The sequence below is a fragment of the Phalacrocorax aristotelis genome, chromosome 2 (assembly GCF_949628215.1).
Source record: "Phalacrocorax aristotelis chromosome 2, bGulAri2.1, whole genome shotgun sequence".
Taxonomy (NCBI): Eukaryota; Metazoa; Chordata; class Aves; order Suliformes; family Phalacrocoracidae; genus Phalacrocorax; species Phalacrocorax aristotelis.
Genome location: NC_134277.1, coordinates 35,125,780 through 35,197,868, shown reverse-complemented (window position 1 = coordinate 35,197,868; position 72,089 = coordinate 35,125,780). Strand labels below are relative to the sequence as shown.

General features: G+C 41.4%; 1 protein-coding gene and 1 long non-coding RNA gene across 4 annotated transcripts; one reads left to right on the top strand and one right to left on the bottom strand.

Moving 5' to 3' along the window:
• Positions 1-20,519: 20,519 nt before the first annotated feature.
• Positions 20,520-47,953, bottom strand: SP4 (Sp4 transcription factor). 2 transcript variants are annotated; one of them, XM_075083009.1, is made up of 6 exons: positions 47,374-47,953; positions 46,600-46,700; positions 44,545-46,102; positions 25,605-25,833; positions 25,169-25,368; positions 20,520-24,095 (listed from the first exon to the last, which is right to left on the bottom strand). In XM_075083009.1, exons 1-6 carry the CDS (start codon positions 47,378-47,380, stop codon positions 23,848-23,850), a joined length of 2,343 nt encoding a protein of 780 aa, XP_074939110.1. In that variant the 5' UTR covers positions 47,381-47,953; the 3' UTR covers positions 20,520-23,847. The 2 variants fall into 2 exon arrangements, with proteins under 2 accessions (XP_074939110.1, XP_074939111.1); XM_075083010.1 differs by lacking the exons at positions 46,600-46,700; positions 47,374-47,953 and adding an exon at positions 46,738-46,951.
• On the top strand, positions 47,123-56,486 carry LOC142052634 (uncharacterized). 2 transcript variants are annotated; one of them, XR_012658920.1, is made up of 3 exons: positions 47,123-47,240; positions 52,434-52,562; positions 53,811-56,486. It is a non-coding gene; the product is annotated as an uncharacterized LOC142052634 (long non-coding RNA). The 2 variants fall into 2 exon arrangements; XR_012658919.1 differs by lacking the exon at positions 47,123-47,240 and adding an exon at positions 51,151-51,325.
• Positions 56,487-72,089: the final 15,603 nt, after the last annotated feature.

Here is a 72,089-nt window from a genome sequence, read left to right as displayed (position 1 = left end):
AACCGCTTCTTCACGTCTGACAAGAACAAGCTAACCCAAGCCACACTTCTCAAACTCATGACTATTTGAATCAAAATCAGCTTTATATTTCATTTTCTATCAACATAAATGTGTATTTTAATCTCAATCATATTGTACTCTAGATGGAAATTATGTTTTGGGACAGTATTACTTCTCAGTCAGCTGAAAAAGAATACTGAGCAGCTTCAGAAATGCAGAAGACGTTTCCACCACTTCTATTACCTCTCTCCTCCTTCCTTCCTTTCTTCAAAAAACATAAATAGATTGGGAGTAGGGTGAGAGGGGAGCAGGCATAGCTTCATATCACCTACACCCAGTATTTTCCTAACACGAGAAACAAATCCTATTAGTAGCAGAAACTCTCCTTTCCATGGTTTAATAGCCACTAATATGTACCATTTAGAGCCAATTTACTTGCAGGCTATAAACTTATTTTTTAAATTATTTCCTACAAAAAGGCATCTGTGATATCCTTTGGAAAGGTATTTTTTCTGTGATGCAAATGCATAACCCTGACTATGAATTTGTTCCAGTTCACACATTTATTTTAAATCATTCACCTACTTTCACTATATAAACATTTCCTAACTTCTCTCTGCATTTTTTCTTAAACCATGTCAGTACAGAGTTCTGCTCAGGACAGCATGTAGGAACTCAAAGTATTTGTCACAACACTCAATTTTAAGCACATGCTCAAATCAAAGTACTTTGCTGAATCAGGTCCAAGCCATAGACAGATGAACAAAAACTTCACACCAGCATCCCAAGTGAGCTTCTTGGAGGAACATCTTCATGTCTTCCTCAGTGTATGGACTTCAGTCACATCAGGCCCTCATAAGGCTCAAAGTATTTTATTGCCAAACATCAAAATCAATGAGTAACCTTTGACTTACAGAACTCAGGGAGATGGACCCTTGCTATGAACTCAGTTTTAGGCCCTAGCGCAGCTAAAGATGTGCTGTTACATCCATACCGTGCCCCATTTACTCCTCTCTGTGCCAGAGTGATGTACAAACGAGAAAGTGAAAAATAACAGAAAGAGAAGCAATAAGGAAAATAGTGATGCAAGTCTGCTCTTGCACAAGTAGTTACAAACTCAAGGTTCACTTTTATGGTTCAGTTTTGCTTGTGCTGACAGCGAAGACAGGAATAGCACAAGAGCAGCCTCCGCATACCTGTTGCTTTGCAATTATTACTCAACTGTGATGTGTAAGTAAGTGGGCGAGAACATGAGCTAGGGAAGCTAGGATGAGCAGCACAGTGCTTCTGTTTATCTGTTTTAACCATTGTCCCCCAGCCAAGACCTAATTTATTAGGCCCTGATAGAGTAACAAATGGTTTCTTCAGCACTTTGAAGCTCCCACTTCATCAAAGCCTGCACCTGAGCACCGCCAGCGGCTTCAGAGCAGCGGAGTCCCGCTCCCACAGCAGCCTTTCCTCCCCTCCTAAAAGCCTTCCTGAGATCTCTTCCTTGGGCCAGATCCCATCTCATCCATGACGAGGGCATGCCTTGCACTGCTTGTATGCTCCCTAGAGACACATAAGGCAGACATTAATTTAATGAGTTCACCTGTGGCTTTTATGAAAAAAAGTCATGCTCCCTTAACATAATAAAGCCCTTAAACTTCCCCAACTTCATAAATCTGATACAGTTTGGGTTTGCTCTAGTGTGGAAAAAAGGAGCAAAAGTGACATTTTGGGGGGTTATTTTTCTGTGATTGAACACTGAAGTCAGGTTATGAACTATCGTTGGAGTTTAGAGACTGGATTTAAATATCAAGGCTATAAATGAAACTACTTGTGTATATACTGATTAAGCACTAAATTAATGTCAAAATCTCTAAATTTCAATTTCTCATTTAGTCTCTCCTTTGCAAAAGGTTTTACAATATTTTAATTTAAAAATAAATTTTTAAGCACTTTTTAACAACTCAGATGAGCAACACACGGAGACTGGAAGTTATGAGATATTTAAGTTATAAACTTTAGCAGGTGCTACTGCTGGAAAATTTTGGCTTCTCCCTGCAGATTATGCTAGTTAAATAAACAGCCACAGTGGTGCTACAGATACCATTTGCGACAACCAAACCTTAGATATTTGTTTCCGTAACATCAAACTGAAGGAGAAGTAATCCCATTCTCATTTTAAGCAGAAATACCTAAGACAGCTGAATGCCTATATCAGGTTTCACAAAAATCGGCTTTCTTAATAAACACAGATTTAGCAACGAACTGTGAGCTTAGTCGTCAACTTCCTCTTCTCTTTTCTTTATGCTAGTCACAATTTGCTCTCAGTCTTTTTCACTTCCTTACTAATAATTGAAAAAGCTTGACCTTGCCAAACTTCCCAACAGTGGATTTCAGATGCATTCAGGTTGCTGCGCTCAAAATCCGTCTCCTTTGAAGTTGATGGGAGTTTTGTCATGGGCTTCAATCAGGAAGCGATTTCCGTCTAGGCAGGAGAGTTGCAGTTCTGTCCCTGCCCCTGTTCATAACCACTGTCTCTCAAGATCAAACCACTGAGAAAATGGCCAGCCTGAAATCTGAACGCTACTTACAAAGTACTAAAAGACGGGAAGATGAAAGCTATTCTTTTTGTCATTGCTATCAGTATTTATACACAGTACCTGTAATACTGTGGCATAAAGGACACACAATGGCACTTCCCCCCCCCCCCCCCAAAAAAAAATGCAGGAGTAACAACTAAAACTGTTCTGTGAAACCTGTTTGGATGTCCTAGTCTTAAATTTGGGTTTCCTGAATCCCAACTATGGACATGAAGTACTATATTGGTCTCTTCCTCAATGTAAAATTTGATCCTAGATCTGTAATTACAAAAATTTACTCAGAACTAGAGTACTTCCTTTTAAAAACATGCTATTTTGATGAGCCAATGCTGCTTAAAATTTTGGGTAAGAGTCACGGATCATCAGGGTCAGGATCACAGACATGACTCAGGATCAGAAAGAGCAGTACAACACTTTTACATTCATGACATTGCCTTTTTGTTCCAAGCATAGATCCACCACTGGTTTAAAACAGAGCTTCAAATGCAGTTTTAAGGGAATTTTTATTGCAAAGATAGGAGTCTGATCTGGATTACAGTCTCTCTGTACTTTTTCTTTGAAATATTCATGTAGACTCAGCTACACTTCAAAATGAAATATTTCATTTTATTTGCAGAACTTTTACAAGACAAAAAAACCTGCAGACATTTTGCATCCAGCCCTAATACTGAGTGTCTGCTACACAGTGTTGTTAATAAAGCAAGAGGTTTCTATGCAACTTTAAGACATGTACAGTAAAAGAAATTGCACATACATGAATTTACTTATGCCTTATTCTTTACTTGTTTTTATAGCTTAATCCTAACAACTTTTATAAGACAAGTTTTGAAATGCTGTATATGCATCTCCTGTGATTTACATTTCAGAAGCAGCACAATTTTGGGAAAACTTGTAGAAAAATAAATACTACTTCTGGTTCTTACTACCTTCTCATGAGCTTTCCTCCTTTATGAGCTGTAAAAGCCTTTAATCATGTGACAATCAACTGTTTTTACACCACATAGTCATCAGAGAGCCAATTTGAGGTGATGATTCCCCATGTGCCTAACTGCTGGTGTGGTAGCTTCACCATGCCATTGCTCCCGAAGGAGAGGCGGTTAGTCATCACTGCCCACAAGGGAAGTGACTCATCCCTCATCTTTCACAACGACATATACCGGACAAGAAGTACACCACCTATCACTGCATGGAGGATGGCTCTGGAGACCCAAGCGCAGGAAAGGATATATATTTCATGCTGTAAACAATTCAGATGACAGCAGTCACATCCATTATACAAAAAGCAACAAAAAGAAAGCAAGAGTGACATGCTACACAGAACTAAGCCTCCAGCAACAAGCCATCTCTGATGAGTCTACAGAGAACGGAGTAGCTACTTTGTTTAAAGAGTCACTTTTTTCCTTTCATAAGAGTTATTTTGCATCAGTCATCTCTGGTGCCAGTTAAAATCTCATCCTTGGTTTTGCTGCCTTATTACAAGTATTTGGCTATAAATACCTCTTCTATGAATGCTACCGTATTCTCAAGTGGCGTTTGAGACAGCTTTCCAAACTGTCTCCATTGTTCTCCATTCCAAGGCATTCTGTAGTCTTCCTCACTGCACTGACAGCTTTCTGCATCACCTCACGTGGCACCTGAAGCAAGTAAGATGCAGGTTATCGGTTTGACAATGTCGTTGTTGCACTACTTTTTAGACAGAGTAAAGATGAGGAAAGCCTCTGTTGCCCATCACAGTTCAACAACTGATGCATCACAGAAGTCAAATCTCTGCATGTTTTCTTGGGATTGTGGGGAGAAAGTAAGGTACATAAGCAAGCAAGTTGCAAATCCAGTGTTTTCCAGAACACCTATACTACCTTAACATACATATACACCTTGGTCTTCCTCCTAAACCTGCTTTTCCAGCTTCCTTATGGATGTGTGTTGACTATGCAAATCACCTTTTGAAAACTGTCCCTGGATACTCCACACCACTTTTCATCAGTACTGTATTTCAATATACATAATTGCATTTAGTCACCTATATTCTCTTTGCTCTGCCAAAGCCATATATTCTCATCTTCCAGAGAGCCTGCTTTGTAACTAACGTACAGACTTAGGGTCGCACTTCCAGACAGCGGTGAGGTTGCATTTTAGGACATAGAAGAGACTGCCACAGACCTAACTCTTCAACTCTGTACACACGACTCCTTCTTAAATTAGCGGGAATGAAAAGAATATTTCCAACAGCATAATCTCACCGTAAATCATGTGTTCATGTCCAAAAATAAACGAACTCTTCAAAACCTTGTTTGCCAGAGCTCTGTATTTCATGACTTGGCAGCTGTGCAAGTTACTGTGAATTTCACTGCTTGCTCAGAAATACAGAATCTGAATATTCATTGAAGGAAAATACTTTTAACCTACCTGAAAAAGTTAAAAGCCATAACTGAGTACAGCGTGGCCTGTAGTCAGCTGTAGCCTGGGACCATGCCAACAAGCGGTCAGTCCATTCTGCCGCACCAACAAGCACATATAGCATTAAGTGATCCTTACGGATAGGTTGTAGCCCACTGAGACTGAGGCAGCTCCTCAGCGGAGGAATAATCCCCTCTGAGAAGGTCAGCATGCTCCTGGCATAGATCAGCAACTAGAGGTGAGGAACAGCAAGAGTCCTGCCCATAGCGCATGCGTAACTTCATCGGTAGAAGGAGAGGGGGAAAAAAGGGGAGCTATGCTATGCACAACTAAAGTTTTAATAGGTTTTCCAGTCGGACGCTACATTCATGAAAACAACCCATTTGCCACAAAGCATTTTAATGGGGACCAAGATTTACACAGTTCTTATACTTCTAGTTCTCAACACAGATGCCACGGAGACAGTACAGCGAGGAGAAATCAACAACCTGTGCCAAAGTAAATGGCACAGAAGATCTTCAAAACCACATACATTCAAGGGAGAAGGCAGGAGGGGATGGGAGGAAGATTGCCGCTGTTAAGCATCAGCGTTTCCAGCCCTTGGTTCCTATCACAAAGTTAAACTATTCTTAAAATGTATTCAGTTTAGCTGAGAAGAGATACAAGCGCAGCCTCGGGTGACGCAAGGAAGAGTTACATGAACAGTTAATTTTTGAGCCTGCCGGTCAAAGCAAGATTTTGGAATCAGCTTGAGGTTTTGTTTATCCCCATCCCCCCCAATAAAAGAAGAAGGACTTTTTTGTTTCGGGCTGAAACGAAATTTCATTGAGAGAGGACATTCTCACCGCCTTTGCTGCTGCTCGCTGGGCTCCTCAGACCTTCACAGTATCACAACCCTTAGAATTAAAGGGAAAAAAAAAACCCAACCAAAAAACCAAAAGAAGCACGACCCCGCTGCTTTCTCCCGCTACTCACACTGGGCGGAGGGACAACAAAAACCTTTGAAATTCCCTGGAAAAAGCCCCGCGAGCCCGCCGCGCTCCCCCGCGGGCCGGCAGGAGGCACCCGCGGCGGCTGCCGGCGCTGATCCCGCGGGACGGCGGCGCCGGGGGGGCTCCGCCGCGGCCGTGGGGGACCCCGGGACAGCCCCGCGGCCATTTATCGTGTGTGTCCCCCCCGTTCACACCCCCCACCACCGCCCCGTACGTCCCGCTCACCGTGTCCCGTCTCCCTGGGGACGGCGGCCCCCGGAGCCCCGCTCGCTGCCGCCACCTGCGCCGCCGAGGGCGGGCGCGGAGCTCGGGGGGCCGCTCCCCGCCGCTCCCCTCCCCGGCCCGGCCACCGCCTGCGGCAGTCCCGGGGGCGGGCGGCGGGGCCCCCCGGCGGGAGGGGAGGGGGGAGGAGGGCACCGGCGGCGCGGCTGGATTTGAAGGAATTCGTGATCATTTACTGCATCGCATCCTTACGGAACGACACATACATCATCCGCCGCCTCCAGGAATGTGTTAAATACGGTTCCCTATCACAGCATATACAACCCGCCCCCCCCCCCCCCCCCGCAAATGTTTACAAAACTGCCATGAATTAACTGTTTGCTGTCAGCCCCTACTTGCTCCCCAGCATGCCCTGGGGATGCCAGGACACCCCGTCAGATGGAAGCTATTCGGAATAGACCACAAATGTCCGGTTCCCACTCGGGGCCCAGCGACTCCAGGTCCCCTGGGATGCGTCCTGCTGGGCCCCACTCTCGTACAGAGAGCATCGTAGTTATTGTGATTTTATTTGGTGGTGGAACGGGTCGCCCAGAGAGGTTGTGGAGGCCCCATCCCTGGAAACATTCAAGGTCAGGCAGGGCTCTGAGCAACCTGATCTAGTTGAAGATGTCCCTGCTCACCACAGGGGGGTTGGACTAGGTGACCTCTAAAGGTCCTTTCGAACCCAAAGCATTCTATGATGCTATGATTTGGGCAGGTCTTAGTTAAACTTGAGGTCACACAAAAAGCAAGTGCTTCTTATGCAGAGGTATGGGTCAGGATTGCTGTTTTCTGAAGTTGCACTTGCTGCTTAGTAAGTCTTTTCTATTGCAGTTTAAAACTGTTTCTTAGTTTGGTTTTTGCAGAAGGAAGAAACACGTTGCTAGCATTTGTCTTCCCAACTTCACAGCTGCTAGAGCTGGCTAAGCACAAACAAAATACAGATATTTGCAGAATATACGTTTTCGACCCAGTGAAAGCAAACAATCTGTAGATGTTTGAGATAAACATCCATTATGTCAGCTGCAAAGAAAGCCAGTTTTATTTGATGTGTGACAGTGATTTCTCTCTGAGGCTTCTTCGGTGTGCTGGTTTTGGCTGAGAAGGGGTTAATTCTCCTCACTGTGGGGGTCAGCTACCTTTCCAGCTTCCCGCGCTCTGCCGCGTGGCGTGGCAGGGGGGGCTGGGAGGGGCAGGGCCATGGTGGGGGCGGCTGACCCCGACTGGCCAATGGCAGGTTCATTCCATACCATGTGACACCATGACCAGTATATTGAGGGGGGGGCAGTGGCAGCGCGCAGGCGGCGCGGCGTCGGGTCGGCGGGCGGCTGCGGCGCGTGCGGTTTGTTCCGGCGGTTCGTTCCCCCTCTCCCCTCCCTTCCCCCCTCCCCCGGGGCTTTGCGCCTCTCGTTGTTCTCCTTTACATTGCATTTCTACTATTGTTTCTTTTAATTTTCATTATTAAACTGTTCTTATCCCAACCCACGAGCGTTACCCTTCTGATTCTCTCCCCCATCTACCGGTGGGGGAGTGAGCGAGCGGCTGTGTGGGGCTGAGCTGCCGCTAAACCACGACAGTCTTTTTGGCGCCCAACGTGGGGCTCAAGGGTTGGAGATAACAACAGCTGCTGGTCACAGCACCATGTTGTCCTTTTTGCAGTTGGTGTTAAAAATCGGTGTTGGTTGTTTGAGTCTGCTGTGTTCTGCTGTGATTAGTAATGTTTTGCCTACGAGATTTGTTATACAAACACTCGTTTTCAGCTTTATCTGGTATTTGGGGTTTTTGCTGAAACCGTTACTGTACTTCGGATACCACCTTGTTGAGGCAATTAGCAATTATACCTCCTCCTCTGAGAGATTTTATATGGAGGAAATACAGAATAATACCTTTGCAACTTTGTTCTATGATGTCTGTGCCTTTGTTACAACAACGTTTTTGTATCTTGAACATCCTTGGGTGGTTAAGGTGCAGTCATTGTTAGTTTTTGGGCATGTTGTTTTGGTTTTGACTAAGCAACTTAAGAATATCACCCAGAAATCTGCCCCGAGGCTTGATAGTTACGAGTGGCAGGGCATGTGGGATAGCATGGGCAAATACCTAGGGCAGTGGGCACCCCCAGTGTTTTGGAGTTTCACCCCCGAGCAAGTGCAGAATCCTAAAAAACTAGTAGAATATTTGGAGGAAGTATGTTGTTACGCTGGGAACTCCAGAGAGACACAGATAACTGCAACGTGCTGGGGTCTGGCCCATGCATACCGAGCCCTGCTCAACAGTATTCAGTGCCCCCAGGGGGAAGAGAATGTCTCTGGATTGAAATGCAAAGTGACTGGCACTGTAGACACTCCAGCCCTGACAACAGGCACTGCAGCCACTCAAACCCCCACAACAAGTACCGGAGCTAGCTCAGAAAATAAACCCGTACCAGTATCAGTTGCCCCCATACATAAGACGAAATATTGGAAGTGGACATCAACTCGTTTAGAACGGGATGATGAAGAACCAGGGCCATCGCGGGGAGAGGAGGGAGAAGTAATAAATGAAATAGAGACCACCCGATCCCTGTCCTTAAGCGAGTTGCGAGATATGCGAAAAGATTATAGCCGTCGTTCAGGTGAGCACATTGCCACCTGGCTGCTCCGATGCTGGGATAATGGGGCCAGTAGCCTGGAACTAGAGGGAAAAGAAGCCAAACAATTGGGATCCCTTTCTGGGGAAGGGGGCATTGACAAAGCAATTGGAAAAAAACCACAAGCCCTCAGCCTCTGGAGGCGACTCCTGTCTGGAGTGAAGGAAAGGTATCCCTTTAAAGAAGATGTTACATATCGCCCAGGAAAATGGACAACTATGGAGAAAGGCATCCAGTATCTCAGGGAATTAGCTGTGTTTGAGGTGATTTATGGTGACCTGGATGATCAACGGTCATCCAAAGATCCAGATGAAGCCGAGTGCACACGACCCATGTGGCGGAAGTTTGTACGGAGCGCACCATCTTCGCATGCAAACTCATTGGCAGTGATGTCCTGGAAAGATGACGAGACACCAACGGTGGCAGAGGTGATAGATAGACTCCGGGATTATGACACAAATATCTCTTCCTCGCTTGTCTCTGCTGTGGAGAAACTATCCCAAGAGGTCCAGCAACTCAAAGAAGATCTGTCCTACTCCCCACCTCGACAGAGCAGTGTCTCAGCTGTTAGGAATAAGCGTCCTTTGGCTCAAAGAAGGGGATACACACCACGGGCCACCCTATGGTTCTACCTGCGTGACCACGGAGAGGACATGATGAGGTGGGATGGCAAGCCTACTTCGACCCTACAGGCACGAGTACATGAACTGCAAGGAAGAACAGTCACTCAGGGAGGCTCTTCCAGGAAAGCTGCTGCTCCAGTTTCCAGCGAGCAAGTCCCCAGACAGAGGAGTAGAAGCGCAGATTTTATTTCTAAGTGTAATAGAGGGACTCCTGATTCACATTTACAGGAAGTGAGTTGTGACTGCCATGATCAGGACTAGAGGGGCCCTGCCTCCAGCCGGGTGGAGGAAAGGGATAACCGGGCTTACTGGACTGTGTGGATCCGATGGCCTGGCACGTCCGACCCACAGGAGTATAAAGCTTTAGTGGACACCGGCGCACAGTGCACCTTAATGCCATCAAACTATATAGGGGCAGAACCCATCAGCATTGCTGGAGTGACAGGGGGATCTCAAGAGCTAACTGTATTGGAGGCCGAAGTGAGCCTAACTGGCAATGAGTGGCAGAAGCACCCCATTGTGACTGGCCCAGAGGCTCCGTGCATCCTTGGTATAGACTACCTCAGGAGAGGGTATTTCAAGGACCCAAAAGGTTACAAGTGGGCTTTTGGTGTAGCTGCCTTGGAGACGGAGGAAACTGAACAGCTGTCTACCTTGCCCGGTCTCTCAAAGGACCCTTCTGTGGTGGGGTTGCTGAAGGTCAAAGAACAACAGGTGCCAATCGCCACCACAACAGTGCACCGGCGGCAATATCGCACCAACAGAGACTCTCTGATCCCCATCCATAAACTCATTCACCAACTGAGGAGCCAAGGAGTCATCAGTAAGACCCACTCACCCTTTAACAGTCCCATATGGCCAGTCCGGAAGTCTAATGGAGAGTGGAGACTAACAGTAGACTATCGTGGCCTGAATGAAGTCACTCCACCGTTGAGTGCTGCTGTGCCAGACATGCTAGAACTTCAATACGAACTGGAGTCAAAGGCGGCCAAGTGGTATGCCACAATTGATATTGCTAATGCATTCTTCTCAATCCCTCTGGCAGCAGAGTGCAGGCCACAGTTTGCTTTCACATGGAGGGGCGTCCAGTACACCTGGAATCGACTGCCCCAGGGGTGGAAACACAGTCCTACCATTTGCCATGGACTGATTCAGACTGTACTGGAACAGGGAGAAGCTCCAGAACACCTTCAATACATTGATGACATCATTGTGTGGGGCAGCACAGCAGAAGAAGTTTTTGAGAAAGGTGAGAAAATAGTCCAAATCCTTCTGAAAGCTGGTTTTGCCATAAAACAAAGTAAGGTGAAGGGACCTGCACGAGAAATCCAGTTCTTAGGAATTAAATGGCAAGACGGTCGTCGTCAGATTCCAATGGATGTGATCAACAAAATAGCAGCCATGTCTCCACCAACTAGCAAAAAGGAAACACAAGCTTTCTTGGGCGTTGTGGGTTTTTGGAGAATGCATATTCCAAATTACAGTCTGATCGTGAGCCCTCTCTATCAAGTGACCCGGAAAAAGAATGATTTCAAATGGGGCCCTGAGCAACGACAAGCCTTTGAACAGATTAAACGAGAAATAGTCCATGCAGTAGCTCTTGGGCCAGTCCGGGCAGGACAAGATGTAAAAAATGTGCTCTACACTGCAGCCGGGGAGAATGGCCCTACCTGGAGTCTCTGGCAGAAAGCACCTGGGGAGACCCGGGGTCGACCCCTAGGGTTTTGGAGTCGGGGATACAGAGGGTCTGAAGCCCGCTATACTCCAACTGAAAAAGAGATATTGGCAGCATATGAAGGGGTTCGAGCTGCTTCAGAAGTGGTTGGTACTGAAGCACAGTTGCTCCTGGCACCCCGACTGCCAGTGCTGGGCTGGATGTTCAAAGGAAACATCCCCTCTACACACCATGCAACTGATGCTACGTGGAGTAAATGGGTTGCACTGATCACCCAGCGGGCTCGAGTAGGAAACCCCAGTCGCCCAGGAATCTTGGAAGTGATTATGGACTGGCCAGAAGGCAAAGATTTTGGATTATCACCAGAGGAGGAGGTGACACGTGCTGAAGAAGCCCCACTGTATAACAAACTGCCAGAAGATGAGAAGCAATATGCCCTGTTCACTGATGGGTCCTGTTGCCTTGTGGGAAAGCACCGGAGATGGAAGGCTGCTGTATGGAGTCCTACACGACAAGTAGCAGAAACTGCTGAAGGAGAAGGTGAATCGAGCCAGTTTGCAGAGGTAAAGGCCATCCAGCTGGCCTTAGACATCGCTGAACGGGAAAAGTGGCCAGTGCTCTATCTCTATACTGACTCCTGGATGGTGGCAAATGCCTTGTGGGGCTGGCTGCAGCAATGGAAGCAAAGCAACTGGCAGCGCAGAGGCAAACCCATCTGGGCTGCCACATTGTGGCAAGATATTGCTGCCCGGGTAGAGAAACTGGTTGTAAAGGTACGGCATGTGGATGCTCACGTCCCCAAGAGTCGGGCCACTGAAGAACATCGAAACAACCAGCAGGTAGATCGGGCTGCCAAGATTGAAGTGGCTGAGGTGGATCTGGACTGGCAGCATAAGGGTGAACTATTTCTAGCTCGGTGGGCCCATGACACCTCAGGCCATCAAGGGAGAGATGCAACATACAGGTGGGCTCGTGATCGAGGGGTGGACTTGACCATGGATATTATTGCACAGGTTATCCACGAATGTGACACATGCGCTGCAATCAAGCAAGCGAAGCGGGTAAAGCCTCTGTGGTATGGGGGACGATGGCTGAAATATAAATATGGGGAGGCCTGGCAAATTGACTATATCACACTCCCACAGACCCGCCAAGGCAAGCGCCATGTGCTTACAATGGTAGAAACAACGACTGGCTGGCTGGAAACATATCCTGTCCCCCACGCCACTGCCCGGAACACTATCCTGGGTCTTGAGAAACAAGTCCTGTGGCGACATGGCACCCCAGAGAGGATTGAGTCAGACAATGGGACTCATTTCCGAAATAGCCTCATAGACACCTGGGCCAAAGAGCACGGCATTGAGTGGGTGTATCACATCCCCTATCACGCACCAGCCTCTGGGAAAATTGAAAGGTACAATGGACTGTTAAAAACCACACTGAGAGCAATGGGGGGTGGGACATTCAAGCACTGGGATACACATTTAGCAAAAGCCACGTGGTTAGTCAACACGAGGGGATCTGCCAACCGAGCTGGCCCTGCCCAGTCAGAAATCCTACATACTGTGGAAGGGGATAGAGTCCCTGTAGTGCACACAAAAAGTATGCTGGGCAAAACAGTCTGGGTTCTTCCTGCCTCTGGCAAAGGCAAACCCATTCGTGGGATTGTTTTTGCTCGAGGACCTGGGTGCACTTGGTGGGTGATGCGGGAGGATGGAGAAATCCGATGTGTGCCTCAAGGGGATTTGATTTTGGGTGAAAACAGTCAATGAACTGAATGGCACAATGTGAACTGCTATATAATATTGTGTGTCACCTCTGTGTTGTATCAATGATATCAGAGTACAAGCCTCCCAACCCATGGAAGATCAACTATGAAACAAGCCGTGCAGCAGTGATGGAACGATGACTGACTCGGTATGCAGCAACCCAACGCCACACACCATCTCTCCCACCCGGAAAGACTGATACAACAGATGGAGCCCAGAGTCATGGACTGCGTGAACTCAATGGACATTTTAATGGACATTTTACAGGGAAGATCCATGAACTAAGGGAATGATGTCTGTGTATTATGTTAAAGGATGGGAAGGGGAGGGGTGGTGGTTGGTACGGTTGTATTGCATCATATGGGACCTGGGCATGGTGTAAGTGGTATGGAATAAGGGGTGGAGAATGTGCTGGTTTTGGCTGAGAAGGGGTTAATTCTCCTCACTGTGGGGGTCGGCTACCTTTCCAGCTTCCCGCGCTCTGCCTCGTGGCGTGGCAGGGGGGGCTGGGAGGGGCAGGGCCATGGTGGGGACGGCTGACCCCGACTGGCCAATGGCAGGTTCATTCCATACCATGTGACACCATGACCAGTATATTGAGGGGGGGCAGTGGCAGCGCGCAGGCGGCGCGGCGTCGGGTCGGCGGGCGGCGAGCGGCTGCGGCGCGTGCGGTTTGTTCCGGCGGTTCGTTCCCCCTCTCCCCTCCCTTCCCCCCTCCCCCGGGGCTTTGCGCCTCTCGTTGTTCTCCTTTACATTGCATTTCTACTGTTGTTTCTTTTAATTTTCATTATTAAACTGTTCTTATCCCAACCCACGAGCGTTACCCTTCTGATTCTCTCCCCCATCTACCGGTGGGGGAGTGAGCGAGCGGCTGTGTGGGGCTGAGCTGCCGCTAAACCACGACATTCGGTTTGCACTTCAATTTGTCTGCTCATTCCTCTGTCTCTTAGCAGCGGTCAGGCAACCTGCTGGTCAGCCAAACTGTAGGGCACCACTGTAGATAGCTACTCATTTCAGAACAGGTTGTTTTCCCCGTGAGAGTAATGCAAGAACACCCTTATACAATATGCGTGTGCTTTTGGCATCAGCATCAAGAAGACCTCTGTGATCATGGAGGTCTTTGCAAAAAAAAAACCAACAAACCACCACCAGATTGCACCTAGGAAAAGCAAAATATTGACCATAAGTTGAGGTCTACTACCAACATACTCTAGAAACCAGTACCTGCAGGTGAGCAAAGCTATGACTGCGCAGAGCCCTGTTCTGCTGCTTGTAAAGCTCTCCCAAAAGTTAAGGACAAATAGCAAGATAATGCCTAGCGACAGCTATCCACCATGTGCCAGGCTGCTGCCTGATAGATCTGTGGAGCTGGTTTGCCTTTTCACTTTGTGCAAGAAACCATTGTGTTCCTTGATGAATTTTTCTTCCTTTCTTCTGCAGCAGCAGGGATGTTACACTTCTTCCCCTAGTTTCTTTTTCTGTGAGCAGCTTTGTCCTCATACTCTTAGGAAAGGGGATTATTTCCCCCTCTGCAGGGCCCAGCTGGAGTTCAGCACTGTTGCTAGGGCTTGGAGTTTGGCTCTCTCGCCAGCCCCATCCATTTGCTTTTCATGCTTCATTTGGTCGATATTTAGCATGTAACCAACTTTTAGAGCACTTTCCACCTCTCTCAAGGAAACAGCAAGAGAACTCTCTTCTTTCAACTTCTCTTGCTCTTTGGAGCCATCGATCTGTGTGCAGTATAGCACCTCACTGCCAGGTTTCTTCTCTTTTCTGGGATCACAGAGCAGCAGAGAAAATAGCTGTCCTGGTGTAAGTGCAGGGGTTTTTCAGGACTTCTTCACAGTCAAACAAATCTGCCTCTTGGGTCACATCTAGAGCAGTCTACGAACTTAAATGGGCACTGGTGAAAAATTTGTATCATCCATCCATCCATCCATCCATCCGTTGAAGGCAAGTAAATGCCCCAGGTCCTTGGGGAAAAAACAAGTGCAAGTTTCTTTAAAGAAATAAAATAATTCCAGCATTGAATGAGGGATAAAAATCCTGAAGATTGACCCTAAGTATCTTACCGATTTCTTGTGTAACCTCAGTGACTGACAGAAATTGTCCTCAAGTTTTATTTGCCTTATTCTTTGCTGATAATCCTTTTGTCTCTTTAAATCTTGTCTCAAGTAGTTCAGCAAAGCAGAAGGTGTTCTAGCAGTGCCATTTGGCAAGAGTTTGGTTGAAAGCTTCAACATAATTTTTTTAGTTAGCTGTTGCAGCTGTAGCACAATGAAGAGACACATTCAACAAGGTATGTAGAGGGGATATTTGAATCTCTTGGTCAGTCAGAATGACAATTAACAGATGATTAGCAGGCAAATTCAATAGCAATTTGAAATAATAATCTTAAATCTTTAGGGACATAAGGTGAGAGTTGACTAGATGTGTGTGAAATAGATATCGATCCCTAAGATCTCAATGAAGTAGTTGAATAGAAGCTTTTGTTCTCTGAAATGAAAAGGGTTAGCACCCTCAAAAAGTCATTTTCTGATCCTTATTATAAACTTCTGTTCATTGAACCTTTGTGGAGAACTTTGGCTAGCTAGTTCGGCAGAGAGATTACATGGGACATTCTGTGAAGTCATTTAAATGAAGGGATTCATACACATTATTGTAATACATGAATATTCATTTCTTCAATATGACAAAAAGGTAATCCCCCAAAATTCCTTCTCTGATCTTGTGACACATTTGAAATCTGTTATAAATTTCAGCTGGCAGGGCTTGGTTGCAATAAATGTCTCAGCTAACTTTTTGCACTGCTTGTGTTCCTGTGTGTTTGCTAGACACCTTCTCAAGACCACGGATAATGCTTTTTTTTTTTTTTTTTTCCCCTACAGGCCCCACGCAGAACTTGGAAGAATGGAAGAGATCAGATAGAGATACCATTAAATTTAGTATTTTTGCAGGTAATGCCTCTTTACATATTGGCTTGTTACGTACTCCATTGCTCTCTTCACAGGTGTGCTACTGGGTGATCAGTCGGCTACCGCCAATTAATTAGATAACAATCTAATATGGACTGGAGTTCTTAAAAGGCTAAGAAATTTTATTCTAACAGTGTGGTAACAGACTACTGTGCTAAAACAAACAGAAGATAGAGGCTATTGAATGGTCATAACTAAAGGAAGAGCAAAGGTGCAATCACTCATTATTACTGGCTAAATAGCAATAATAAATAGCAATCAGAGTGGTTTCTAGGTGATTCACAATGGCAAACTAGTGTTGAAAGCTTGAAGTGTAAAAAGAGGAGGCTACCCAAAGATTTCAATGTTAATTTCAGAAGAGGCTGCATGCATTTAGTTCAACAGAAGTGAAATCTATAAATGTTAATGTAGAAGTGCAGATTGTGTTTAATGCGAAAGCCATATTGACCATAATACATCTGAATTACATCATCTGAACTTTTTCAGTAAGTTGACGTTGGAAGATCATGAAATTAGTTCTGCTGATACTTAAGAGCAGGAGCTTAAATGTGTTACTATTTCATGTCTTAAGCTCTTACCATTTAAACTAGAGTATTTTTATTCCATCAAGGTTACTGGCTTGATTTCTGCATAGTTGCACACTGCTATAAAAAAGAAGCAGAAAAAAGCTGAGGGAAATTGAATTTTTTTCTATGTAAGTAGAAAAATCTTTCTGTTTTATGACAGCCTGTAAAAATTGATTGCCTGTCTTAATGTAAACAGATGGTAACAGATCCAGGATGACTGACATTTGCTGTGTTCATGCACAGCTCCCAGGGGACTCTACTTTTAACATAATCCACTGTGCCTGCAAATCCAGCAGTTTAGAAAAATAAACACTAACAAGGATTTCCAGTTTTAAAGAACTTTTAGTAGTGAGTCCGCCGAGTACTCAGTGACTTCTGCTGCTCATCAAGATAGAAGGAAGCTGCCTGCACCATCTGCATAGCCAGTGTTGTTTCAAAAGTCAAAAGTATTAAAAAATGCATATTTGCAAAGGGACAAACCTACCTATTCTCCATCCCCTTCTAGCTCAAAATGGGAACAACTTCTTTTCCTACTCCTCTGTTATCATGTTAGGTTCCATTCAGGTTTGTTCCTGTTCTTTAGTCTCCTGTTTTGTAATGTACTCTTTTATATCGCCCTTTCTTCTGTTAATTAGATATTTTATCATCCTTCTCATCCCATTCTCAAGTAATTCTTGCCTCCCTCAATAAATTTGACTACTTTTCCCCTTACCAGCAGCAGTAAGCTTTAATGACAGCTGTCAATGCAAAACTAAGACTTTAGGGGGGAAACGTACACCAACCAGAATCCTGTTTATGCTCCAGCTACCTTTTCTCCTTTAAGTAAATGTTTCTTTCACACCTACTTATGGAAGTTTCCTGTTAGAAATGGACAAAAGAAGGTGATGAAAATATGGCATGAAAGAAATCTGGCTAGAAAATGTTAATTCACTTGGTTTGGCTTTCACTTTCTTGGCTTTGTTCCACCTACCAGTGTAATTTTATGTATTAGTTCCTTAGATTTTTAAAACGGTAAGCAGAGGATGTGTATTTGTAAGACTGAAGTAAAACTGACTAAAAGGATTTAGGAGAAGGATAGTGGTTTATATACTTGTTGATGGACAAACTCAAAAATCTTTCAAGTAGCTCCCGAGAGATGCATATGCATCACTTAGCAGACACACACCTTACCTATCAGCAGTAGTTTGTCAACTGAGCTATGAAAGTAAATCAATACCTCATTAATTCAATTACATTTTAAAAAAAATCTGAATGTGTCTAGGTCTATGGAGAGCATGCTTCTCCTAATGCTTGGTTTTAGTTGTTTTAAAAATCTTCCAAAACTTTGACAAATGTGTCAACACCAAAAGGTCAGCCAGCTTTGAGATTGGGTTCTTCCTGGAATTAGTCCCAAGACTTCCCTTTAAAATATATACAAGTGACACAAAAATATGCATTGAACTTAAAAGAGCTTAAAAATTAACAGGATTTCAGACCAGCAGTATGAACACTTTTTGAGAAACACCCGTGCCCTGCAAATTTATACTCCATTTTAAACTCTACCCTGGACTGTGCTTCCATAATACATGGGGATGGAACAGAGATCTCATTCAACTCAAATACTTTCCAAAAGAGTTTTCCAATATAAATATTTGAGACAGAGTACTTCTTTTGTCCCGTCTGTGTGTTTCTGCAGTGCTTTTAACAAGAATCGGGAGGTGATTAAGATAAAAAGCTATAGCATTTGAGAATGCAGTAAGAGAGGTCTTAACAGCAACCTCGGCTAGGATACAACATAGGGGACAGATGCAGGAGAGAAGGTGAAAAATTCTAGAAATGCTGTAAAATGTATTGCTGGTAAAGAAACCTCTGAATATTTATGGTCTCCAATATGCTTAATTTTAGAACAGAAAGGGTTTCTTCCTAGGGGAAACTCTAAAGATGACATATTTTTTGTAGGTTGTTTTGAGTTTTTTTTCCCTAAATGAAAAATTGTACTGAAAACCAGTGTTACAAGAAATTACTAAATGGTTCAAGGCTAGGCATTTTCCATACATAAAAGTATAAATGATAGGCAAAGTTTGGAATCTACATATTATGAATCTTACATTGCACACTGCTGCTCATGTAGTCAAATAAATGCCTATGTAAGTTGATCCGGCAATTGAGAAATAGGTAATTTTTGATCCTTGCTAGAACACCCAACAAACTAAAATAAAACCAGACAGAAGAATACCTCAGCAATTTTAGTGGAATGATTTGAAGAAACATTTCACTTGAACAATTCCCAAATATCAGAGCCTGCTAAAAGTCCTTTGCAAGCTATAAATCTTCCATTCCAAATGCTTCTGGAGAAGAGACAGACAATCCCATGACAAAATAAGGGACCTTTCAACATTCCCATTAGCGGTAAATCACTTGCATTACGGAATGGACACCTTGAGCCAAATCCCCCAGTCATGGTGGTTTAACATCTGGTTTAGTTGAAGAAAGTGCCTTTAGCCGCATTCACATTTACCGGTCCCATCACCAACCACCCGCTGCCAATGACTTCTAGCAATTTTTAGAGTGAAGTAGTTCTGCTAGAAAAGGTATCTTGCTGTCCTCTCCCTACCAAAGTTATTTTTGCAAGGAAGGATAGCATATACTAACTGTGCATTGACAAGCGATCGGGAAATGATGCCAGAAGATTTGGGGAATGGAAAAGGAATGGGAAGCAGGGACATGGAAAGCACGAGGAAGTGAAGGTGACAGCAACAAGTTCGGTATGAATTAAACATTGACTTTACATATAGAAAGCACCCTAGTATTTGCTACGTAGTTGGACATAAAATTAAGCTAATGGAATAAATTTAAATGTAATAAATAGCAACGGTACTGAAGGTAAAGTGGTAGAAAAAATTACTCAATTTGGTATTATACCTTGTTTCAGAGAGTAGAATGATCACATCTGAAGAACTAAAAGGGTAAAATGGAATATGCATATTCGCCCTTAACATCCTTATGTTAAGCTTTGTTATCTTTTCTGGTATTGTACCACAATGGTGGCTGTGTAAGTGGAGGACTGCTTTCTTATCAATAATTCAGAAACTGCTTCCAAACACCACATATCTTGTAATTTGCAATAAAAATGCCAGCGCCACAACACTAAAGAATTGGGCAATAAAGACTTATTAGTTGGTAAGATGCAGTTACTTTGAATTATGGCATAGTTTGACTTCAGTTAATAAGTTTGTCTGACATTAGAATCATTACATTCAAATAGAGGTTAATGAGACTTAAAATTAAACAGGTATTTCATCAAACATAAAGATAACTGATTTTAGGTCTCAATTATCTCAATGATTCTGTCTTGCAGTACAAGGCTAGAAGCCGCAGATTTTAAGCTCCATCTTCTTTTGGAACAAACAAGTGGTCGTCTTGATATTTATTTCTTCCTTTGTGAAACACTACTACTTATTCACTGCGGAAGTACAGTAAGGCTTACCATCAAAATTCTTTTACTATTAAAAAAAATTTAGTGTACCACTATAATTAGCAATTTAGTACACCATCAGTGCAGGAACCCGTTTACATTTCACTAAGAAAAGCTCCATAGATTTCCTATGAGTTGAAGTTTCCATTTATTTGTTCTATTCATTCCCTGTCTACAAGACAATCATGCCACTTCTATTTCTCTCTCTCAAACTGAATTATCTTTTAAAAAAATATATAATAATTTATATGTGTGTGTGTGTATGTTCATGCTCCTTACCTTAGAGAAGTTTCTCCCTTGGTTATTCCTTTGGTGTGTTCAGGAATTATGGTAACTTCCATTCGCAAGAGCCGAAGAAACCCCACAGAATTCACGCTGAGCTAGAATCTGCTGGTTTCATTCCCTGCTGGGAGTCTGCCAGTTGGGAAAGGCTGACCAGCAAGCACCGGTCTTAATTACACAAATCCAGACGCTGCTGCCAACCTTTCCCCATTGAGAAGCATTTGCTTTCTAGTGTTCTTCTTGATGAACAGATTATCACTCAAACATAATTTACAGCTGCTTTATATTGTAAGTAATTAAATGAAGAAACCTTTTAAACTCAAGGGAATTTTAATAGGTTACTTGCAAAATGTTATTGCAGGCAACAACTTGTACATGATTTTAGTTCCAAACCCACCAAAAAAATTATACAAATCAGCATTGTAAAAGTGTCAAATTAATGCCTTACAGGCTTTGCTGGCAGAATTAATTTCTAAATTCTAGATGTGGGGAAGTGTTACTCTCATTTTTTTCCTTTTCCATTTTTTTTTAGAAAAATTTACAAGTGAAATATTACTACAAAACTTTTTTATAAGGAATTTTTGCAAAACATTTACATTTTTACCATCAACTATTTTTCTGTTTCAAAATCATTATGTAGATTTAATACCCTATGCTGCACATCAATTCTTGCGGGATGACAATTCAGTGACATGCATAAAAAAACACCACAAGGCATTAAAATGAAGACTTAAATACAAATATTGTTGCAATAAAACAGTTATAAAATTGAAAAATAGGACCTAAACATCATGCTTACCTAACTTTGACAAATTAACTTTTTCTCCTAGATTACACACTTTTATTACTGCTCTCGTGAAAGAATGTGATAAATAATGACTTAACACCAATTTCTAATGTAATCGGCAACACATACACAAACCTAACCAAAGAAAGTATATCGTAAGAAAGAAACTATTCTAACACTGGAGTTCTACCATGGTAAATACACTTTGCACTGATAAGTACAATAAAGCAAAATTTTTAACGGTGGCAAAGGGAATGAACAGTGAAATGCCATTAAACAAGATACTACTCCACATCTGTGCCTTATTACTTACAACAGCTATATCCCACTGAGTCAGATAAAGGACATTGAAATTTACGATCCTTTTAAGACAGAAAAGTGGATTCAGAATGGTATGCAGAACAGACTGTCAAAATGTTTCTAATTCCAGCGGTACAATATGCACCTGCTAACACAAGTTAATGTACTTGAGATGCCATGAAGCCAACCACATTTAGATTTTGATACATCTATAATAGGGATTCATTGCAGATTAAAAATTACTTCAGTTTCCTATCTGCATACGTAAGTATGCATGAAAAAATTATATATGAAATGGTTGTGCAGAATGCTCATAACTTCAGTTTACAAAAATTGTTAACTTCTAGGAAACATGGTATTAACATTAGGAAAGTTTTTTCTTTGCATAAAGAAATTTATAGCACTGATTGTGAAGCATAATGATAAAATATATATTTGACGTTTTATTTCCTATATAATAAAATTAACAGTTAATACTACCTAATGCTCATCTGTATTAAATGTAACATCTAATTGGTTCTGATGTTTTAAATCCAGATACATCAGTTGAGTACTTTAAATAAAATATACAAAATAATGTACAAAACCCAACTAAAATTTAAAGACTCTGTTACAAGTCTACAAAAGCTTTAAGAAACTTGAAATTTATAACCACAGTGTAAAATCGTTTTTCTTTAATCTCAAAGCTTTTTATGTAAGCTGAAAGTATAAAATACCTTCAGCTTAGTATTTTGCTACAAAGGGCTGGCCTAAAGTGTACACAGTGTAAACATGATTGGTATTTCTCTTGCTTCAAAAATACAGAAAACACCACAAGATTGATAAAGTATTCAGATGAGAAGTATATGTTTCATGAGGGAATGCACAAGGTATCTGTTATGTCTCTCAAACCAACAGTTACCAAACACATTCTTCCTTTTGTAGTTTGCAGGGAAAAAAAAACACCCAACAAAAAGCTTATCCTCTTGCACTGTACTTCCTTTAGTTACATCAAAAATATTTTGATGCATACATTTTTAAAAAAACTGGTCATGAGAATTATTACCAAATGACTGTATGCATAAAAGGTTACATTTATGTCTGTGGGAAGTAATTAAAAATCCTGAGTATGAAATATTTGGCCATCTTTCCTCCTTGTACGTACTGGAGTTTTCACATACAAAATGCAGTTTGTTTTTGTTGTCGTCGCTTTTTGTTTGCTCTATATTCCTATTAAACTGGCTCATCTGAAAATGTAACCAAACCTTTGAAATCAAAAGTCGCACAGTAAAAAGATAACTATATTCCCCTTTCCCCAGTTTGTTTTGTGGTTGGAGGCCCAATGTAAGCCTTGATAGGTAACAGATATTTATTACCAGCCCACGTATTATCCTTGAAGAGAAAATACAGACAGTAATATTTAGGGGAAAAGAGTGAAAATGTTTACTTTCAATTCCTTTTTTTGGTTAAAATGTGATAATTAATTCTTTTCTTTGGCTATTAAGTCAAAGCATAAAGAACTCAGCACATTAACCACAATACAGTAACTAGTATTTACAGAGAGAAGATATTGGAGAATGAACTACAACACTCAATTGTCTGATTAATTTCCATGAATTCTAACAAAATTAAAACATTTAAATACTTAAGATTGAGTTTTTATGATTCATGTTACCTACGAGTGAGAAATGGACCACGGATGTTTTAAAATATAATGAAATGAAATACCAAAAATTGACACAAAAGTTGCCATATTCATTCTTCATCCTACATAAAGATACCAATACTTTTGTAGTCTTATGTTAGTATCTTCCTATGGTTTTATCCTTCCTATTGTATACACTAATCCTACATAACCTTAGCTCTCCAAACAAAGAGAGGAATTAGAACTCACTGATTGTCATTTATACACACTACTATAATGTAGTGGTCAAAATTAATCTGAGGTTCACCTCAGAACCACTTCGCAGCATGCATCATCCAGCTGCTATTTTGAGTAATTCCAAAACTTGAGAAAAGACGGCCAAAATCAACTGATGTGCTCTGTGGACTGAGCAAAAACCTAAAATATTTCCACTGTCGTTCAATCTGTGTTCAGTTTTGTTGTGCCTTATGGGAAAAGGATGTTCTCATGAAAATGCTACAAATTTATTTTAAAATACAAAGTACCTTCATCAAATTATATTAATCCTAGTCAAGGTCCACCCTGTTTTGTACTGATATTATCTGATTTTTTAAACACATTAACGTACAATGCTAAAGTGGGGGGGGGGAAGTTCATTTAAAATCATTGCATGATATACAGACATATAACTAAAAAAGTACAGTATGGAAATAATATTCCCCCATCTGTTTATCCAGTACATCAATTTGCGCTGTTTGTATTTTTGAAATTTTTGTCTTGTTGCACCGGTGTACACTTCCCATGCTGACCCTCCAACCTGGAACACTTACAGAAGTCATGACTGAAAACATGATTTCCTGCTCTGTAATCCACTTTACCAGCCCACTTCCATATCCTGAAAGGTATGTAAACTTAAGTGCAGCACTTGGCGTCCATATAAATGATCCTTTCAGAATTCTTCCATATTTGTTGAAACGTTAGGGGTTGCTGGGTTTGAATCTTGAGAAATGGCAGCAACAGTGACAATTCTTGGAGAACCAAGAACCTCAGTAACTGAAGAGTCCAGTTCTCCTGAGGTAACAATAGCAAGGGCTGTTCCACCACCCTTCTTGTTCTGATGAGTTTTGACATGTTTTGAGAGATGGTCACTTCGCATAAACCTTTTAGAACATTCTGGGCACTCAAATCTCTTTTCACCTTTTTCAAAAGAAGAACAAAACCAAAATGTTACTGAAAGAAAGCATTGAACACTTTTTGCTTGATCGTTTGAATCTGACCCTTTTCTAGTCAACATTTGAAGTGTCTTTAAAAGGATACAATGTTTTCTTCTCTACCTGTCTGATTTCCAGGTCACAGGTTTTTGGCAATCCGCTCTTACTACTAAAATGTTCTCAACAAATATTTACTATGCTGTGATTAGCTGGTGAGAAGTTTGAGTTCCAGGTCACCAGAGAATTTTCATAAACTTCTGTAAACCTGACAGAGTAGGAGAGGTAAAACCCCTGAAAGAACTACTTGATAGCATTTTTCAAGAATACTTTTGTTATTTAGATTACAGGGATAAGAAGGGAATTTGGAAACACGAATCCCAACGCTCCATGAGGATGTATGAAATCTGTGTCAAGGGAGATAAATTCACCATAATAAAAAGTCCTGTCACTGTTCAAATGTAATTAGTGGTTAGACTTTGCTATCTTATGATGCTGTAAGCTGGGGGGAGGGGAACCTTCTTGGGGCTAGAAATATGAAGGCTGATAAAATTTTCAGTTTCTGAAAGGTCCACCTTTCCAATCTGAACTGTAAAGAGAACTTGCTTTATCAGTGTTCCCTTGAAGCTTCAAGAAACTTCCCAAGAAGATCAAATCGCATGTATAGGCTAGGTTAATAAACTTCTTGAGGATTGAGCTAGTCCAAGTGAGGAAATGACAACCCTGGTCCATGGCCAATCGTACATGCTCAGTAAAATCTGCCAAATTTAGATCAGGCATTAGCTAATGTATGCCAGCTATCCGTGATGAAACGGTCGTCTTTTTCTAGCATAGGTACCAAAGAACAGTTTGAACAGATCTCATTTTATTTATTTGATTTCAGAGTCAGCTTGCATTGATGAAAACTGAAATCTACCACTTCCTCTGTTTTAAGGTTACTTTATTTACATTTAAAAGTGGTTTTCAGAGATCCTAACAGGTGAGATCTTTGATATCACTGTTTAACCATGACCACAATGATTCAGACTTGCTGTACTGTGCATACAGAGAGGGCTGACCAACCTGTGTGGGTTCTTCTATGTCTTTGTAACTCATCGCTCCGTGTAAATCGCTTGCCACAAAAAATCCAGTTGCATACAAATGGTCTTTCACCAGTATGCCAGCGCAGATGTGCTCGAAGATGAGATGTCTTGCCATAAACTTTTCCACATCCTTCAATATGGCAGATATGCTGTTTCTTTTTTCCTGGCTCATTGGTGCCTCTAAAAAGATCAAATATAATAAGCTAAGTAATTATATTCTAAAATATTATTAACTAGTAGGAAAAATATTTCATGATAATAGAGACAATTATAATTCCCTGTCTAAAAAGAAATATATAAACATAGTTTCTAAGAGAAATCATTAAAAAATGTAGGCAATATAAGAAAATCTCATGCCCAAATGAGGCAAACTGTGATAAGAAGTCTAAATACCTACTGATAAATTTTACATTTACCTTCCTTCTCCCTCTCTGCAATTAGGACATGAGCAGGCAACTCTTCTCAACCTCTTGCCAGGTTGCACTTCCTGGTCAGAAGCTTGTTGAGCTTGTTGCAGCTGCACTTGTGTTATCTGATCAGGACTAACAGCACCAATTGCTGCATTAGCAATGCCACCTACTGCTACAGTAACAGGAGCTATTGTGGCTTGCTGCACTTTTACTCCATCCTGTCCTTGCTGTTGACCTGTAACACAAGAAAGTGTTTGTACCTTTTATTAGTAATTTCAATAAGTGAAATGCACAAATGAACTTTATATGTTTTATAAAACAAAAATCCACCTAAAGTTAAGGGAAGCCACAAAACGAATATTAAATCCGGCCATTTTCCTGAAGCACTACCAGAGGACTTACCTGCTACCTTAGATAGCCCTGTTTAATGTAATTTGTTATTAGAACAGTACAAGACTGCAAATTACTGACTGATACTAAGAAATGTGAACTAGTTTAACAAGTATTTTCTTCTTCTCAAAAGCTAAGATAAATGAGAAAACATTAAACAAAATCTTATACCGAAAGGTTGTTATATCTGTTGCCAGTCATGTCTCTCTAATAACCCTTGAAAACGTATCTACATTCAGAAAACTACAATTAGCTAATTTTAAAAGTTGCTTTATGGCACAGTGATTTCTCCTACAATCTGTACTGAGTCAACACTGAGCCACAAAGGAACTTTCACAATGAAAAAGAAATGTTGTAGGACTAAACTTGAGTAAGCTAGCACACCAGAGTTTTGGTGGTTTGTTTTTTTTTTAGTTGGGGTTTTGGGTTTTTTTCTTTTCTTTTTTTTTCCCCAGGATTCTCCACCTGGGACGGGGTAATCCTGGTCATACATACAAACTGGGGGATGAAAGGCTGGAGAGCAGCCCTGCAGAAAGAGATCTGGGTTTGGGTTGATGGCAAGTTGAATAACAGTCAATAGTGTGCCTTGGCAGCCAAAAGGGCCAGCCGTGTCCTGGGGTGCATCAAGCACAGCATAGCTTGAGGGACGTGATTGTCCCACTCTATACTGCACTGCTGCAGCCCCACCTCGAGTACTGTGTGCAGTTCTGGGCACATCAATATAAGACAGACATCAACCTATGTGTGTCCAGAGGAGGGCAACCAAGATGGTGAAAGGTCTCAAAGGCGAGACTTACAAGGAGCAGCTGAGGTCACTTGGCTTGTTCAGCTTGGAGAAGAGAAGGCTGAGGGGTGCCCTCATTGCAGTCTACAGCTTCCTCAAGGAGGGCAGAGGAGGGGGAGGTGCTGATCTCCTCTCTCTGGTAGCCAGCAAGAGGACACATGGAAATGGAATGAAGCTGCGTCAGGGGGAGTTCAGATTGGACATTAGGAGAAGGTTTTTCACTGAGAGGCTGGTTGGTCACTGGAACAGGCTCTTCAGGGAAGTGGTCATGGCACTAAGCCTATCAGAGTTCAAGGAGCATTTGGACAATGCTCTTAGACCTATGATTTAGTTTTAGGTAGTCCTGCAAGGAGCAAGGAGTTGGACTCGATGATCCTTATGGGTCCCTTCCAACTTGAGATATTCTATTATTTTGTTTTGGAGAAAGGAGTTTGTTTTCAGGAAGACTTAGAAAAGCAGCTTGACTGAATCAAATGGAATTCTATGATTGACTTGATGAATTAAGAATTCAGTTTCACTGCATAAGTTCTTTGACCTCATTGGCTTCCCCGATGACAGAAAATCAGGATTACTGTCTTGATATTAAAGCAAAATAAAAACTATTCCAATATAAGTAAGAAGTGTAGTTTCTTGAGCAGCAGGGTAATATTGTTTGCTTAAAAAGTTAGTACTATACAGTCTAAGAAAGTAATGTGACAAACTAAATCTGACACAAAGATAGGACTTCCAGCCACAATCTCACAACACTGAATTCCAGTCCTGCCAGTAACAGGAATGGGACAAAATATCATTAGATACTGCCATTTTCAAAAATTCAGTGTCTTCATACAAATGGGAAATACAAGGAAATACTACCTACTTATTGAGGAAGTGCAATAACCAACCAGTATTCCTTAGAATAGACTACAAGATTTTAAGACTCGAAAGTCCTCTGTATTGAAGCATTAATTTAAAACTCAGAAATCCCTTAGAGGTAACATGATTCAGAGAGATTCAAATGGGTACTCCAGCTTACTTCTCAAGCATTCATAACAGACACCATCAATGGGGCTAAGACTGAGAAGAGCACTCACTCTGAAGTCTAAACTGCCTAGCTACCAAGTGAGTTCATATACAACACAGCACGGGATAATGACTACTTCATTGACATGACTGCTGAGGAGCAGTATATGCTATCTTGTATAACACCATAACTGCCATAAATGAAACCTAACACACACCACCATATACACACCAATACGTTAGGATTAAAGAACATGATATACAAAGAACCTCCCCAAAGTGACTTGACTGTCCTCTAACAGTCCACTGCTGGCTACAGGAAGTAGAATAAACCTGTCTTGTGCCTAGGTCAGTACCAGGTTATTTTCACCAGAAACACTGACCAAATTTTCTCAGTTATCTCTCTTGGTTTCCGTCTGGAACTCGCACCTGATCTGCCTAGATATGAATAAACATGAATTACTTGTTTTCTTAAGGACATTAATTACTTGTTTTCTTAAGCAGGCCACAAATATTGACAGATGCCAAGTACTTCTGATTCTCTGAAAAGAACAAGGACAAGCCCAGAAGATACGACGTTTGAATCCCACTTGCTGTTGGACAAATAGATATTAAAACAAACAAAAAGAATTTCTAAAAGAAGTCTGGTATTTGCAGCAGAGGAACCACAGAAAAAGAATTACAGGCTTAATCCTGAGTGTAGAGCCTCTGTATGTCTAGGATAGAATAGTCTTGCTTATCAGAATAACTATGTACTGGAAATAAATTTATTTCCCATACTCTAATTGGAAAGAAAAGCACGAAAATCCTTGAGGGAGAATATGATGAGGTTAAGGAGAACACTGCAGTGTAATACAAACAGTAATATCTACTCGGGTCTAACAGTGGCAGAAGAGGACTCAAGCGCTTCCAAAGAAAGTGCTAGTCCAGGGGCAATCCCTTCTCAGGCTGTTAAACTGCTGAAGTGCTGACCAACTGCTAGGAATAGCCAGCGTTAAAGGCAGCTGATAATTTTTATTATATGTAATGCTCATCTTAACATGATAATGTGATTGCTTGTGTTGAAAGCCAGCTGCAGTTTTTGGTTAGCCAAACATAAATAAGCTAACAGGAAGAACTCGCTCAGCTTGTAGTCTTTCACAGAGCAAACCGCTCTCCTGTCTGTTAAACAAAACCAAGATGCGAACTCCTTTAATTCACAGAGCAGCACTATAAATTATGAGTCTACAAATGGTTACTGCAAACGTAAAAGATGTAGCAGATATTATGGCTACACCTACTGCAGCCTCTTATGCTATTTTCACTATCAGTCACATTTTCAAGTATATTAATATGATTATCCTTTGTCGTTACAGCTTGTTAGAAGGATGACTCCATCCATGTCTCAAAGTCCTATCTGAGCAAAAAAGTCCTGGGACCTAACCAGTTTGTGGTCAGAACACAGCTGAAGAGCATCATTTTCTCTCAGTTCTCCCTTTCTCTCTGATTTTCTGGAATTGCTATTACAGTTTCAATGCAACTTTCCCCCAGGCTGCCAGACCGAGGCTTTCCAATTAAGATGTGAATTGAGGCACTTGAACCCTGAGGAGGACAACTCCATTTTTCACTCCATGACTAGTGCTACAGTGATGCATGTCCGGCCCATAACTCTCACTGGATCCGACCAATCCAGATATATGGGGAAGCCTGTTCAGCATTTCTAAAAATTGGATATGTTGTGCTGATTCGATATGAACCAACTTTCAGTCTCTAAGGCATGAGATGACCAAACAAACAAGGGTCTTCTAATACTTTAGAATATCGGGTACCGTCACTGACACATACTTTATCTTCTCTGAACTTTCCCTCCCCCAATAAGGACCATACCTATCCTGGAGTATAAGATACACACTACTGAGCTACAACCTTAATTTATTAAACATAATATAGTGATACATCTGAATAGAAATTCTTCACAGTAACTGTAAAGGCAATAATAAAAGTACAAAAGAGAAAATGCCAAAAGTAAGGTTGCTCAGGCAGACAATTACAATATGGTTTCAGTTAAACAGTAACTAAATGACCGCTCTTTAGATGGCATTAACAAAGTTATTACGTTTTTCTAATGTGAATGTTGATTTTCTTCTTTAAAGTAATCGTACACAATTCTTATCTTGAAGTCCCTTCCCTTGTATTCCACTTACTAAATTCAGAACAAAAGGTTCTGGAACACTCAAAATATCACACAAATAGCCTTATTTAAAGATCCAGGCCACAATTTTCAATAAGCAAATCTCTCCTTTTTGAGGTAAAAGAGTAACTAGAGGAAGTACACATATCTGATAAAAATTCTTTGCCAGAAATTTACATAGCCATCAGAAAACATTGGAAAGTTCAATAATGTAATTCCTGGACTTAATTTTTGTTTAAAATTCCTAAAAGAGCAGCCCAAGAAGCTAGCACACTAGTAGCATACAGGATAGAAAGAAAAGCCTCTATTCTCATTTTGAAGTTGCTGAAATTCTTCATTCTTGTTCTGTGAGAGTAAAATACATGTATTTTAGACCAGCTGAAAAAATCTTTTCTCTTGAAGAAAAATCAGAAAATTTTCACAAAACAACTGACAAACATGCCCTGGTCTAAATCTCGAAGTGAATATCCTATAGCCTTGAGCTGTATGGGATTTTGATTTACTTAAACTATATACTAGACTCCACTATAGATCACTAAGGGCTTTAACCTTTACATCACTTATACTTATTAAGGGAAGATAAAGGAATTTCATTATTTCTTTGATCAGGTTTACTGAAGAGAAGATACTGAGAAAGCTTAACTGTTGATATGAGCTTGTCACCAGCCTACAAAATTAAGTCAGGGCAACTTCTAAAAGTTATAAAAACAAGGATTTTTCAAGAGAGGATCTAGATACAAATTAGTTTTTTGTTTGAAATAAACCCTGCTTATTCTGAAAACAGGTGGCTGAGATAGTGTTATCCATACAGGAACAGAATGGTCTCCTGACACTTTCTAGATAGAGAAAAAAGACCTATTAAAAATAATCCATATGACTTCTTACCAGTGGCATTAAAATACCAATTAAATCCTCCCAGAAATTCTGCTGCAATCATGCAATCACTTGACATTGTTCTTTCTGGCATAGTCCAAACCACAAGACCTGATATCACTATACTTCACCATTCATAATCAAACCTTTAAATAACATGAGCTCTCACATTTCAACACAGAATTCAGAAAGAGGTCTAGACAAATCATTACATGAGGGAACAAAGTCATGCTTCAGTTCATCTATGTTATTCTATGAGTTGTCACAGTGGTCACCACACACACCTGCTTTTAGAAGACAAAAAGTTTTTCTGAAGTTCCCATGTTTTTTTTCATAGTTATTTCCTGAAATTGTGAAACATTCTTGATTAACAAAATCATCACTGAGCTTGTATATGACTGAATTTTATTGTACGTGCTGTCAAGCCACAATGTTAAGTTACAACAAAATGTTAGTGTACAAAATAACACTGATACCAACTACTCCATTGCATTTCATTTTCTCTCAAGTCTAAGTTCTCTCTTTTGGATAGTAGCCATTTATTTGACCACAGGACAACATGCAAGCAACAAGCCAACCTGATATGGTATTTATTTTGCAAACCAAGTGCAGTAAGACTCATTGCAATATTGCAAATATGATTATGATTGAATGTAATTAAGAATAACATTCTAGAAATTTTAAAGCTTCTCAAAGAGAAGAACCTGCATGATTTTCATCACTAATCTTTCCCATTTAAGCAGCTACATAAATGCATTACTTATTATCACAAGATGCAGGATTATCAAGATAAAGGATTGCACACCCTTTGTTCTTCAGCATCACTTACTCCGCTTTCCAATTTTGCAGTAAAACTGCATCTTAGCCGTTATAACTCGTATACATTTCTCCACATACATGAGTCTGTAACACATTGATGCACGAGAACTCAACAATTTTAAGTAATTACTATGAAGTCAAATAATATATATCTCAATCAATCAATTTTAGGCTTCAAAGCTAATTTGCGAAATAATTCCCATAACACCACCTGGTTGATTAAAGAAAGCTAATGCATAGTACCTAGGAAGTACTTTCCTATAGGGTGACTGACCACTGAAGATTATGGTTCCCAGGCTCGGCCATCCATCATAAGTCACAAGTTTCCTTTTACTACGTGCTGCACCTACATTCCTATTCTTGTTCACCTGAAGTAGCAAGCATGAAAAAACTACTCTTTGAGGCAAATAGGGCAGAAAGGGAAGAAAAGGACTTAACTTTAATGATCCACAGAAGTCATGGGAGTCAAGCTTTAGAAAAATGGATCTTGGAAGGAAGAGAAATTTAAGACTAAGAAAAGGACACTTCTAGTTTCTGGTACTTAGTTCCCCAGAACAATTTGTATAGATTTGCTGTTGTTGTTGTGCAACCAGCATTCAAAAAGATGACAGCATTAATGGCAGAGAGTTATCTCAGTAGCATGCACCTTACTGCAAAATCTGAGGAACACTTTGCAAAAAGTACCTGGAGCCAGAGCAGCTAATGTTGCAAAAAAGAAAATTTGCTCAGCTGCATATTCTAAAAATGAAAGAGAAGGCTGCAGCTGACATCCATAATTCAATGTGTATTACTAAAGGACAGCTAAGTAAAGTTAATGACAGTCTGCAGAATTCCAAAGCTCTACAACCATCAGAGCTGATGGAGCAACTCACCCATTCAACAACTTACTGATGCAAAGCAATGGGGGAAAAAAGAGGTTTCTCATCTTTCCTTCCCCTGCATACACCAACTACAGAGAGCCTGCAAACGTCTTTAACATTCTTTTGCCACAGTGGCACACAGATAATTTATAATGAATATATATAAATATTATCTTATTTTTAAATTTATAATACAATATATTTGTAATAATATATTTATATATGTGTATAGTAAAAAGATAATACTTTGATTAAGATACAGCCAAGATTTTAGAACTTTAAAAAAGGGTCTGTGGCAATAGTTTATACTTGGAGATCATGTTTTTCCAAACAAAATCTATTAGGAAGGAGGTTTCATGCTAAAGAATGAAAAATCATGTTTTAAAATTAAATATATGTGAAGTCAACACTGAGTTTCAGTATTTACACAGCAGATGATGAAATTCAGTGCTACTTAAATGGTATGCAGACAGTTTTGCCCTCTCTTCTACCCTGAAGCAGTGGTTTACAAGGATTTATGAATAAAAAATACATGACAGAGGCAGAATTCCCCAGAACAGAAACTGTACAAGGACTGATGCAAGGGACCCACACGTTCTGTAGAGAAGAACAGTTTGGTGTAGAGAGAGGAATTGGATCCACCCGACTACTACAGGAAATTCAGCACAGTGTTACAGCAAGCAGAAAGCAGAAAGCTTCCAGTGCAAACTGCAGCATCAACTAGACATCTGTCTTTCCTACCTCCTACAGGGACAGCACAGCAAGTCTTATCTTTTGATCTTTTGCCTGTTGCCAACTTTGACAAGATTTGTAAGAACTTGCTGTCCCCTCCTCCAAAAGATTCCTATGTCAAATGGCTCAGTGTGTTCAAAAATTACTGAACAGCATCACAATTATGCTCAACTTCTGTGAAAAATGCCACTTAAAAGCATGAGATTTAAGGCAGGAAAATATAAGTTTGAGGGTTTTAAACACCTTAAAAAACTTAGTCTCTTTCATTTTGTGCAAGAATCTTACTGGCAACACAGAGACAAAACAATGCCCAAAAAGTTTCATGGAGGTACTTTAATGACTTTTCAGAAACATAAGGCTTTACTCAAGTGCTTTGGGACAACCTGGAGTTGCTTCAGTATTTCAAGACAGAAAATAAGTTTTCCCAGTTGGTAGTATCTTTCATTAAACTGAAAGGCCATCTTCTTTCCATTACTTTATTAAACATAAGAAAGAGCTACCACAAATACAACACAGGAAGACCTATACAGAAACAACAAAAATCAACTACGGAGGTACAGCTTCACAAAACTTAGTCTTGCACAACCAAGTAGAGGTTTCAGTCAAAGGCAGGCAAGGCCTCTGGTTGTTCTGGATGCCGTGGCTTCAAATGGAGAGAAAATAAAGTCAATTTATTAGGTATTCTACAGAAGGAGTTGGAATCAGAAAAATAACTTGTTACACTACTTCTAAGGCAAGAGACCCTTCCAAAAAACCCTGATTTTCATCATCATTGAAAAACCAGTCAAAAAGAAAAGCGTATTTAGGATGAGTGTTCAAGAACACTTCTCTGCAGATGAACACAAGTAGTTCCCTGCATACTGAACCTTACAGCAAATAGATAACTGAAAACTCAAGTACCAGCTGTGCTACAGAATGTCAGATGCACTGCATGGAAACTAGTAGAAGATCTAAGAAATTGAAGTTTTTAAGTTTACTTTTAATGGAACATCTCCCTCTACCCCATCACCCTGCCCCAACTTTCAGGTTATTCTACATCTTACACCTACAACAGAACGTGGCCCAGTTCTATTCTGCAACTCTTAACTCTGAAACAGGGGTAGGGCTAGAAAGGAACTTTTTGAATGTTAGTCTCTACAGTCTGACTAGAGGAGCTCAATACCTGACAAACTGTAACACAAAAAGCCCAGAAATGCCTAACTTACACACTTCTGCCATACGAGAACTAAAACACTGGTCTCAGGAAGCATGTTTTTCAGACATCTCAGTTCAATTTCTGTATATTACCATTGAAATAGTGATAGCCTAATCCTGAAAGGACAGAAAGAGGCAGACATGAAAAAAAATGCAAGCTACATTTCCAGTACTCTGTTTTCTGTTTGGTTGGGGGTTTTTTTGGGGGGGTGGGGGATGGGGTGTTAGGCTTTTTTTTGTCAGGTTTTATGGGGTTTTTGACTACAGTTTAGCTAGCTAGCTTACATATTTTACGCTTGATTATAAGGCTCATAAATGTCCTTGAAGTAAATGTTTTGGCTATATGAAATGTTATCTTCATATTGATCAAGATAAAAATAAATACGCCTCTATGCACAGGAGGGATTAGTTAACAGGTACATACGTGGAAAATGGAAGATCCTTTCAAGAGAAAGGAAGACAGCTGACTTTAAAACTAAGTTAAGTTGCATAGCAGTGGACAATTTATTCAGAATAAAAAAATCCACTGGCAAGGTGATTAAAAGTTATCAGGAAAAACAAGATTCATAAAACATTTTTAAAGACTTTTTACAGTAAGACTAAACATCAGACACAAGCCTTGGTTTTATAACAGCCTATGGGTAGGTAGGCTAACCAGTATGAAGACTAATTTGTTTATTAAAGATGTAAAACTGTAACTTTATTACAGCCTTCATCAGGCAAGGACCAACAAAGCTACATATTATAGAATCGTAAAAGAAGGGTCATATAAATCTCCAAGACCCAAACCATTAGAAGTTCTGCCATTTTCTTCTGTAATATTGTTATGCCTATAAAATGGTATGCTTAATCTTACCTGGTCTTCCCTTTTGGTTCAGAACATAGTGAAGAGCTTGATTTTTTTTAGTCAGAGTTACTTCCTAATGACCAAAGAAACAAGACAACCTAGGCCTGTATTTCTTAGACTTCAGTATTTTGCTCAAGTAAAAAGTGGTCACATCTCTTGAAAATACTGTAGAATTAAGGCATATCAGACTTGTACCTAACATGTATCCCAAGTTCATTTAGACAGAAGGATACTAACTGATAATTTTCTCTTTACAACAAAATGATACTCATCTGCCAATCTATTAAGACTAATTATGCATGTTGTGATAACATGTTTACCAGTAACCCGCTGATTAATGTATATGACTGTTAGCCACTGTCAGTAGTATTAAACAACACTTGAAACTGCATTCCTAAGAATGGATGCATATAGAAATCCATTTAACTATGGCTCAAACTAACCTAAGGGAGTGCTGAGAAGCTACATTTTGTGAGAGTGCAGATATCCAGATGCTTTGGTGCAAATGTCATGACAAGAGCAAATTATTCATTATAAAAATTACATTTTGTTATGCAGTCCTGACTACTTACAAAGCTACTATATTACAGCATATGAATAAAACAACTTTTAACTGTGTCCATTCAAATCACTGACCATTGAAAAATACAGTTGGTTTTCAATAATAACATTTATACTTGACATTAACATTCCCCTTAGAACATGACATCCCATTCCATATACAGTTAGATTTTTCAACAATCACCATTAAACACTTCTAATCTATTAAAACAGTAAGAATTGATTTATCTTATCTAGCAATACCAAAATCACATGAAGCGAAGTACTCCATAATTTAAGTTACACTGAGGATGTTAATGAAATCAGATTTTGAATATGCTTTTCGCCATCCACCTGCCCCAGGTGGTAATGGAAGAACAAGAAGGTTGGCTTACTGCAGATCTAAGCACCCTTCAAAAGAAGTTACTAACAGGCTGATGAAGATGTGCAGTATCACTCAGTTTGCTTGCTTGACATTTTCTGAACACGAAAGTTCAGTCAATTCATTTCCTGCTCTATATGCTCTGATTTCTAACAACAGGGAATGAAAGAGGGGATGGCAAAACCTGATATTCTCAGAGAGTGCACCTGTACTGATGAAACATGTTTATAAGGCTGCATACTCTAGTAGGAAAATACAGTTTTACTAACATTCTTCCCTGAAGACTTAAGAACTTGCATTTAATTCTTGAAGTTAATAGCACAGAAATGGCTCATTAGAAACCTGTTTCACCTCACAATTATGAGCAAAGTTGGTACTTGAAATGCTTCCCCTTCCCACTTTATCCAGAAGTGATGATGAAGTCATGCCTTGCTACTCACAGGTCAGGCAGAAAAGCCTTGTTTTACTAAAGCGTTTTTACCAGGTTATTCAAGTAGGCAATTTAGCTGAACAGGTAGACTGTGCATTCCTTATGCATCAAATTCAAGAACAGTATATTGATATTTTATTTCTGAGCCACCATCACCAAGGCAAACCTTTGGCTTCACCAGCATTGTTTGTTGTTAAATTGTTTGTGCCACTATTTTGAATTTCAGTTCAAGAAAATCCCACAACCAAAGCAATTTTGTCATTAGAAGACTAAATGCTTCTCCTATAATTACTCTGAAGCATTCAAAAAGGATGCCAGTGCTACAATATTTAGAGCACTGGTTCTGCAATAATTCTTAGCTCAAGGCAACCTCAGAACAGTTATAAGTGACCTTCCATGACTTTGGAAAAAAGTATGCTAAATTTCTATACTCCTCCCAACTACACCCTCAAAATGCCAAGTAACACACTATGAAGTAACAAACTAAGAAAAAAAGTCCTGTATTTCCTCTGTTTTTGTGGAAAATAGCTCAGTTCTTTGTACTTATCTTTTTTACTGCAGATTCTATACCTCGAAAGAAACAAGCTGCAAGCTATTTGCTGCAGCTTGCTTGCCAATGAACATCCAGGGAAACACTGGATGTTAATAAAAAAAAAAAAGATCATGCAACCACCATCACTGAGCTCATTCGACTTCCGCTCTTGGTATTTATATTTGCCAGTTTGCTTGTATATACTGTGGCTATTTTAAATCCTTTTCACCTTGTTACCACCTACAGGCATCCCTCCTTGCTTAGCTACACAAGTCACCGAGTTCTGCTTCTGTGCATACTTACTATTACATTAACATGAGCAAGGAGACCCAAAGGTTACGTGTTGTTATGAAAATGCATTTTCTTTCGTTCAACAACATAAAAGTAATATTCTAGGACTTCAGACTAAACACCTTCCCCTCCTTCAGTAACCAGCATATGTGGTAGAGATAACAGAAGACTGAGTGTTATAAAGATGAATCAGATAATTTAATTTTTCATAATACAGGAGTTAAATAAAAATGTCTTATACAACAATTAAGACAACTTATTGCAGACAAGTATTGACATGTAAAAAATTTACACAGACTCAAAAAAGACAAATTCATGGAAGAAATCATCAAGTATTATTAAATATTAAAAAAATAATTACAAAATCCCACTTCTGGCTCAAGAAGACCTGAGCTGCAGATTGCTGAAGGGTGAGAAGAGTATCTGAATAGATTATTCTTGTATGCATTACCTGCAGTCAGCATCAGGCAGGGTCAGATGGCTGACACTCATATTCACAGAATGATAGAATGGTCTGGGTCAGAAGGGACCTTTAAAGATCATGTGGTTCCAACCTCCCTGCTGTAGGCAGGATCGCCTTCCACCAGATCAGGTTGCTCAAAGCCCTGTCCAACCTGATCGTGAACACTTCCAAGGATGGGGCATCCACAGCTTCTCTGAGCAATATCTTCTAGCTCCTCACCACCTTCATAGTAAAGAATTTCTTCTTTATATTCAATCTAAACCTACCCTTTTTCAGTTTAAAACTGCTGCCCCTTGTCCTGTGACTACAGGCAAGCCTTATTAAAAAGTATCTCTCAGTCTTTTTTGTAAGTTCCCTTTGTATATTCAAGGGCTGCAGTAAGGTCTCCCCAGACCCTCTCTCCTCTAAGCCAAACAACCCACAGTCTCTCAGCCTTTCTTCATACACATGTTCCAACCTTCTGATCACTTCCGTGGCCCTCCTCTGGACCCGCTCCAACAGGTCCATGTCTGTCTTCTACTGGCAGCCTCAGAACTGGACACAGTACTACAGATGGGGTCTCACAAGAGCAGAGAAGAGGGAGATAATCACATCCCTTGACCTGCTGGCCATGCTTCTTTTTATGCAGCCCAGAATATGGTTGGTTTTCTGGACTGCAAGCGCACATTCCCAGCTCATATAGTTTTTCACCGACCAATATCCCGAAGTCTTTCACTGCAGGGCTGCTCTCAATCTATTCATCACCCAGTCTGCATTGATACTGAGGATTGCCCCAACACAGGTGCAGGACCTCGTGCTTGGCCTTGTTGAACTTGAGGTTCACGTAGGCCAACTCCTCAAGCTTGTTCAGGTCCCTGTGAATGGCATCCCATCTCTCAGGCATGTCCACCGCTCCACTCAGCTTGGTGCCATCTGCAAACTTGCTGAGGGTATGCTCAATCCCACTATGTCATTAATAAAGATATTGAACAGCAATGGTCCCAGTACAGACCCCTGAGGGACACCACTGATTACTAATCTCCATTTCGAGATTGAACCACTGATGGCAACTCTTTGAATGCAGCCATCCAGTCAATTCCTTATCCATCTGATAGTCCACCCATAAACCCCATATCCCTCCAAGGCTATTGTATGGGACTGTGTCAAAGGCCTTACGTAAGTCATGGTAGATGATATCAACTGCTCTTCCCTTACCTACCAACACAGTCACTCCATCGTAGAAGGGCACCATGTTAGTCAGGCATGATTTGCCCTTCGTGAAGCCATGCTGGCTGCCTCTAATCACCTCTGTCAACCATATGCCTTGACTTATCTTCTAGGAGGATTTGTTGCATGACCTTACCAGGCACAGAGGTGAGGCTGACTGGCTGGTAGTTCCCAGGGTCCTCCTTTTTACCCTTTTTTAAAAATAAGGGTGATGTTTCCCTTTTTCCAGTCGCTGTTCCTGAGTTACATGCATTTAATCTTATGTATCATTTTATTCTCATTTAAAGAATTTGGTAGAATGTTTCAAACACCTCTGCAAAGTTTGAACCAGAATGACAGTAATCTCTAAGCAATGTCCTCAGTCTTTGAATACCAAGTCATAAAACATAAGACTGTCATACAAGAAATGTTACTGAAGAAGGAAAAGGGAAGACAGGATGAAGTTGGATGTAGACAAATGAGAAAAGGCACAAGAAAACAGGAGGAGACCTGGAGGTACTGACAAATTGTGTAACTACTAATAGTCATGCAATGAAAATAGCTGGTCAAAGAGAAAAATGCCTTAGCAATTCACATTACTACAGACTTTGAAACAGAAGAGCAAGGTTCATTATGTTTTTAAAGTGTCCCAATAAGAACACTTGGTATTGTACTTCATTGTCATTAATAACTGTTTTAGAGTCCACAGCATATCACTGCAAAAGACTTAAAACACTCCAGTTCCAATATTGCCAGGCAACAGACTGTTCCACCAGACAGAAGTCATTCCTCCAGGTTATTTTGGTGGATGAACTCCAAATTCCCCATAATTCAGGCCATGTCACCATTCATCTTAAAATGGCTTGAACTTGAGTTGCAAGGTGATAGAATCTAGCAACTTTTGCCTAAAGCAACTAACAAAGCTCAGACTAATACATACAATACAAGTAATATTTTTCACTATTTTTAAAGAAAAGGCTCTCATACAGTTCTGTAAGGCACAAACACCTTCACCATGATGTAACAAAATTACTTCAAGATGTATAATCAAGGTAGATACAAGTCTGATCTATTTTTTGTTTTTGTAAGAAACAGGGAATTATTCTAAAAAGACATCACCTTTACCACCACCACTAGATTCCCACTATCAGCAAAAACAATGAACGAGTTCAGAAAAAACTTACAACCTCTTCTGAGGGCTCCAGTGAAACAAATCCTACAGGCAAAACACAAAACTTTTACAGGGAAGCCATTAATACTCAGCATTTCATTACAGTTTAACTGGTCTGTTTTATCTCACCCCATATTCTTCACCATCCACAAATGTTCACATTCCATGCTATTCCTAAAACAAATATACTCCAAGCCCAATGTGTGAGGGACATAGAAACTTAGCCCACCAAAAGGAAATGGTTTTATGAACTACATATTTTTCATAGAACCATCCAGTACTAAAACAAGTTCCTTCCACACAGTCATTTGTGTTGTCAATTAACACATCCGGACAAATAAAATGGCCTGAAAATAAGCTTTAAAAAGGCAAAGGATACCTTATTTTAAGAAAGTGATGGTGGGCGGGGGGAACAGAAATCTTCTGAACTTGCATCTACAGCTATCACGTCAGAAGCCTTGCAAAAAGACAAGGCAACTGTGCAGTACCTGCTTGTCCCCAAGCTCATAGGGGAAAAATTCAGGAAGTCACCACCTATTAACATTAAAGGTTATCCCATTCCACAGGGAATCATGTATAAAACAATTCACACAGCACAGAAGAAATGCATTTTACTTTGTACAGAACTAGCTTGCTTAAAGGCCATGACAGGCACTGATCTTACAGCAAAGCAGGTATTTGTAGATCCCTGCATGTTCAAGTAAACATGGTTGCTTTTACGTAGTCCATTGTTCAATTAGTTCTTAAATAATTGTTTAAAGGTCAGTTCTTAAAGCTCAGATACTTAGTTTATATCTCCTCACCCAGCTTTCTTCTGTACATTTAATTACTCCTTTGGCTGACACTTTGTACATCATTTCAGCGAAGTATCACAGAATCACAGACTGGCAGAGGTTGGAAGGAACCTCTGGAGGCCATCTGGTCCAACCCCCCTGCTCAGCCAGGGCCCCCTAGAACAGGTTGCCCAGGACCATGTCACAGACAGCTTTTGAATATCTCCAAAGATCGAGAGTCTACAACCTCCCCGGGCAACCCGTGCCAGTGCTTGGTCACTCTCACGGTAAAAAAGTAATTTTCCTCAACATCACTGATATTGAACAAGTTTGCCCTCAGGCCAGAAAGTGAAAGGATGTGAGAACTTCTCTGCTTTGCCCTGCTTTTTGACTACATACAACCCAAAGTGTGATACTGACCAAGAGCAATGTTTGAACATTTAAGTGAAAACACACAACAAAAAAAGCTCACACACACTTATTCATCTTGTTTGGTTTACAATAGAGCCTACACACCTTGGGACCAGAGCCTTCAAGTAACAAAGGTTATAAAGAGCAGACCAAAATACTGAAGATATTAATATTTTTCTTCCCAAGGTGAAATATTTCTCTTCTGGAATTTAAAATCCATTTGAGAGAGGAAAAAAAAAAGGAGACTTTCCCAAAATAAAATGTATTTATAGCTTAACATTTCAATAATAATTTTAAGCTAAGAATTTGTTATTTGCAGTTAATTTAGAGTTCTATTGTTATATTATCTCATTTGCTACTGAAAAACTAAGAAAAAGGCACCTAAATTACCCCATTGTAGAAATAACTAGGAAAACCAATGTTCGTGAAACAGAAATACAATACAACTAAAAGAACAATTATTTCACATAAATACTTATTGTGATAGTTGTTTTTTTTCCCCTTGTATCTCAACTGGCTTGATCAGTTGGGTTTGCTTGAAGAACAACGTAACTTTTTTTTCCTAATAAAGTTAGAAAGCCTGAATCAACGCATAGGACGACTCACTCTTTTCCCTCACGCTTTCTGGACATTCTCTGTACATCTCATTTCTAACACCTACTCTACTGCTCATTTGTAGTGCTTTCCACTTCTGGAGAGTTCAATTTATGTACAGAAGAGTTCACACCAACAAGCTTAGGTACTGCAAGGTACTGCATAAAGAGAATGGAAATACCAGTCTGCAGATGTTGAGGTAACTAAGCGGTTTATTTTTTAAAAAAAAAGGTTTACTGTAATAATAACCATTTCAAATAAAAACCAGCAAATCTGAGGAAGGAGCTCATCAAGGCAGTTTATTCCTTACAAGTGGCAAAGTTTATATTTCAGCATGTTTGTAATCTTCTATTTCATAACCATTCTTTCCTTGAATACTTAATACAGCATTAAGGACTGCACTTCATCCTCTTCACTCTCCTTTCCATGCTACCATGTCTCCCATTCCCAAAGTGAAGCACCAGGAAGTTTCACAGGAGAGAAGTAGAGATAAAAAAAGATAAAGAAATTATAACCGATCTCTCACATTCTCAAAATTTGTTCTTCCTCCATAACCTCAAGCCTCGGGAAGCGGAAACAGTATCTTATACATGAAGGAATGGAGAAAAGGTGAAAAGGTCAGAGAATTCACTGCTGCTAGCATAAAACTGTAAGTGCTACAGAAACAGCCATAAGGCCTACCTGGATTATAAATAATAAAAAAAAGGTGGAGGGGAATCCAATGGTCACAAAGCTTAAGTTTAGTTAACATATGAACCCTGATGACTAAGGCTTGGCTTCTCCAGGACGGTACTTGTGAATCATTCCCCTTCTTTCATCCTGTTACAAATCTCAACCCCTTTATTTTCAAAAAGGAATCACACGCAGTCAGAGGTGCAGACGAGATAACTGAGTAAGATTATATTCAGAATCTCTTGCTCTAATACCTATTAGTGTGTACTAAACAGTTGTACACCATTAGTAAGCAGGAGAAAACTGCATGCAGAACAGTTCCTCCTGCACTCCCAAACCTAGGCTGTTCCCAAAGCAGGCTTCCTGTGAGAAGTCCCCTACCAAAGGAGGAACTTCTGTCTAACAACAGTAGTCAACCAGCACCTTCCCATCAAGAAAAAATTTTTCCAAGGCAAATTGAATTGCAAGATATTGTAGCAGCTGGTCAGCTCCAGCTGACAAACTTCTCTGTGAACCATTAAATCTTGACCTTGTGTTTAATTCTGATTACCCAGATTACAGCTAAACATTTCTGTAACACTCCTTAAGTAAGCCAGGTTTAGTGCATCCAACCCAGCTCTTAGTATTTCAACGTGTCATTGAGCACCAAAGAGTACCATAGCAGATTAAATTCTCCCAATGGCAAACTATGTTTAGTCTCCTCAAAAATGTTTCAACTAAAGGGAACAATCCTTTGTCAGTTAAACATTTCATATCATAGCATATGATTATAAAAAAAACCATTAAGAGTCAATATGATACTACCATTTGTTTATGCAGACTGGACAGTGGTTAAACATGAGGGTTTTTTCTTACAGTTTCATACTAAACAACTGTGTCTATAGTGGGGTTGCTGTTAATACAAGAGTTTATTGTAACTACTACAACAGGAGACTTTTACTTGTATGAAGTAAAACCAAGCTCATGTAAGCAGTTATCAAACTGACAGAGAGAACCCCTAAATCATGTTTTAACTGAAATGTTAAAAGTTTGCAAATTTCATGTATAGAGTTGCCCTTTTGGGACACCGCAGAGACCTTGCACAGAATTTACTTTAGAACTAAGCTCTGTTATCCAGCTGAGAGCTCCTTTCCCAACTATTAAACCAGCATAATTGAACAGGCATTTCATAATACATATCGAAAGTTCATCAGCAAGTACTGAGGTACAGTTACCAGTTGTTTTTATTTTTTAAAAAACACAAGTCACAGGAACTATCCTGTAGGCAAGCATACCTTATTCCACTCAATCTCTTTGCAGAACTCAAACTTTTAAGGGAACGACTTTGGGAGCTAGTGCAGAATACAACAGAGTTCCATACAGACGCATGCCATGACACAAGATACCCCAGTTCACCTACTGTCACATTTCTCATCCTACATCCCCCATGCAGATATTAGGAATACTGCCTGGTTGGAAAAAACTTTTTGGTTGTGTTTTTCAAACTTATCAAAGCTCTAACAGGAAAGTCTCATGTATGCTCCCAAAGCCTACAAGTCTTTAATATGATGGAGAACTGGATAATTTAAGGATAATTTATCAAATATGAACAGTTCCATTTCAATTGACACAATGGATAATATTAGCTTAATGTTTAGAAGTGTCAGCTATTTTAAAATCTGAATTTTAGTGGTAAGTGTAAGATATTTCCTCACAGTTAAGACTTTAACATTTATTATGGAAAATCCTGAAAAAAAGTATTAATTTAAAACTTTCTGGTATTCTTGCAATAGTAAAAAAAAAAGCCAACCCCCAAAAGAAAACAAACCCAAAACTTTGTCAGACCACTCACCCGCAACACTGGTAATGGTAACAGGAACTCCTTGAACTTGAACACCTGCAGCACCCAGGTTGGCAACACTTACTGTTTGAAGATTAGGTACTGAAGCAAGCTGGGCAGCATTCAGGGTGATGGGGGTACCAGCAACAGCCACTGGTGCAATCTGGGCGATGGTTGTGCCACCACTTGAAGACACAGGGGTAATGGTTAGTTGTTGGGGTAACCCAGCATTTTGAACTTGAAGATTTGAAAGGCTTTGCAGATTCTGAACCTGTACAGTTTGCCAGCTAATCTGCCCTGACGGTGTTAAAGTTGGAGCCCTGATGAGCACCTGAGTTGGACTCACTGCCTGCAGCTGAACGTTCTGCAAAGGCTGCTGCTGGATGGTCTGTATAGTCTGCCCTGACTGGAGCTGAAATGACTGTGGAGGAATGGTCTGAATAATCTGCTGTTGAGGCTGCTGGATCTGTATCTGCTGCAGAATAGGCTGACCTACGATTTGGACCTGCTGAAGGGAACCCGACTGATCCTGGACGTTCTGTAGTCCATTGGACTGAAGCTGACTGGAGCTCTGGGCTTCAGAGTCTGTAGCAGTTGTTTGAGGTTCTTCAGTTGTCTGCTCTGAACTGCTGCCTGCTGTGCTTGTGTACTGGCCTGTTTCTGCAGAGCTTACTAGCGTGTCACTGCTAGTCAGAGATGTTGAGGCAGTGGTCGTAGAAGTGGAAGATGAGGAAGGAGACTCTGGCATTGCACTAACAGAGGCGGAAGTGACAGGTGTAGATGCTAGCTGATTTCCATTAGAAACTCCACTCTCGGTAGACTGGCCAACTTGACCAGAACCTCCTCCAGCTGCCACGTTGTTTATCACAGGCAATGCCAGGGTTACCCCACCAATGTTTATAGGTAATGTTGTTACAACTTGTGCCTGAGTACCAGGAATAGTTTGCAGTTGCAGTGGTATGGAAACACCAGGCCTAATTTGGACTGGAACTGTCTGATTTGCTAGGTTTTGAGCAATAACGTTCCCCGAAGCTGTCCTATTTGCAGCTGTGAGGATAGCTTGATTATTCCCTGCAGGAATAAGCTGAATTTGACCCTGTATGTCTTGTAGACCAGTAGCATTAGATGGATTGATCTGAAGTTGTTGACCTTCTGTTGTCTGAATCTGTGGGATCACTTGGTATTGGACACTACCACTGGGATTTTGTACTTGAATGACTTGGAGTTGTCCAGGGGTTGTTGCAGAAGAATTGCCCGATTTGGTTTTTGAAGGAGATGTACTTCCATTGTTACTGCCGGAGGGACTTGCTGCACTCGAGGCAACAGAAGATCCCTGTTGAGCAACATTATTTTCTTTTGAAGCAGAAGGAGCAGCAGCAACAAGCTGCCAAGCATTTCCAGCAAGCTGAGTTGTTACCAGTTCTAACTGCTGTGGCTGATTCTGAAGCTGCACCAAACCTTGATTTGGATCTATAATAATCTGCTGCTGTCCAGTTCCTTGATTCTCACCAGGAGTTCCTATTTTGCTGCAAGTGGCTGCTAGCAAAGCGAGAGGTGAAGGCTGAGAATCCTATCCATAAAGACAGAAAACAGAACAGGTTCAGAAGAGCATGAATATGAACCATCAGAAAAGTAAGCATTAAGGTTTACACAGGAAGCAGAAATAAAAAAAGTTCTTCTGCATAGAGACCAATGATACTGCTGAATAAGGAAGTATGTATTTTGGTAAATACTCTTTTAACATCAAGCCCCTGATTATCAATGAATATGTGACAGCCAGGACCTCAACCTCATCCTCAATCCAGTCTTTTTCTTTTCCCCTAAAATAATGAAAAAATTTTAAAATGCTTGTTACATGGAAAGCAGCTGATCACCACAAAATGCAACAAAAACAAACAAACAAAAAAAACCCACCCAAAACATGTCCAGGCAACAAAAATGTTGCACCCAACCATGTTTCATCCAACCCGAAGAAAGATGCCCTGAGCAGGAAATGCCTTTAGCTGAACATTTAATTTTAAATGTTAATAGTTTGGGCACCCCCCTCTTCGGGTGTGTGTGCTTTACCTGTGAGCCTCCAGTTTTCCCTTTTTTATTATTATTGTTGCTATTCTCTGCCTCAGGAGATTTCTCTCCCTCTGTGGGCATAGTTTCCTCCTTCTTTTGATCTGCAAAAATATCAAGTGTAACAGGTTAATTATTCACCTTCATTTATACAATAACAAAAGCTACGAGCATATCCTTTTCGGTTCCCAGCTTGTCGCCTTTACCTCTTCATAAAAACAACAGTGCAAATCATTATTACAAAAGACCGAGTCCTAAGAAACGTGGTTTGAAACCCAACCCATGGGGGCTGGAGAGTTAACACCCAGAAAGGGGAGGTTTGGTTTCCTCTCCCAGAGACAGCAGGAAAAAACCACCCACAACCCTCCTCCTCCTCCTGCCCCCTAAAGCATCGACGGCCACTCAGTGGCCGTCGATGCTTTAGGGGGCAGGAGGAGGGTTGTGCATGGGAGGGAAAGAGGGAGGAAAAGAGGAATGAAGGAGGGAGGGATGTGCACAGGAGGGAGGGTTAGCGAAGAAAGGGGGAATGGAGGAGGGAGGTACGGAGGAGGCAAGTCGGAGGGGCAGGCAGGGGAGGAAGAGAAGAAAGGGGGCATACGAGGAAGCAGCACGGATGGGTGGAGGGGCGGCAAGAGCAGAGCGGGGTAAGACGGGGGAGAAGCAGGGAAGAAAAGGGGGAACCCGGGAGGGCGGGATAGAGGGGGGATGAAGGGTGGAGGGAGGAGCGGAGGGAGGGAGGGGTGTGCACAGGAGGGAGAGAGGGAGGGGGTTACATACCGCTCATCCCGCATTAATGCCCCGCTGAGGCGCCGCTCTAGGGGGGAGGAGAAGGAGGAGGAGGAGGCGGAGGGTGGGGTGGGGGTAGCGGGGAGAAGGCCGGTCGCAGCCGGAGCTGGGAGGAGCGGGACGGCCTATTTTTCCACGAATGGCCGCCGCTGGGCTGTGGCGTAGCTGCCTCTCTCTCCGCCCGCCGCCGCCGCCGGCCTCAGCCCCGCCGCCTTGAGTGACAGCTGCGGGCCGGCCGGGCGGCGAGGGGGAGGGCGGGCGGGCGGCGGCGGGGGCGGGGCCCGGCGGGGCCCGGCTGACGCCCACTGAGCAGGAAACCGAGCCCAGCCGCCGGCCTCGCGGCCGCCCCTCTCCGCCTCAGCCCGGCTCCCCACGCCGGAGGCACAGGAGGCGGGGCGGGGGCGGGACGCGGCGCCTGGCGAGCCCGGCCCCGGCAGGCAGCGGGGCAGGCGGAGAGCCTTCCTCCTTCTCCTCCTCGTCTTCAGGCCGCCCGTGCCGCGCGCCGGCCGAGAGGGGGCGTGGCTGCAGAGGCGCGCGCGCTTCGGGGTCGGGGCTGGTGTTGGTGGGGGTAGGCGGCCCTGGCTCCCGCCCTCGTGCCGCTCTTGACAGCGCGAGGGGAGGGCAGGCGAAGGGCGGGGCCCGGCCGCCGCGGGGGCGGGGCCCGACACAGCCGTAACCTCCCCTCCCCCGTGGGGACTGCCCGCCGCCGCTCGGGCGTTGATTGACAGCGCGCGCTCGCCAGCCGCTAGCAAATCCGGCGGTAGGGAGGGCGGGGACACCGCGCGGAGCCGGCCAACCCAGTGGCACCTGCCCGCCTCACACGCTCGTAACTGACAGCGCGCGGGAAGTCGCGCCACAGCTTCCCCTGAGGCGCTACCCCCTCCCTCCGCGCTGTACCCCGCTAACGGGATCCCCTCCTCCCCTGCTTCTCCCCCCGCTTCCAGCCCGGCCGGAGAGGCAGGAGGAGGACGAGGAGGAGGAGGAGGAGGAGGAGGAGGAGGAGAGGCCCCCGTGGTTTCCACATGGGAGCCAGGCCCCTCTCTCCGCTACTCCTTTGTAACAGCCTCGAGAGCCAGCCCTCCGCCTGCGCGCCCGGCCCGGAGGGAGGCTGAGGGGGAAGGGCGGCCCGCGCATTTCTTCCACACCTGCTGGGGATATTTCCCGCAGCCGGGGGCGAGGGGGCGGCAACCGGCCTCCTCCCTCCCCATTGGCTCAGCCGCGGCGGCGGTGGCTGGCGCGCGCCGCACGCCGGGACGTGTAGTTCTGGGGAGGTGGGCGGCGGTGGCAGCGCGGGCTCGGGGCGCGCAAAGCGGAACTGGCGCATGCGCGGAGAGGCGGGCCGCGGGGGTGGGGCGGGTCAGCTCTTTGCGTGGCCTCGCTGCGGGTTCACGGAGCGGGGGGTCAGCCCTCGGCAGCCCGGGGGTGGGGAGGGTCGTCGTTGCCTTAAAACCTGAGAAGTTATGGTCTGCTGTTGGTTTCGTCCACTCTTTGTACTGCCCGTTCCCTGCGGGAGCGGGCCCTGGTGTTGCCCACTCAACCTGACTGGTTTGGAAAGGCGGCTGGAGAGACTGAAACTGGTCGTGGCTGTGGCGTGGCATGGCACGGTGCGGTGCCAGAGACAATAGATCTCCAAAAACTGGCAGCCTGGCAAAGACTGCTAACACCATTCAAATTTGGAAGAAATTGGGTTGTAGCAGTACTCGTGCTGATCTGTCGGTTTCTATTTTCTATACTACATGCCTAAATTCTTTGCAAAGTAGTACTTCACACTTACTAACCACAAGTTGGTGGCAAAAGCACCAAAGAATTTCTTTACCAGCTGTCCAATGGTGTCAGCTGTGAAAGGGATGAGGATGCCCTCAATCTCTGTCCCAGGCCTCTGGCACGCCCTCTGGAAGACAGGAAATGTAGAAATATCAAGCTTGTCTGTTATAGAGTAAGAAAATGACCAGAAATAAACATGGCACAGGCTGTTATCAGGTGTTGTATGCAGAATACGCGGGTCATGAGTAGGTGCATCAAGAAATGACTTTACAAATGCAGAATAAATTGCGTTCGGATAAGCATATGGTATTATCTTGCAGTTACAGCTCAGCCAAATCTCAGTGCCTTCTAGGCAGTGCTGGGGAGCAGGACGAGCGGGGCTGTCCTGGGAAGGAGCTGGCTACCGAGGAGACCCCAGCCGGGCAGTGTCCTCATAAGCAGGGCACTGCTCCCCACATCTGAACAGGGCCAGGGTGGTGACAGGACCTGCCAATGGTCAGTGGTCATCAGATGAGCAGGAGATGGAGCCACCTCCACCATGGGGCCAGGTCTGGGGCCAGGTCTGAGCTCTGGTGGAGCTCCTGGCCCCCAGACATGGGCAGGGGTCCTGAGCAAGGGTGGTCAGGGCACCCTAGCCTGCCCGTGTGCTTGGGGCTCTGAGAGGTGGAGTACAGAGCACCTCCTGAATGAGAGGTTGCATGAAGAATGGGCAAATGTATTAGCAAGGCCATTTTTTTTTAATGAGAGACAGGTGTTTTAAGTCCTATGGAAGCTTTTGAACTTTCACTGGATTCCACTGCATCTGAGGCCATAGGTACAGTGCTTTTGAGAATCTGGCTCTAGGGTGCAAAGAGTAAAAGCGAGTGATTGAAGCGACAGATAAAAGATGTTGGTGGTGTAGGTGGTTTCAGTAGGGGCATCATGATTTTTATATATTTTTACCATCCACAGTTACTCCTATACCACCTACTCTTTCCCAAATTCCAAATGTCACTTTTGTTGAAATTCTTTCTGCCAAGTTAAGCTTTCTGAGCCTGCCTCTTTCAGCATTGTTCCCACATGAACCAGTACATACCCTCTGCACTGTGATACTGGTTGTTCTCTGCGGGTTCTCACAGAAGTCAGCAGAAATCACCTGTTGAATTGCATGGAAGTAGGATTAGGTCTGAGGATGTGTGTTTGTTGGCACAGGAGTCCCAACTGCTATTGGAATAGATGAGAGAAAAATATCAGAAATAGGGAAAAATTAAGCAACAAGTTTTCATCACCACCTTCCTTCAGGCTCAGAACTTTAAAAGCATCTTGACACCCAGGAAGAGAGCACAGTATGGAAATGTGTGGGTGAGCAGAGACCCACCAAAATGTGAGGTTCCTGGCAAGATGTAGCTTAGATGTAGTATCACATGAGGGTGGCTGGTTTGCACAACAGCCCAAACTAGAGAATCCACTAAGTGCTGAGGTTCTACTGCTTGGTATCTCTCGTAGTGTATATGTATCTTGTTTAATTACAAAGAGGTTAGCTCCTTGTTTTTAATATTTTAATTATCCTTTCTCTGTATCTCTATGTGCAGTCTTCTGTCTCTTTTGTTTCTCAGTTCTTCTACATTTTGTTTCTGGTTTTCTAATCTTTTGATGACACTCCTTAGTACCCTGATTTAATTTTCTTTATTTTCTCCAGCTTTTTCCTCTGTGACATTACTTTCCTGGATTTTGCTTGTCCCGTTATTTTTTGCTACTTTTCTTTCTTGGTTCTAATACCCACTATTTTCTCCACCCCAAAAATATTCTTCTACCAAAATTCACCACCTGTGTTTTGCTTTTTGCTTCTTTCTTTTTTAAGCTCCCAGAATATCTTGTATCATCTTTTATGTCACTTCTGGCTTGCTCTCTAAGTTATCCTTAGTGTTCATTGATTTTTCACCTAACACACTGACTGATATTTTTGAACGTATTTAGGCATTGCTCTACTGAGCACAGTGAGGCTTGTAGTGCTGAACAGAGCAACACCTAAATATCTTTTCAAAGAAAAAAAAAGAGGGGGGCGTGAAGGGGGAGGGAGAGGCAGCTGGCTGCGTGCTCCAGTTTCATTGGTTACCCTCTCTACTATCTGCCAGCGCTTACATAGGCTGCGTTTGGACACGGGGAGCCGAGAGGCCAGCCGCTGTGAACAGCAGAGACGGTAATGAGATGGTGGCTTCACAAAACTGTAAATCCAGTTGTAGGGTAGCTAGTAGCAGACTAAAAATGCTGTAGCCCTTAGATGTTGAACTAGTATAAGACCACTCTGACTGAAGGTGGGGGTAAGAATATATAAATAAACAAACGAAGGAGTAATTTTTATCCAGCAGGATTGTGCAAGATCAGGTATCAGATATCCACATTTCTGAATGAACCTTCTTCTCCAGCCCAAAGGTTCTTTTGCCTATTCTTTCATGCTCCCTTTCTGCTCTTGATGCTGCTTTGTCATGGAACCCAGATGTTTCCAAGAAATTGCCTTCCCTGTATATACACAGGTTTAGGTGCATATTTTTCCTCTTTTATTTGGGCCCTTGTTGGAATCTGGTGTTTTGTTGTAAGCTGTCTCAGCTCCGACAACAGCAGGTTTGAAGAACTTGGTGACAGCAGAGCATTGCTGATCAGACAGCCTGGACCAGAGCCACAGTGGAAATTGTGTACTTGGCAAGCACGCTTCTTAGGCACTGTTCCACATGATCCCAAGTGGAGCAAGTCAGAGGTATTTGACCTGCTTGGATTCTGTGGAAAACATCTATTGACAACACCATGGGAACCCAAGGCATGAATTCTTCCGTAGTGTCTTTTCCTTCCAAATGCGTCAGCCTGGGGAACCTCAAAAGGTGCAGGACTGGGTTAAGAGTATTGCCTCCAGGAAGACCAATGGTAAAAATGAATGCTCCAGTTCTGCCTGCCATGGTCCTGACTTGTAACACAAAGCTCCCCTTCCCTTTTACCACATCTATACCCATTGCACCTGCTTCTCACTCACCTGATGTTCTCCTAGGGTTTTCTCATGTCATAACTATGTGGCGGTAATTATGAGAAAGCAGGTATGTCTCAGACACTGAATCAAGCATTTATTTTCTCCAAACAGAATTTATGCAATAATGTGACTATAGACAGGACCCATGCGCTCCTCACCACATTACCATATGAACTCTGACCATTGGGTGACATTGCATCAGATGTTGTAAAAGTGAGCTTTTAGCTTAGTAGAAAAGTGGAATCCACCTGACGTTACCCAAGACATCAGCCTGTATTTCTTGTTACAGTAACAGGTCACAGCTATGTCCAAGGACACAGCATGGACATCAACTGCAGGAAGTTCATTGATGGGCTTCCCCTTGCTTAGTCAACGACGTGCGTTTTCACCACCTAAAATCACATCACCCAGCATGAAGGTGAGATGCGTATCTTAAGGGAATGATCATTCTCTTCTGTACACTTTTCTATGCTTGACCTATTGCAAGTTTGAAAACTAAAATAAATTCTTGCCCAGACTTTGAACTCAAGGAGCTACTTCATTCTACTAGTCGTTGTCCTGAAGTGTCTTTGGCTTCTCTCCTCCTGTCCCTAACTTGTGACAGATCTAAGTCTCTGCAGACACTTTACCTTCTTTCTCCCAAGCCAGAGATCCCCCATTGCCAAAAATGAGATGTAACCTACCATTGTCAGTGCTAAATTAAGTAGGAAAGAAAAAAACCTTGGGATGCACATCCTCACAATTAGGAGAGAGATACTGTTAAATATGTAAAAAAATGTAGGAAAGCTACAGGTGGAATCAAGTCTGACAGAAGATCAATTATTTTTCTCTGAGCTGGACGAGCACGCACATCCAGCTACCAGTTGACAGCAGCATAAGCAGTAACTGAAAAGGCCTCAGTGGAGATTGCCAACAGATGAGCTCATGTGCTTGGGTTTTGGGGTGCAGACACAGTCACCAGTGGCTCTTGATGGGTCAGCCTGTTGGTCTCAGCAGACTGGGAACTTGGGGGATCACAGCCTGCTTCTATCAGCATGGCTGGGAGAGAGCTGTAGGTCACCCAGACATCATGCACCTTGCTAAATCACTGGACACTGGCTTTGTCTTCCACGGTTATCTACAACAGCTTGCAATACAATTACTCCTTCCTTTTGATCTAGACCATGGAGACTTGAATATGCGGAGAGTATTTTTTCCGCTTCAGTGACCCTCATGCAGCTAAGAAAGTATCCAAGAAAAGTCTGCTACTGCTTCTTATCAAAATGGGGTTTTTTTCATTTCCTAAATAACATTTCTTGATGTTGATTTTTCCAGTCCCAACATGCTGCCACCATGCTGATAATAGTGGAATTATGCTTTGGGTCTCCACATGTCTATTTATCCTCCTCTACTTGTTCAACAACACAGTTACGCTAGTCATTATCTCACCAAATAAGGGCTGAACTTATCATATATCTACTGTTAATGTTGTACTTCCCATTCTAGAAATCTCATTTCACTGCTGAGCTGCCCCACATGCGTTTGCAGAACCCTTCTCACAGAGCCAGACATGATGCTTAAAGGGATCCTGTCTTTGTCATCAGTGACAATATCTGATTACACAGAAAGTCATGTCTGATGTAACTCCAACTTTGCAGTCTTGCTTTATGTGGCCCATTGTCTGCAGGAAATAACACTTCTGGCTCAGGAAGTCTGCATGCATCTGCGCTGCCACAGAAAGCACTGCTGCTGTGCCCAGATACATGCTTCTTGCTCAGTTCGTCTTGCAAAAATGAAGAGGCTCAGATGGTGGGTGTGGTGACAGGTCATGGTATTTTGTACGAGTTTTTCAAAGCGGTTGGGTACTTCCAGGACAGAAGCATGATCCCTGTCCCCTAGTCCCTGCAGTGAAACAGTGCTGACAGCTTACAAAGTACCAGAGGATGGGATAGCGGGATGCAGTGCAATCTAGGATACTAGTTAATGTGCCTACAATACACGTAAGCATAAGCAGGATATCCTGTGCTCTGCATAATTTGCAATTTGTGTTCCAAATTTTGTACATGCTACCAATGACTCAGTTCTGCACAAATCTTGTATTAATAAATGTAAAAACAACTGCATGAGAGATGTGTCAATAACAATCCTGGTTCTTGTTTGAGAAAATAAATGAAAATACCTGGAAATTCAAGTCTACGAGTACAGCAGGTATATAGGAAAATGTGAGATAGAATTTTATCCCTGAACTCTAATAGAAAAGAAAGTTGACGAAACAAGCATATTCCATACTCTCAAATATATTTTCTAATCTCAACTTTTCAATGTGATACAGTTTTACTTTAATGAAGTTTCTGAGGTAAGAGAACTGAGAACACCATCCATAGACTCCGTTCTTATCTAGATCCAAGTCTCAGGGTGTTTTGTGGTAGAAGAATAACCCTTCTAAAAGAAGTGCACAAAGAAGGGTACAAATGGAAGTAAACTAGTAGCAAGAGATCATATCAAGTACCTGGGATCAGTGGCTCAAATGCCACTGAAGGATATAACTAAGAGTAGCAAATTCTTGTTGCCACCAATGACTGCTTTAAGCAGTAGGTAGCTTTGCTGGTGCACAAGAGATTTAGTCCTAAGTAACAAACGAGATCTGATTTAAGAAGTAATTACAGCTGACTCCCTCTGTCACAGTAGCTGCACGATGGTGAAGATTAGTGTAGTGATCTTAACTGCAGAAAGACTGTCCAAAGACATAAAACCATGAAACCAAAGACAAAATATTTAAGAAAATAAAATCCTTAAAATGAACTTGGCAACTATTTGAATACACCACAGCAGAATGGTGAAATCAGCAAACATGTTGCGTTAGATAATTTATTCCAGTAATAAGTCTAGCAAGAATTAACAGCAGCCCCAGTGATGCCAGGAGGAATCGTCACGAACAGCGGCACCTGAATTCGGTAGCTGATGTGTGTATCAGAGGGACTCTGTGGGGAAATGTAAAATTCAAGTGGCCAGAAATAAATTCAAAAGAAGATAAATATTTGGAATCAAAGACCTGCAGCCGTCGAGAGATGCATTAAGCTGTCTTGAGAAAATGGATCAAAGTCAGCAGCAGGTCTAACCCCTCTGCAGATGTTAGTGCTTACAAGGAGCAGACCATCAGGGCATGAATTTCTTTTTGCAGATGAGGAGGGCAAGTCCCTGTCAGAAACTGGCATGGAAGTATTTAGTATTAAAATAAAAAAGCTAATTTAAGTTACAAGTTTCTGTTTCTTTGACACTGTAACAACAGTAGCTGGAATGAAAAAAACTGCAGGAGCTCATACTCTTTGCTTCTTGCTCCAAGGAACAGAGAATCTCTGACAAGTATTCTTCTAATCTGTTCTTAGAAACCTGAATGGTGGAGATTATAACACACCTTTAGGTGACCTATTTCTGTCCATAGATATCCCTGGAGTTAAAAGTTTTTCCTATCTTAGCCTAAACCTTTCTTGCTGCAATGGAAGCCACTTAGGTTTTATCCGGTCCTCGGTGTAATGAAGATCAATGGGATCCCTGCTTAGGAGAACCTTCTACATACTGGAAGGTTGTTATATTACCTCCACACCTGCCATCGGCCTTTATTTTTTAGAGCAAATATATCCTTTCCCTTTTTCAACCATTCTCCATCTTTTAAACCTCCTCTTATTCTAACACCTTTTTGCACTATCCTATTAAACTACATCAGACTAAGACTTCTGAAAGGCGAGTTAAGAAAAACTATTCCTAACCCTGTCTTGCATATGACACGTCTATTAAAATTTCCCAGGATGAGTTTTTCTGTTTTTGCATCCACATCATACTGTTGACTCGTATTCAATATGTGGCTTACTGTAATGCCCAGGTCTCTTTCTACAGTGCTCTTGCTATCCTCTGTTTTGTATTTATGCATTTGATTTTTTCTTGCCTCAGTATAGTACTTGGTCCTTGTGTTTATCAAGTTTCGTCTTATTGATTACAGACCAGTTCTCCCATTTATCAAAGTCCTTTTGAATTCTAATCCTTCAGCTCCCTTGCAGCCCATTCTACTTTGGCATCATGTGCAAATTTGGTAAGTGTGCTCTTCCTTCCATCATCCACACCATGAATGAAAATGTTGCATTGTATCAGGTATTGACTACACCCCAGCAGAATTCTATATTATATATCCTTTCTGTATGAAAACACAATATTGATAAGTCTTGGAGTATTTTCTGCAAGCAATTGTGCACCTACTGTGTAGCAATTTAGCCCAGACCAAAATATTTCTGTACACTGTCTATGAGAATGTCGTGTAAGACAGTGCCCAAAGACTCCCTAAGTCAATACACATCACTTCCACTGTCTCTTTCACTACAGACCAGATACTCTGTTAAAGAAGGAAAATAAAGCAGTTTAACAAACCTTTGTTTGCAACAGATCTTTGTTGGCTGTTTCTTTTTCACTGATCCTCTGGGTGCTTTTAATGTGGCTGTTTAATGATCTATTAAAGTATGTTCTTGATGTTGCAATTATGTTGGCTGCTGATTCCGCCTTTCTTTCTGAAGATAATGTTATATTCTCCTCTAGTCCGACTCACCCATCTTCCATGAATTCTTGAAGACAGTGATGGCAGTGAGGTGTTACAAATGTTTGAATTCTAGAACCACTCCACAGAAAAATTCTGAGGTAAATATGTAGATAACAAACAAATGTAGAAATCACAATTCTGTACTTAAAATGAATGTTTGGCTCTTATTTTAATAAGAAGTAAACTAGGTAAACATTGTTAAAGACAAAATTTACAAGACATAAAAGAATAAAGTAGAATAACTTATCAGAAGGAAAATTGTATGACCAGTGTATTAGTATTCTTTGTAAACTTAGAGACTTTTCCTTCCAAATATTGCTAAGGTTTATATAAGAAGCTATTTAAATACTTACTAATTTCTTCACCAAAACTACATTATCATAAAGTGCTGGTTGCCAAATTGCTTACTTGAAAATTGACTAGCAATATGTCAGTGGGCAAAAAGAGTTAAAAAGGTGAACAAAATGTTAGGGTACAGGTAGTGAGATATAGAAATACTGAAATACACACTGAAATACTGAAATGCGACCAGCCCTTTTTATCCCCTTACCCCTCGATTTTCCCACTCTAGTTCTTTCACAAATCACCTAAACCTCTCCCTTCTCCTACCTTTGGTTCCTCCCCTAAACATCCCATAGTAAGTTCTGTACAATCCCAAACTGCGTTTCTTCTGGATTCCATGATGTATCCCAGCCCTGGGCAGCAACCCCTCTTGTTCTGAAAGGTGATCTGGAGACCTGCTCACCTGCAGTGCCTCATCATGATGGGTTTTCCACCTGGACACTGGGGCAGAGTATCTGCTGGGACAGCCCGTGGAGGGGTCCTGGACAAGGTGTTTGTTCCTCGGTGGTGCTTGGTTCAGGTTCCTGCCTGCCACTCTGCATCCCTGCGCTCCTCTGGGCTCGTGGAGGTGGGTCTTCAGTGGGCTGATGGCTCCTGTGGTGGGCCTGGAGTTCCCCTCCTGCCACTAATGTCTCTGGACTCCTCCTTTGTGGGTGTTCAGGAGAACTTTATCACACAACCTAACACAGAATGGCTCTCCTGCCACAGATGGGACTCCCGATACTAAAAAAATTTAAAAATACAGTTGGAACCTTTCACATGTAACTGATTTCTGTCAGTGACATTTAAACCTCTCTGAAAAGCACCCATTTACTGCTGGCCTTGTAAGCAAAGCTATCCCCTTTTGACATTATGGGTTGTGGAAGATCCAATGATTACTTGAGTCTGTTCTTTCTTCTGTTTTAAGGAAAAAAATGTCAACAACCAGTGAAGAAAATGACTATGCCATTTTACACTGGCCATATTTTGTTTCAGTATTTTTTATCTTGTTTTTGAGTTGAATTATGATGGAAATGTAAAAAGTACTTTCTGTTTCATAGAGCTTCATGCAGATTGTTAAGAGTCACCTCCAAAGTGTTAAAGTTGCATTCTAAATCATAACAGAAGTCTTCTTTTCATCAAGTTTTAGTTATTATGTTAGAGAAGAAAGGAAATTGCTTTTGGATACTCCTTGGAATTATGTGATGCTATAAGAAGCTGTTGCTAAGAAATAGGAGAGTTCAACCTTTTCTGCTTGGCAAAAGAATGTGGCCATGAACAGCTCTCCATGTGACTTAGAAGAGCACCTTAATTTATAGCTGTATGTTTAAATTTTTATTTTACAGCACAGGCACAGTTGCCTGACATCAAAGGCAGCTTTCCCAGGCGGTAAATTTACTGTACTTTCTGTCTTGGTAGCTGCACGTTGCAACAAGCAGCTCACAGAAGTGGACACAACTAATTTGACGCCATGTAGCCCATTCACCTTAGTCTTCAGATGAAGAACAACTAAAGAGTTTTAATGTCAGAGTTGTATCTCCTGTAACAGTAGATAACAGCTCTGAACTAGCTAGATGCATCAATAGCCTTCTGCTACTCTCTAAGCTGAACAGGAAATCTAATTCATCTCATGTGGTTTCCTGCTGAAATACATATTTACAATAACAAATGTATGAGCACTGCAAAATTCAGTTACTAGATAATGAAAGATATCTTTCGTATTTTGGTATGAAACATTAAACTTGCCAAACAAGTGACTAAGCTCAACCTAAAATATAATATGGAAATTATTTCTGTCTTTACCTGCTTGAAAAATAATAATTAAAAGATAATTAAGAGAAAGATATATAGGCTTTCTGATTTAATGTGTATATTTTACATATTAAAAAATGGAAGATATTCTCGCCAGAGTGAAGTCTGCCCTCAGGCTTCACAAGGGCACCTCACAGCTCTGGAGTAAGCACTGCCCTGCTGCCTGGCTGAGATGACTAAAGAGCATGCATGGAGAGTCAAATTCTTTGGGTGCCATTAAGTCTCCCTCTGTGTGAATGTATGCATTCAATCACTAGGGAGATGTAAGGGCAGAAAACAGCTGGGCAGTGGCTGCTGTAATCACACCGTGGTGCAGATGGAAGATTTGACTCTGAGCAGCTAAACCATTTTGACAGTATGACAACAAATTATACCCGTAGGTAGAATTTCATCATCGCCATCCCTACGCTGACACTACCTATTTTTCCTGTTTCAAACAGAGAGTGAGAAAGGGAATGACAGGGATAACCCCGTCAAACCTTACACCTTCTGTTTCATGTGACCAGCATATGCTTTGTGCAAAGTTCCTGCAGAGTCTCTCTGTAAAGCTGAGATGGCCGGCTATGAACCCAACAAAGCAGGAAGCATCTCTAGAAGAAGGAAACTGGCACACCGGAGCTTATGCCAGTTTGATCCCTTCTGCTACCCTGTATCAGGGGACATATTTGGGATTCCTTAGTTTCAATACTTTTTAAAAAATTATTCTTGTTTTGCCACAGTTTATAGTCTCCCATCGTTAGTAACAGAAAAACTTCAGAAACATTTAACATATATGCTTTCTCTGTTTGCTTGTTCTTGACAATACTCCTCTCATAGTCAGAAAAACTGTGATCTTGCAAGTCACAGTGATCTATACCAACCTCACTGGTCATTGCAGCACTAGTCATTAGCAGCTGCAGTGCTACATTAAAAATAGTCTAATTAAAGTCTTCTGGGTTTGGCACTTAGTTTTATGTGCTGATTCACAGCCACATACTTACCTGTGCCAGGTTCACATTCGGCTGTGTGGTTTCACAGCTATCTTTAGCCAATTTGAGAAGGTGCTCTTCCAAAAAGAACAGTTCTCCTTCTCGCCCCGGTGTGCGTCACCATTGACTCCATTGTGGTAGTACCAGCGCTTGCGTGGCTGTGCAGTGACTCAAAGCAGCTCACTTAACCCAGCTGGAAAAAACAATCACAAAAGAGGCGTTTTCTCAGCTAGGTCAGCAAGCTGTTTTAGCTGTCTGTGCTGACGAAGCAGCACAGCCCCAACGCAAAGGGAAGGTGAGAAGATGTGGCTACACAGAGAAAAGAACTGCACCTTTCAGCAGCGGCGATGATCAGCTAAAAGAAGCGTGAAACCACTCTTTCGCTCTGGGGTTAGCAGAATACCTCTGCACCAATTTTCCTTGCTACTGTGAGGTCTTTTCTTCTCTCCCTCCTTCATAATAGGCTCAGCCAAGGTGTGAGACTGGACTTGTAGCATAGCTGAAAAGGGATGCATGGTGTGTTTGGACGCTTGAGCTGCCTTTGCTGGCAGCATGACCCCCATGAGTACCTTATGGCTGTTACTTCAGCTCAGGTGTCAAGTCCAAACTCCATGTTTATCCACACTGGTTTTCACTTCAGCTTGTATGGCAGAACAAGTTGACTGATGTGCTAACAGGGGAAACTCAAGTAGGAAGTGTGGACAGGAGAAATTAGTCTGACCTACTCTTCATAGGCCACATGGGGCAGATTTAACTTAAGTTATACATAATGAAGAATTAAGCCCAGAATGAGGAACGTTTCACAAGGGCCTTGCATGACACATGGTATACCAGCAGCATCAGGACATGTGATGGGCTCATAGGGATTTTAAAGCATATAATTTGAATTTCATACAATATGTGGATAAGCCTACAAATCAGCAATACGGATGAAAAAATTACCATTGTTTCTCAAATAATTTTTGAAAGTTGATCCTCTGTCTGCCATGATGCTGACACAGGTATTTACAACGAGAGGATAATGCTGCTTTAACTGGTACAACACAGTAACACTCCCTGGAGAGCTACTATGGCATGTGAGAATAGCTGGTCCAGCACGCTCTTTGGCCTTGCTCCCAGCCAATGTCTTATGCCAGAAGCTGAACTGAGTGATCAAGCACTGCTATTCCGCTGGTTTTACAAGTCTCAAGTTATTCTGTAATTTGGAGAAGCTCCTTGGCTGGACATCTCATGTTGTTTAAGAACTTTAGGTCTAAAGTCTGTCAGTTTGGGATTATTTTTTTTATTACAGACATTTTATTATTTATTTTCTGGAGAAAAACAGTTCTTGATCAGCTCAGTACCTCCCAGCCACACACATAAGTTAAGGACCATCATTGTCACAGCCTGCTATTTGGCTTCTGGGAGAGGATAGCTGTGCCATTAGCCGTGCCTGCAGTTTAGGGAGAACCTGTTGAGGTTGCTGTTAGCCCAAGTGTCTGGTCTTCTAGTTCATCAGAAGACGACCCCAAAATCTGAGGAATGTGCCTGGGATGTGACTAATCAGCAGATACTGAACACACTCCAGAAAAGAACCACCGAAAGTATCACTATACTGAACAAACCTGCCCTTCCTTCTGGTCTTTTTAGCCTATATTTACTATTGGTGAAGGAACACCCTAACAAGAGTCAGCATTGAATGAAAGTCATCTCAGTGGCCAAGAAAGCCTTACTCCCTGGCCCCTTGCTTCTGCTTTTCCTCATTCACATTTTCCTGACCCTTTAAGCCCCCGTCCTTCTTTGTTCCAGCTGACAGCAGGCAGGCTTTGCTGTAAGTTGGTCTAACCCACTGGGGACTGAAATTGGCCCCCAGAAATACCTCAATAGCTCTGGGGCTGGCGTGCTGTGAGCAGCAGGAGTGAGTGGTTAGTGCTGGGGCAGAAAGGACAGGTGGGAGGGGCAGGGAGCTGTGTGTGCATCAGCTGTGGTGGGGTGTTAATTCAGTTTACTAGAGTTGCGAAACCATCCATTGAAGCTGAACAGTCTGTCTTGCAAGCAAAGGCAGTGAAAATACCTATCAGTAAGGTTCTATAGAGTGTGGTTAACAGCGTTGCTACAATTACTAATGTAGGCAAAAACTGGAAGGTAATGTTATTCAACCCTTCATTCAATGCAGATACACCACTGATAATAGAGTAATATGCAGTTGAAGCATAATTGGAGCACTGAAGAAAGCTTAAGCTATTTATAGTATTTAATAGTTAATTTAATAGTAAAAAGTGCACTGATTGTAGTATTAATCTTCCAATTTAATTTAATTATTACTTCTATTTCTTAATTAATAATGCACTAGCTTATTTTTGTATAGTGCCTTTTTTGCATAACTCCCATTTTGCAACAGAAATTAATCAAGATCTTTCTGTTGTTCATAAAAAATTCATACATACCTACATACATATATTCTGAACAATTGCTTGAGACTCTACACTTTGTATTCTTTCAGAGCCCTGTAAGACTCATAAAGGGGATCTTATCCCTAAATGCTTATTCCAGGATGTGTGAGACACCTCTTATTTTTGACATCGTTATGGTCACAAAACCCTGGTAAAATCAGGGAGCTTTTTTACCCCTAGTGCAGCTGGGGTATCAAAGCCCAGAGATGTTAAAGTCCGCATTCAAAAAAAAAAAAAAAACTTTAAGTGCATGGATCCCACTAGCTCACTTGCCTAAGGTGGTAAGAGAAGCCTTTGTGGAACAGGCACTGAACTTAAACCTGCCAAATCTAAAAGGTTCTTCCTTACTACTGGACTTCATTGTCTCATTAAGATTGTAACAAATAGTTCATTTAAAGCTGGGTTTAGAGTACTTTGTTGAATGTGTAGAAAGATTTTCATGTAAGGGAAGTTTTGGACATAGGTCACAGGAGGACAGAAAGGATGTAAAATAGCTGCTGATGCATATGATGCCTTTTATGACTCAGGAAAATGAAAGCTGTAAAGCTTTGAAAAAAAGAATACCCATGACATCAAAACCAAGCTTAAGTTAAGGAATACCGGGTTATGCTGAAGCCCTGAGGAACTGAAGTCAAGACAGTGGAGGCATTCCTCTGGAAAGGAAAAAAAAAAGAGAAAGAGAGACTCCATAGATTAATTTAGCATTGCTTTAGAACAAGTTGTTGTTGTTACTCAGAAAGGCAGTGTGGTGACAGCCTGTGCACCTGTGTGGAATGTATAGCATGTTAAAAAAAACCAAACAGTTTTAAGGTTATGTCTAAGCTGTGAGAAAATAGGATGCTGTTATCTTTGTGTTATGGGCTTGCTTTGCTATATAAATGTTAAAATACTTCTCATCATTTCAGGTCATTTACGAGTATAATCCTGGCTCTAAATTTTGTAGCTTTATTTTATATGAAATCAATTTGGTGGAGATATGTAGAAGGGTTTTGCATGCATTTCTTATGGCAAGAAAGGAAATTTAAAATGGAAACGCATAAAGTGTGGAACAAATATTTTCCAAACAATATCCTCATGGGATTTCTAATTTCCTATGCCGGCTGTAGGAGACCAGCCTAAAGGAACAAAGAAGTTGAATTTCTAACAGGTGACATACAAAAAAATATAGTAGATAGAGCATGCTTTATACTGGCATGCCTTGCTCTGGGAGTTTTAAGTATCACTGGTAACAGAATAGGACTTTGGAGTTGTGCGTGATGTTCCCCAGGCCTATATGTGGTGTGCAGATGCATGCACGGATGTGCCGACATCGCCTCTTGAGAATGGTTGTAACGTTGACCTCAGGGCCCACTGTCAGGATGCTTGGAAGTGCTGTCCATTGGTAGCCCACAGAAGTCATCAGGCTTTGCGTGAGCCAGCTTTGTGCAGAGCACGGGAGAAGGAGATGAAGAATGTCATGCTTGTGGCCTGTTGGAAGCCACTTTCAGACTGGTATATAGGTGGTTGCCCTGTGGATCTTCAAAAGAATTTAATTATTTTTACTATTTTTCTCTAACCATTAGGGTTATTAAAGCTGGACAAAATAGACAACACACACTGGTCTTACTTTACAGAATGTAGTTTTAGCTCAATGTATCTGTTTATATTTCCATAATTTAAAATTGGCTTTTTATTTTGTTTTAATTTTTAGTAATAATATTATAGTAATAAAACTGGTTTTATGAAATGCAGAGTCTATAGAAAATCAGTAGTTAAGTGTTTTTATTTTACCAATCCTATGGGTAACATATTTTCTATTCAAAATATTTTGGCTTTATTTGGTGCTATAATAATAAATTATTCTTTTCAGGACATTCAGAGTATTTGATTTAATAAGTGAAAACTAGATTTAAATGCCAGAATTTAAGACAGACAGTATTAGGTAGCCTTGAAACAACAAAAAAATATTAAATACATGAAACTTGTTGGAAAGCAGAAATATATTAAAAAAAAGAAAAAACATGTGCTGAACATATGCAGTGGGTTTTTGTTCTTATTCTTGTCCAGGTTAATACCGTTCCAGTGATTTTACAAAGACAATCTGTTCTTGCGGTATTATTTTCTCTTTCTTCCTTCTCATCAGTATTATTCCTGGCAGTACTTGCACAAGTAAACACTGACACTTTTGAAAAAAAGAGAGGATGAATTTTTCCATTGTGTTTCCATAATCCCCTGGGTTTTTTTCACATCTCACTGTCCCCTGAGAAGAGGAGGTCTTGCTCCCTCTGTACTCAGAGGGTGTCCTTGCAAGTCTCTCTTCTATAAGCACTGTTGGAGACCACACAGTCTTTTCCCCTCCTCTTCTTGCTCAAACGCTCTTCTGTCCCCTCCCTGAGCCAACTATACTCACTATTCGAGCAGAATATGCTCTTTTGTTTTTTCTCTTTTTGTGGGCTTGTGTGCTGGATTACTGGGCTGAACAGGTCACAGAGAGGTCCCCCGGTGCTGCCTATGTGGTGGGAGCAGGTAGGTGCTAGGGGACACAGGGGAGAGGAAAGACAATGAGTAGTTTTCCTTTTCAGTGGCAAGAAGTGGTTTCATCAGTTCACCCTGTTTTAATGTAACTTCACCCTCTGAGCAGGTTTAGTGAAAAAACAAGGGGCTTTTTTTTGTTAAGTCAATTAGGGTGAAGACAGAGAGGTGGGGGAGCTGCTGGTGGTACTGTACCCTGGGTGACTCCCAGCTTAATACTGACCATGATTAGACAAGCATGAATGTATTAGGTCAATATGACACTTAGTATGGCACTGAATTAATCAATAAGGGAGTTTCTGAAGTTGTTTGATAAGCTTTGTCCTGAATGATTTAGCTGGAGATACTGTAATGAAGACTTCTTACAACAAGCAATGTCCTCTATTGTATATACATATTTGTTTTTAACAAGGCTTTCACACATTTCCTAACACAGGTGACTTTTAGTTCTCTGAGATTCTGTCAATGTACACTCTACCAGCATCAGCTTTTCACAGAAGGCTAACAAGGTTTTGAGGACTAAGCAAGTCTTCTCCCAGCAGTCTCACTACCTACTGAGGGTACAGTTCAAAGCACAATGAGTGCCTATCAGGCTGTATCTCTAGTCTCTGGATATTACTGATGTAATTACATAGCTGCTGTTCAGAGCAACTGGGAAAGTGAAATTACAAGAAAGCAGAGCTATTTTTCAGTTTCTCTAGCTTCTATTCCACATAGGCCGACATGGCTTGTTCCTTCCACCAAGTGTGCTAGAAACTGCAGCTCCTACACCTCCTCCCAAACTAGTCTCTCATCACCGCTCAGGATGAAGGTCTGTGGAACTGCAGACAGTGATAAAGACCAGGCATGTGTCAGTGAAGGTGTGAAACCAAATTAAAGCAGAGCCAAAGGCAGCCTAGAGAGGTGGTTGATGCCCCAAGCCTGTCAGTGTTTGAGAGGCATTTGGACAATGCCCTTAATAACATGCTTTAACTTTCGGTCAGCTGTGAAGTGATCAGGCAGTTTTAATAGAGGATAGTTGTAGGTCCCTTCCAACTGAACAAAGAAATAAAAACATAAATAAAACAAAGCATTAGTTTAGAGCAGCTGATCATCCAAGGCAAGTCAGGCCCACTGGGGGCACTCTTGCACAACGGGCTGTGTAAGGGGGACCTGCTCAGGTCAGCCCACTGGCCCCTTCCACCTAGCTCCTCTCCTGACTTCAGAGAAGGTGCAAGAAAGGGCTAGGTTTATAGACTGACAGCTGTTTCAGATCCAAGAAGATTGATTTTGCACTAATGAAGCACTGTTAAAAAAATGGGCAGTTTTCTTTTTTAAAGGAAATAACAAGTAACAGTTATTTAAAAGGATATCAATGCTATCAACTGCAAGTTTCAAGAGACTGTAAGCAATGTCACCTGTGGCTGTCAGACACCTTAAATATGTGTGATTAGGTTTAAGGGGAAGAGTAACAAGCGTGGCTTTTTAAGTTAAAAAAGCCAATGGTTTTTCTTTTCAGCACTGAAAAGATAAGATCCAGTACTTTGGCATTTAACAAGAGTTATTCTTCTGTGTGCCTGGTTGAAAGGAAGAGTGAATAAAGAGGGAATGACGAGCTCAGAACCCAGATCCTTCTGTTAGTTTACTGAGGTGGAAAAAAGAACAACAGTTATGAAGAAGAGATAAGTTGCAAGCATATCAGATTCCAAACAACACAAAAGATTATTTTCTAATGACAGATAGCAAAGCCAACTTACCGATGTTTTCTGGAAACATTATGTTTTCGTTTTATGAGGCAGATGTTTCCAGAGAATATCATAAACACTTTTGGTTATTTCTTTGGTGGCTATAAAGCCAACATCTAATCATAGACAGATTGATCTAACCACATTAAAAAAACACCAGCCCCAATTCCTTGAGCTCCATTCAGTTTCAGATTGCACTATTTGCATAAGGCAAATATGAAGACTTTTTACTTAATTTAAAGTAATTCTTAATTTTACAACAACATTGTCTCTGCAGGAGAAGGACCTAATAAGCTGATGTCAAGACAGGAATCATTTGGTCTACATAAATATATCATTTTAGCATGAGTGCATCCTGGAAAACTGTGTGTCAGAAACAGATGATTTATATATGCAAGATGACAGATAACACTACTGCAAACATCTGTTGCCTCTGCAGAAGCCATCTTGTCATTGCCTATATTTTTCATGTGTGTCAGCAGTGTAAACATTGCAAGAGTTTTGTTCTAAAATTATAAGAATTATTGTTATTAAGCATCTCAGTTTGCATGCTTTGTTATGGTTGACAGTCCACCATAGGCACCTCTGCATAAACTTTGCTAGGTCTTATCTCAATTTTTGCTATTTTTACCCCTCTATGCAAAATAAATTTTCCATTTATTCAGGTAAGAGCATGACTGTTTTTTTCATTTTCAGGGGTGGAACAGTTGCCATCAGTTTTCATCCAAGAGAGCAAACTTGGCTAATAAAATATATAACGATAATGTTTTCTATCAGCCTCAGGTCTGTACCTATCTTAGCACAACTGTATATAAAGCCATGGATAACTGTATATAAAGCCAATGGATTTAGATACTTGGGCCTTCTATGGCTAGTATTTACTATGTGATAAATATTTGGGATAAGATCCTGACTAGCATGTGAAAAGGTTGATACACAAAGAGGTTGACTATATAGCTGTGATTGATTGATTTAACTTACAAAATCTATTCAAACATGCTTTAAAAAGTTTTAGTAGCAATGGGATTAATTTCTATAGGAGGTTTGTAAGGAAATGAAAGATTTTTTGTTTAAAGTTGCTGCATAAATGTTATCTGTTGCTTGACATAAAATCTGTGAGATACTTCATAAATTTCTAATGTCTCCTTCAAAGAGTTACAGTCTTCTAGTAGGCTGGGTCAAAGTTTCTACATCTGACTGTAAATTTGGGGCAGGCAGTCATCAAAACTCCCATGCATATCCTTTCCTTTGCTGAAAAATAATCTACTCAATTTGCTATTATGCTCTTTTGCTGACAAACAGAATCACATTTGGAAGATAATTTCCTTCAAAATAGAAACATTGATCCATTACCTAAAATAGACCGCATTTTTAGATTCAGTCCTCCTCTCCATCTTAATTTTAGCGTTTAATATTGGTACTAGTGGTTTTAAATAGGTTGGTTTTGTGGCAGAATCCCACATACACGTGACTTCTGGCAAAAATAGCTCTTGGCAAAAAATTGCAAAAATGGAGATCAGCCTAAAGCTAGGGTGAAAATATCGTCTGTGTACAGACACTAAGTGCGGGGAGTGAGTCAGTCTGGAGAGGGGAATTTAGGGAAAAAGGAAGGCAGTTCTGCAAATGACTGTAGTCTCTAGAAATCATTTTCTAGTGCATCTGTGGCAGCGACTCAGTAGAAGAGAATGAGCAGTAACCATCACTTATGGCTTTTGGACTTTCCTCCTAACCTTCGCTCTAGAAATAGGTTGTACTTGCTCGAACACGTACCCACCAGTAGCCATCCCACCTACCAAAGACAGGCACAGCAGATCACTATTCCAGCGCAAATACCAAGAAGGATATGTCTTACCCATCTTGGGCAAAGTCCCCCAGTTGTCTTAAAAGCATTTACATTCATTCATTGTGTGGTTCTCTGTGTTTGAATTGCTGTGCTAGTGAGGGAGTTACAAGTATGTGCAGTATCTGTGGTGAGGACGTGAATACTTTTTAACCATTTATTTTCTCAAATATTGGTGACTGGAGTTTTCAGAAACAGCATTAAGTAAACTAACCAGTTCTGGGTAAGAGTTAGCATAGTGAGATCATGAAGCAGTTCAGCAATGCATGCAGGACTGGTACTAGTGGAATGTTAGTAACACAGATATTAAATTCAGCACTCCGGATTGTAGGAAGCAAATAAAAGCTATTGGTTTCTTTATTGGCTCTCACATTCTTTCCTTTTTCTGCAACCTACCAGTCACTATCAAACTCTGAAGGCAAATGAAGGAGCCGGGTTCCTTCAGGCTCCAGCAGGAGAGAATGACAGCTCTTTCCGACAACCGTCCCTCATAGTCTCAGAGGTCACATTACTGATTAACAGCCCATATGCATTAGCTTCATTTGAGTCATCTGAATTATTCTGGGTCTTTAGCGTGCATCTTAGACTTGAACTTCACTGTAATTGCCTAATTTAATGTTATTAAAGCATTTGCCTCCAATATCAATGTAAATATCATCATCTTGATGAAAAATAGTCAGCTGATGTCAAGGTGACATGTGAGCCCCCTGACTGTGCAGGGCAGCAGAAAATGGGTAGGAGAATGAATTAAGGATGGGAAAAACATAAAAATGCCTTGCAAAGATTAAGAAGAAGATATGAAATTGATATGATAAAAAATGCCACTTTATTTCTTCCAGAAAATTCACAAGGTGGATGGGAAACAGGACCAGGACAGTGGTAGACATGTCTGAGCACTTTTCTTAGCAGCCTGTGGGGTGAATTCTGTGAAAAAACAGGGGGTTCGTCAATGCTACCCATTTTACCTGATGTGTTATTCCTACAGTGCAAGGAGCAGCAGGGGAGAAGATGAGGTTTACTGAAAGTACATGTTACCTCTGCTTTTCAAAAACCAAGTTGCAGCATGGAAGTCGTAAAGGTCCCTGGAAGATCTATGTCTCCACCTGTGGATAGACAGGTGATAAGTACTTATGTTAACTGTATAACTGTCTGGTCTTTAACACTCTGTCACTCTCTGTACACACTAGGGAAAATACAGCTGTAGACTTGTACAGACTAATTCAACAGCTCTAGAGGGTAGTTATTGTACCCCAGGAAATTCTACACAACTGATCCGTTTCAGGAGGTGCTTAAGCACAGATCAGAAGCTGGGCACCAGACTTCTTTTAGCAACTGAGACTACTGTGAAACAGGGTTTTGCTTGCTTGTTTGTTAGAAACTGCTTTTCTAAAGGTAATTGAGAGATTTTCTGCTTTAAAGGACATGGGATCTGATCCAAACCCCAGCCAGGTTACAGAGCTTACTGTGAAATGCCATGTTTTGTTCCCTTCAGTCTCATCCCAGCACAGTGATAAGCACCACCGGTTCCCCATTAAATCCAGTACAACCACAATGGCAGTTGAGACGACTCAGTTGAGAATTGTCCCCCTTAAAGTAGATAAATGGTAAGTTATTACAAAATGTTCACATACTCTTTAATACTTAGTAAAACTGCAAATACGGCCTTTTGAAATAATATTAATGCCTTCTTTCCTGAAATGGCTGTAGTCCTAGAGGCAGTATTTGACATTCAAGTAGTAAAAAGTCTTATTAATATGCCTGTAAAAGAAAAGTATACAGAAAGAGTTTTAATGCACTTTGCCGCAGGAATATTTACTAGCTGTGTACCTTCATGAGTCACATATGTTGAATATAGTATTTACAATGAGGTAAAGAACCAAGATATATTAATTTGTAAATGAAAATTACTTCTGCAGTCTTTTTGCAGTTAATCTCTGGCATAAATCTGGAATGAATTCCATAGAAATTTCAACACAGAAACCTGAAATACAAGATTAGTACTTGAAATTGTGTACTGCTATTGAATTGTAGTTAGAAACGTTGCATCTTTAAATATAATTCATATCGTTCAAACTCTGTATACATGAATGATGAATGTGCTGCAGGACAGTATTAAGAAAAAATAAAGGGATTAACAAGTACTGCAAATCTAGGCAAACAATGTTAGTCTTGCTGTAACAACCTTAGATACAGAGGGATTCTAAATAAGGGCTCAAGTTTGGATTTTCCTTAAAAAGAGGTCATCACACTCTTTAACTTTTGGGTTTTTTTAAAAATACTTGCAAAAAAAATGAAACCTCTACTTTAAAGAGTATCTAATTAATTTCCATCCTTGGCTATCTTTTGTTACTGACTTTCTGAATAATCAAAGCACTGGCTAGTGAAAGCACTTGTGAGAAGCAAGAAAAGGAAGTGTGTCTCACATCAGTTACCCATATTTCCGTTATTTAAAAACCCTAAGAGACCAGTAAACACATTACAGCCTATACTGGTACTTTAAAATTTTATTGTGTGAAATTTTTTTTCAGTGCTGAAAGAACAAATGGGTTTTGTTCCATATGAATTTATTTCCATTAAAATAAACTTACAGAAACAGACCCAACCAACCAGCTGATTAATAGATAGAGGGCCAGGGGCAGTGCTATCGAAGGATATTTTGGCATTCAAGGCTGAATGTCAGTTTGGCACACCCAGCCTTTCTTCACAGCATAAAGAGGGATGAAAAGATGCTTCTCTCTTTTATTACAATGTTGCTGTGACAAATGGCTATTTAGAAGCACCTGGGTTTCATGTGCTCAATTTCTTTGTCCCAGTTTGGCGCTGTTTCAAAAGAAGCACTGGTGAAGGGGAGCTCCTCTTCTACTGTCTTGCATATTGTCTTGGACGGAAGTGACCATTGTGGTGATCCTAAATAAAACAATCCTCAGGTTTCCTCAAATGGCTCCCTTAGACTCTCAATATTTCTCTGAAACTTATTTTCTTGGCAGTTTTTGATATTGATTGGGAAGAGTTAAGTGAAGCCTTCAGACTCCCTTTGGCAGGTTTCTCATAACCTCACTCAAATGGAAGGGTCAAAGAGTGAAATGAGAATGAAATGGTAGGTAGAAGAATCCTGAGAAAGCATTTTTTAGGAAAAAGCACTCATGGGGAAAGAGTGGTCTCTGCACCTTTGCTAATTTACAACCTCATGAAATTAAGTCGGAGAGAAGATTAATTTGGGTTGTATGCAGTGTGCAGCCTTTGGGCTGGCCATACTAGCAAAGAAATTCACCTTACAAAACCTAAATCAGCCTTCACTAATTCCCAAATCCTAATCAAACTTTTTAGAAATGAGTCTTTTAAATATTGGCTCAGAATTGGACATAAACGTCTCTTTATCTCTAAAAGTGTATCTCAACTTAATTTGAATATTCCCTGGATGCATTTTTATATGCTTTTTTTTTCTATTTAGTTTATATCTTGCCATTTTAAACACTATTACATTTGAAACTGGGTGGGCCGGGTTCTTGGCTGGCTTTTTTTTTTTTTTTCTGAGACAAAAAAATATTTTACAACATGTTGTACATAGGTCCCATATTGAGAAAGTCAGCTGATGTTTTGTTTTCTAAAGTTTAATATAGGAGTCATTTTCAATTGCTATTTCATATAATTCAGGCTTTATGCCTGGCAAGATGACAGATGAAAACCACAAGCTCACCAATTAATTAGAGAAAGGTACCATCAATCTCACTTTCCTGATTTGTATCTTCCCCTTCCTGGCAGATATTGTCCTT

Bases quoted from the DNA above. Each gene is read 5' to 3' on its own strand.
- SP4 (XM_075083009.1), bottom strand. The intron at 25,369-25,604 runs GTAAATGTAAAA...TGATCTTTTTAG, and splicing joins TGCAGAGAGGGAGAAGGAAG to AGGCACCAATGAGCCAGGAA. The intron at 24,096-25,168 runs GTTGGTCAGCCC...CTTTTGAAAAAG, and splicing joins ACATAGAAGAACCCACACAG to GTGAAAAGAGATTTGAGTGC.